General features: G+C 43.8%; 1 protein-coding gene across 1 annotated transcript; it reads right to left on the bottom strand.

The window, feature by feature from the left end:
• Positions 1–12,758: 12,758 nt before the first annotated feature.
• On the bottom strand, positions 12,759–57,127 carry LOC132389310 (uncharacterized). The gene is made up of 5 exons (XM_059961828.1): positions 57,058–57,127; positions 56,204–56,257; positions 55,351–55,747; positions 55,064–55,097; positions 12,759–12,914 (listed from the first exon to the last, which is right to left on the bottom strand). Exons 1-5 carry the CDS (start codon positions 57,125–57,127, stop codon positions 12,759–12,761), a joined length of 711 nt encoding a protein of 236 aa, XP_059817811.1.
• Between the last annotated feature and the right edge of the window lie 14,962 nt (positions 57,128–72,089).

Genomic DNA, 72,089 nt, shown 5'->3' with positions numbered 1-72,089 from the left:
CTATCAAATCGTCCAGTTACACCAGCACCTCCAATAGATTCATATCCACCACAGTTCTCCCCATCAGCCTCTGGAAGGTGGCTGGGGCCCCCGATATGCCTCGGGGCATTCGTTCGAACTGAAAGAACCCCAGCGGGCAGATAAAGGCTGTCTTCTCTTTATCGCCCTCACTCATCGGGATCTGGTAATATCCACTTCTTAATTCCAGCACACGGAACCATTTCGCTCCACTCAGGCAGGCCAACTCGTCCTCGACCATCGGGACAGTATATTGATCAGGGACAGTTCGCCGATTCAAAGTCCTGTAGTCAACACACATGCGCACCCTCACATTCTTCTTCGGTGACACCATTATTGGCGACGCATAAGGACTTCGAGACTCAGCTATGATTCCGGCTTCCTTCAATTTGCACCAGTGCTGCCGCACATCTTCAACATCTACCGCGGCCAGCCGCCGGGATCTCTCTCTCAGAACGGGGTGTCCTCCGTCACCCGGATGGTGTGGTGAGTGCTTTTAGAGCAGCCCACGTCAAATTAGCCTCGAGAAAAAAAAACAGCTTCCATCTTCAGCCTCTTCTCCACTAGCCTGCGTTTCCACTCCGGCGACACAGGGGAATCCCCGAAGTTAAAGGCATCAGCGGTCAGCTCCCTTCGATACTGCAACTCCTCCCCGTTAGGGGTCCTCACTGGTGCGCTGGACATTACCATCACCGGGAACAGATGTGTCAGCGGCATTCCCCTCCTAAAGGTGATTTCAATCGCCGTGGTTTTCCTGACACTTACGGCTATACGCCTCGCATGTACCACCCCTGGTCTCTGCACTTCGGGCCTCACCAGCGCCCCCGCAGAAAATCGTGTATCCCTTCAAGAACGTCCGGGGGATTACGTATTAGCGTCTACCAATAGGGCTTCGCCTGTAGGCACTCCGAGGAATCTGGGGGTCCCCATCTCGAGTGCTACCTCCCCTGGTCGGATCACCGTGGGCATCGCCTGCGTACACCACACCGTCACTCGTTTACACTCCGGGTCCAGCCCTTGGGGGGGGGGGGGCAACCTCTTCTTCCAATACCGCTCGAAACACTGGATGCACCGAGAGGGTCTCCAGAAAGTGTCCCCACCCCTTTCTTCTTACAAGCTCCCAGGAGCCGTCGCACAAAGGGGAAGTTAGTCCCCACCAGGAGGGCAGCACCACAGGTTTCCACCGGGTCAGGATACACCAACACCAACGTCTCAATAGCTTCGGACACTCCCACATCGCCCTCCGAGAACTCCAATCTCACCGATAGGTACCCATCGTACGGGTAGTCACCCTCGCTCACACCCCAAATCTGCAGGGCGTCAAATGGAGTTACGGGCAAATGCTTTAAATATTTGTTGCAGAACGGCCGGTACAATAAGTTCAACTGCGATCCCGTATCAAGAACGGCTTTCAGGCAAACTCCCTCTGTCCGTAGACACACACTGGCACGGGGTCCTACCAGCCCATCCAGAATAGAGGCGTGGGCACCCGGTGGTCCCCTGGCTGATCTCTGGGAACGTGTTCCTCCAGAGGCTCCAGTCTGTTCCCTCACTGAGCCTCTCCTAAGTTTGCCGACACCTCTCCTTTCCTAGTCGCAGGGGTCTTGCCCTCCGCGGGATTGTCTCTCACAATCCCTCATAAAGTGTCCCTCTTCTCCACAGCGATAGCACACCCTTGGCCGCCCACAGTCCCGCCTGAAATGCCCCTCTTTCCCACAGTTAAAGCACACGCTGCCTGCCGCCCTTCCACTCCCAGGACGGCTCCCGCTCCCAAACCCACTGCACTTGTCGTCCCCGGGCGTAGGTAGCTCCCCTATCCTTCACCGAGGGGTCCCAACTCCCCTGGGGGTTGTCACCTGCCACCACTTCCTGTATCGCTGAGGGTCGCTCCCGTAGACCTGCGCCCCTTGTCCGCCCCAATGCTGTCTGTCTCTTCCTCCCGCACCTCTCTAATCATTTGCCCGAACGACGGAGGGGGGCCTTTCCTATAAGCCTGCCGGATAGTCCACGCCACCTTGTCCTCCTCCAGAGAGCCACTGAATATCTGACTCATCCTCACGCTAGCCACGTCAGGCACCTTCACTTACCCCCGGCGCCGTAACCCCGTAACCATCCCTTCCATCGGAAATCTGTACTCGGAGAGCTATTCCCCTCTCCGTTGTTCCAGGCGTGGAAACTCTGCTAAAAGCAGCCAGGATTCCCCTGACAACCCAAACGCTCCCTCCAAAACTTCTATACATTCCTCCACTGAAGCCCCAGGCTTCTCAGCATTCAACTCCCGGACTGTTTTGGCTGCCGAACCCCTCAAACTTTCCACCAATCGCTGCCTCTTCTCCTCCTCCGAGCCTGGCCACTCCTCTAACATCAAAGTGGTATGCTCGATCCAGGTCTCATAGTCCACCTCCCCGTCCGGAGTAGGCTTGGTTCCGGAGAACACCCCAAGCTTCAGCCGTGGCCTCCCGGCCACTCCCACCAGGGTGTTAAGTGCGGCTGCTAGCTCCGAGGCTTCCCCCATACCTGGGGGACGGGGCCGAGTCACGCCTCCTTCCTCCAATCTCCCTTTACTAGTGCCGGGCACCTCTCTGTGGTCCACCTCTAGCTCTAACTCCTCCTCCGATGTCTCCTCATCCTGCCCCTCGGAGAGAGTGTGGAGCCCCCACGGACCCGCTTACCCCGGAATACTGACCGTCGCCAGCAGTTTCAACGTCATGACGTCAGCACTCGTACGAACCAACACCCAGCTAGACTCCACCTCTTAACCACACCGTCTAGCTACCAATTCTACCTGCCCAACACCTTTTACCAAACTTAAGCCCCGCACTAACGCGTCCACCGAAACGCGAAAATCCACCCCGCTCACTACACAGGCATACTGCACCAGTACATCTTCCAACTCGCACCAGCTAACAATCTTATCTCTGTCCATCTCCGCACTGCTACCTGCGAAATTCCACAGCACCTGACAATCCAATCCCGGTACGAGCACCACAGAAATGTAACTCTTAACCAATAGGCTGGTATATGTCTCGGGGAAAAGGCGATCCAGCCACTCTCCAACCCCACCTCCCGTACACGCAGGTGCTGTGAGAATCAAGTTTATGCCTCGCGCACGCACACAGTATCAAATTTAAACCAGATACCGTTATGAAATACACTTTAAAGAGTTTACTAAAACTAAAAGAGTACTAGGCAATACAATATATATGAAAGAAAAGAAAAAGCGAAAGGCGCCAACTTATCCAAGTTCAGTCAGTTTAGTGCACATCGTTGGAGCTCAAACATCAAACCAGTCGACCCCTCGTCGCTTGCCTCCGACCTCCACGTCTTCGCACCCGGGACCCCCCCGGTGGTCGACCAGGCTGTGCAGCGTACGTCCAATTTCCTCGGCGTCTTCCTCCCGACTCTCCCGAAACCCCGCGACCCCCCCCAAGTTCCCAGCCTCACAAGACAAAATAACATTCACCATTCGTTAACAAATGAATACAATCCCCATATCAGCAAGTCCAAAGCTAAACAACTGCGAGAAAAAAAACACTTATTAGACGTAAAAGCATTCCTACACTTAACAAACCAAAGAAGCCATTTTGAGTCACATACACAAGACATTGTACATGTATAAAATATTAACGTTTGCGAACTAAATTCTCGGAATTTATATCGACCGCATTGTATGTATTTCATGAACGAATTATCCACTTTTTTTTCTCTATTAGCTTCACCTTCCATCTTCTCGTTTGATATGCATTGAACAATCAATTATGAGGTTACATAAAACTAGTATTACAGCAACATGTGTTACTCTTCTCATCCACGGATATATTTGAGCACTTGCTCCCCAATTCTCAAACTGCTTCAAGAAGCCTGGGTAGCTGAGCACTTAATTTGCCTTACCAGAATATGTATTAGTTAGTTTACTGTGTTCCGCCCAGTGATGGATTAGTTCCCTCGTCGCCTCCAGAACACGTGTCCAGTCTGCAGTCAAGTGAGGGATTGTTGGCAACTCAGTAACAACATATTCCCAGACACATTCTTCTGTATCAGTGCATTTTTTAAAAAATATTTTTTACAAACGTCCCTGTCCTCAGGATGAGGGAACTGATAATCACCGCAGTGAGAGGACCTGTCCTATTCTTCCTGAAACACTTGTTCCATTTTGAACGCACCCAAGTCAGGGTCATCATGTACACCCGGTACCGATGGTGATAGCATTCCTGCTTCTCCACCACAAAGTAAAGCTGGTTGATATGTTACAAGCAACGTTTTGTACTTTGTCCACTGATCAACTTGTTTTGCCTATAATTTCCTAGAGCCCTGCAAAATCTTTGATTTAAAAATAAATAAAGTTGGTCTATTCCAATCATCATGCTTTGTCCTGAACAATTTAGAATCCAGCCTGACCTGTGTCTCAACGTAGGCTTTACTCCATTGCTTCATCTTCCCGTTTTGGTGGGCTGCCGCACAATTGCCCTGTTTCACAGGCTCTCCCACTGTGGTACCCAATTTCTGACACAATCCCATCGATTTCGTGTCTGACAAATTTAGTCCTAACAACTCCTAAAATCTTTCATGTCCCTTTCAGCCATAAGTTTATAAGGGGAGTAACCTGTTGAATATGCTAATACTTTCCGTATTATCATCAAGGCAAAAGGCAGAGCTATTCTTATGGGAGTGTTAAAGTGAATTAAATTCCACTATGTAGGCGAAATGTTGTATCGCCCAGAGAACCGCTAACAAATGGTTTTTATATACAGTATTCCCATTGTTCAGCCGGTGGGAACATGTGTGATGCATGCACAACTGTTCTTATCTTCCCATGAGTCTCCTGTAACAGCATTGCTGAGAGAGTGGTGTCAGTTGTATCAGTGGTATCGCCACCTCCAATGAGAATGGCTCATTCCATTAACGGAGCTGCCTTACTCCTTACTAAAAAAAAATCAGTGTGATCGCTACAGTAGCCTACCAGGACCAGAAAGGACCATATCCCTTTCTATTCACGGGAAAGTCATTTCATAACCGATTCGACTTTTCGATTTTCAGTTTTTCGCTTTCCAAATGTCAAGGTCGTTCCCAAATAACTAACTACTCGTTCCATTACCTGGTATTTTTAGTGTTTACATTTTGTCCCAATGAAAGTACTGATTGCAGAAGTTCTGTCAATAAATCATATTGTTTCTGCTTGGTTTCGGTCTCCATTAGTAGATAACCTATATTTTGTACCAAACACTCGAGTTTTGAAAACCGTTTTAAATCTTCCCCAAAGAGCTGGTGAAATAGAGACGGGGAATTATGGAAACCGTGCTGTAGGACAATCCATGTATGCTGCTACCACTGAAAGCCAAATGCAAACTGTAGGATAGACCAAAGTCTATTATTTATGTGTCAGGGTGTCAGCTATTGCGCTCTTTCATTCTGTTTGTCCTCTGTATCTGGGCTAGTTGCAACATTTGGGGCTGTTAAAAGAGTTGTTTTATTCCATTGTGAACCTCCAGCTACCAGCTGGTTTATTTACTGGCCATATGGGTGAGTTATTAGTGGAAACTACCGTCCTCAGTACTCCTTGATATAGCAAACTCTGTATTACCTTAACTACATCTTCCTGTGCTTTTTTGGGGGACACCCATATTGCTTCTGTTGTCTTGGGGTCTAGAACTTGGATGCAAAAACTGTCAGCCGTCTTTCAGCGATCATGCTTGCGCCTTGGAAATGCTTTTGAGTTCTATGCAATAATTTGCGGCACCTTCTGAACTTTGATCACCTCCTCCCGTTTTATCCACATTTAACCCTTTGAGCATTTTCTGCCCTCATATACTCCTACTGCGATCCATGTATTATGTATCTATTCATGTCATTTGTATCTTCCACATCATACAATTAACTGGATCAAAACAAAGCATATAGCCTTGACCATATAATCACATCCCACTATATGTTCCCGCTCCCAGATGCACTTCACCAACACTACTGAATACTTCAACGTCATGTCGCTTTTTCTAACTTTCAATGGTACACTCATATGTCCCTCTTGTGAATGTCCTGTGAATCCTCGTCAGATAATTTTACATTGCATCTTGCACTTTGTGTTTTTTTTATCATTAATGATTCTGCTATGACTTATTCATACACTTTGTATCCTTCCATCTAATTGTATGGGCGTATGCTGTGTCAGTATTGTAAGTGTATTGAATCCCACTATGGAGGCGAGAACCGGTAACAAATGGTTTTCATAAACATTATCCCACTGGTCAACTGCTGAAAGCATGAGTGATGCATACAATACTGTTGTTAACTTCCCATGCGTTCCCTGTAACAACACTGCTGAGAGGGTGGTATCTCTTCTCGCCACTTCCAATGGGAATGACACATTACATTAAAGAAACTGCCTTACTGCAAGATCCATCTGTGTGATCCTTGCAGCAGCCTGCCAGCCCCGGAAGGTGGAAAACTCATAATGTTCCCGCTTGGTTTCAGTCTTCAGGAGTAGATAATCCACCTATTGTACCAAACACTCGAGTTTTGATAAACGTTTTAAAGTCTTCCCCTGAGGGCTGGTGAAATATAGACGGGGAATCCTGGAACCGCCGTTGTTGACTGTTGTCACGTGGTGACATCATGATCTTTATATGTTGAATATTAACTCGCGTAAGATACACAACTGACAGCGCCCTTTGTTTTAGTCTCGAAAGGACTTCTTAAATCGTGGATGATGTAAATCATAGAATATTTTTTGCTGTTCAAAACTAAAAAGTATGTCATAGATGGAAATATGAACGCACTGAAACTGTTAAATATTTCACAAAGTCTGGACATTTGTGAGTGCAGTTGAAATAGAAACACAGAGAATGCGTGCGTGAATGAACCGAAGGTAGTCGTGTGATTGTTAGGATTGCATTGAAAAGATGTTTGAATAAATCCTTTATTTCACAATAGGATCTCACTGTTTGCCAATGTCTACTTTAATTAGTTGAAACAAATTTGCAGGAACATGTGAATGTCAGAAACAGCTTCCTTCTCCGAAATTGTATGACGTCTTAGTGTATGGGGACCGCAATCACCTACATCTGGATTCCCTTTGCGCTTCAGAATATTTGATAAGTATTTTCACTCTCGGAATTTCACACTGGCCATGTGAAATCAAGATTAAAGTGCTCAATATGTATATTGAATATGAATATATGAATATATTGAATATATATTGAATATATGAATATGTATCTATTCCGGGTACGATAAATCCGCTGTTTAACGGAAAATTGACATTCAGACAAATTCATGTACGCTTGAATTGGGAATTTGAATTTCGCATTCTGGGAGGCTTGATCATTTGGGAAGCACCACAGGATGCTGCAGAAGACTTTGAAACGCTGGTTCTGAGTTGCAGGGTTCTATTGAAAAATATTGTTTTGATGTAATCGTAGCATCGTCCTTGTAAGACGTCCAAGGGATTTCTGTTCAGAGAGCATGCCAGTTTCAGAACACCGTAAAAACAGAGTGTACGAAAGATTATGCATTCCTTGCGGAACATCTCCATCCGCTGCCTCATCGACTTTTCCACGTTCTGATTCCATGCAGTCATATTTCACTAGTGTTATGGACTCAGCAACAATAAATATATGAGTGAGGCAGGGGGTTTTATAACAAATGAAACGTTTATTAAACACTGAAATACAAACCACCCAAAAGTAAACAATCCACTAACGTAACCGGAAATCAGCTGCTGTGCGGCAGATTAAACGCTTTTTAAAGCAATGTTGCAAAAACAGTTCCTCAAAGTAGTACTGCTAAGGTTCAAAATGATTCTAGTCCATTAAATGAGAGACTTTTTTATGACGATTTAAATTCTCTTTCACGTCGTGTTGTTGCGGTTCCCAGTCGAACTACTTTTCCCACGAAGAATTTACGAAGATGGAAAATGAAATGGCTTAACGGCATTGACCTTTCCTTGACAAAACTGTTCCCAACCCTTTCTGCTATTTTTCGCAGGGAATAACACGGGGACAGCCAACGAATTCCTCCCGAATGAGGGTCAAACAAGGAGGAACCTGCTTCACCGTCGAAATCGATTTTCCTCGATCTTTTAGCTTCCGAAATCCGATCTTCACACTCCTCTGATTTTTAACTAGCAGTATTATAAAGCAAATGCTGGAAATGACCTTTTAAACTTTAGGCATTAAATCAAACTACATTTTCCAGCTAAACTGCGTCATAATATTGAACCACGCAGTGGCAGGAGGTCAAAATGGCAAATCCAGCCACGAACTGCCCCTCTCACAGGAAGGGGTCCTCCTTTTATAGGCTGTAAAAAAAAACCTGTCACATGACCTCTAATGACGGGAAAATTACGTCACTCCACCATCACAAGACCAATACCTCAAGTCCAGTATAGCTTCAACACCGGTCACGGGACATGGGTACACCACTGGCACGTGCCACGGGTACGTAACTGTAGATACCAGGCTATCTGACGTTCTGAATGCGTGCACCATACGGAACCCAGTCAAACCCCTTCACTTTTAATGTACTTCGACTGTTCTGACTTCATCTGCCTATGTTTTCACTTTTTCATCGAAATTATTCTGACTCATAATGGACGACCTGACCGCACAAAACCATGCTGACTATCCCCAACCAGGATACGTTTGTCCGGATGCGCATGAATTCTGTCTCTAAGAAACCTTTAGTATAACTTGCCCACCACTGACCAGAGACTCACTGGCCTGTGACTTTCAGGACTACACTAAATTTCTTGAAAAAGGAATAAAATTTGCCATTCTCTGTGGCAATTGATGACGCAAATGTCATGCCCTGACGCATAGCAATATCTTCGCTCGCTTTCTCCAACTATCTGGATTACAAACCTTGTAGTATATCGGAAAAATTTATTTCCATGTTTTCCCGGTTTCCTGCCCGTATTCTAAGCATCTACCTGTAGCGGCACAAATGTCATTTTTCCTTATATCCACATTCAGCAAAGCTGCTCTCTCTGGTGAATATCGAAGCAAAGTATCAGTAAGGACCTTCACTGCCTCCTTGTATTCCAGAAACATGCTTCCTCTTTCATAGCTGATCTTTCCCACCCTCTCTCTCGTCATCCTCCTGTTTTACACGTACCTTAATGCGGCTCTCCGAGGCCTTCTCATGTCTCATTCTTGCACGTAAAAGTCCAATGTTATATTCCTCCTTGCTGCATTGTTTCTTTCCATAGCCCTGACTGATCCATTCTTCCCAAACCTTAAGTATACTTATTTCTTCTTCTCGAAGAAGTTTTCCTTATCTCTTATCAACCAGGGTTACTTTAGGGGCCATCCGTTCCCCGCCTCAATGAAACAAGCCTATGCTAAACCCCAATACAGTGTTCTATTAACAATCTAAATATTTCTGTTGTGCATTTGAAGGAACGAATCACGTCCCAAATTCGGCTACCAAGTTCCTGCCGAACAGCATAAATTAAATACATTCCATACTTTCTGTTCCTACCCCACTTAAAGTATTAGTAAATGTCGAATAGCTGTGTCCTATCGTTCTGAAATGCTGACCCGCGGAGTGATCGGTTACTGATCTTTCTCACTTTCCAGTATCAGATCTAGGATGGACTGTTCGCTAGTCCGCCTGCCTGCTTATCGTGAGAGGACTCCTTCCCGGACGTAACTGATAAATTCTATTAAAACTAAACCTTTGTAAACAGAGGAAGTGTCCATGAATATTAGTGAAGTTTTATTAGTGCAGCACGTGACAACAGTCTTGTTAAAATGGCACCGGCACAAAATCCATCTCCTGATCTGTCACTGTCTCTGTGTTTTCTTTTCGTGGTGATGGGAGCGCCGGTCAGAATACTCTCAAACGTGTGTATGTTCCTTTCCTACTTCTGAATTCGACTCACCGTCTATTAATACAATCTCATTACAGTGTCCTCCTTCCTCAGCTGTGATTCTATCACACTCTCCCTGTGTTTAAAAGGCTTTTGCTTTACTCTCTTTCACCCGGCAATGAACATTTTGAAACAATTGAGCCCCGAGATGTCCGGAGGTAATTTCTCACCTTGAGACTGATTTGACGTTATTTCCTCCAGATAAATGTGGATTAAAAATCTTTAGGTTATGTCTCCGTCTAAATGTACAATGTGCATTCCTGGAAATTTATATAATAAATGAACAGTCAATTTAGCATTATTATAATCAATCGAAAAGGCAAAGTTGCATAGAAAACCACCCGAATCAGCGTGAGTTAATCAGTCTGATGGTATGGTGGCTGCAGCCGTCACAGAGCCTGTTGGTCCTGCCTTTTATGCTGCGATACCTTTTCCCAATGACTGTCAAGTCTCTGCGATAGTTTTGAATTCATTTATTTCAGGATGGCTTTGCACATGAATGTTTGAGTTTATGACATATTTGTCAAATCTACTCATTTTGAATCTGTTTTATTCGAAGCTGGGCTGAATTGCAATTGGACTGGGCATTATCTACACAGATGACCATTTAATGTAAACACATACTTCGTTCCATTCTTCAATTCTTCCCTAAATTTCCTCCGTGTCAGTGTATAGATAGAAGTATTAGTGCACATGCTCAGAATTTAAAATATGTATCCAAATTGTTGCAATATATATAGCGGGGAACTCAAATATTTGTCCTCATAAAAATAATTACACCTTTTGCCATTTCACAGAATGAGCTACATACGGCATTCAAAATAAGATGAAATTAGCTGATATTGCAAATAATAAAATCACTGGCTTTCAGCGGGTTTCCACCTCAGTATCCTTTTGACAAGCACTGCTGTTCCGAAGTCCTCTGCGGGCTCTATTTGCCGCAATGATATGTCTTACTGTTAACCCATTTAACACTAGAATTAAGCCGATTGGTAGCAATGGTTTTAAAATGCTGTCCAGCATTTCAAATCCTTTCCACAAGGGTAAAGTACCGTATTCATGTGTGAAGGCGCAACGCCACGGTATGTTGTCAATAATGACGTAAGAATAAATGGCAAATTAAACTGGGATACTTCTTCCGCAGCTCACTATAACCACGGTCACCATAACCACCGCCGCTGTTCTCTCAGTACAGTATCGTTCCCCAAGCTTTCGACAACATATTCCGATGAAACGGACGAAGGTAAAACTGACCGTAAACCAAACAGAACAGTCCATCGTTATACCCCTACAAATATCTGTCAGAGCACATACAGGAGTGATGAGCAGGGATCTTGAATACATGTAGATACTGTTGGTGTGTTGCACTAAAGCAACAAAGATAATCACCATCAGATCCGCTGTTGCCATTCCAACCAGGTAACGGGTGATGCATTTGGAGAGTCCACATTTTTCCCGAGATAGGATCACAATTTCCGTTAAATTAACTGCAAGAAATTAGAAACAAAACAGGATAATCGTTAGTTGCAACGAGCTGAATGCCCGCCATTCTTCCAGTACTAAGTAGGGTATGATTTTTCGAAGTGAAAAGCAGAAAGTCAATGTGTTCCGGCTCCATTGCTAGACTCCTGCTGGAGGACCGCAATGGCCTGACGACTTTGCGACAGTTTAGAGCGAGGCATCTGATTTCCACGATTCACCTACCGGTGACTAGTCGATCACTCCAGAAAACATCACCATGAGCAACGGCATCCATTATTAGATGTGAATCAGCTGAAGGGATTATTTGAAGTGAAATTTAGGAGGTTTAACGCATAAGTTATAATCTAATTACTTATGGAAGAACAGACCTGCCTGTCGATATTCGACTGGCCGGTCATTCTAAAAAGCTGCCGATCTGGTAAAGCGATCACTGTCGCTTCAGAAAGCCAAGCGAGGTCCAACGATGAAACTATCGTCAACAACATAATTGACCAAAAAAAAAATCACATCTGGAAAATATGGAAAATGAGTTAAAAAAAAAAAACATCAGAAGCTGAATGTTCATTTCTGCAGCAGAACAAAAGCAAGACGAGGACGCTATACTTTGAATGACCAGCTCCAGTATCTTACCAGGGACACCGATCGCTACAAGTGTAGGATAGAAAACGCCCACGATGCAGTAAATCGCTGGATGTCCCATATTCCGGCAGAAGCCGCGTTGCGGTGGACAAAAAGTTCCAAAGGTTCGTATGGACCGGTGATCGGGTTCACAGAGTGAAATGCAATTCAGAGTAATTCCAGTGAGGCCATTAGTGCGGTTGTCACAGCAGTGACATTAGGGACATCCCGCGACACAAACACTTATATTAAAATGCTTTTCACACTCTGCAATCGTTCCATGAATTCGTATCCCCAAGGGATGTTACAAGTTACTAACTTGTAAACAAAAAAATAATATGAACATTGCCAAATTAATTTCTGGTTTCAGCTGCTGAAATTGGACATTTTCTGATCGGTGTCGTTTCTAACATAGAAAATAATCCTGAGCAATGAACATGGACAATTACCTTCCAACAGATTTATTTTGTCACATCGCCGGAGCACATTCGCTTAAAGGGTGATATAGGATCATTTTTTTTTACTTGTTCTTACCATTTCCAGTCATTTGAATGATGAACGTCACAGTAAATATCTGATGACATGTTTCAAAATAAAATACACTGTACGTAAGTTCTTCTAAGCATAGAAACGAGATTGAGAGCAATATTCCAGGGATGTCGTTGCGGGCGGTGAAGTGAGCCGGGAGTAGAGTGGAGGCCTAGCGGCTTTGGCTCAACGGGCTTCGGCGGAACCGGGTGAGGCGAGGAAGACCGGAGCTGCAGAGCTCTCACAGCTAGTTGCTTGCATGGAGCAGGTGATGTGTTACTGCAGCGAGATGTGGGAACCGGTAGAACTCATTGAGGAACACGGCGACTACATTTGCAGCAAGTGTTTGTTGCTCGAGAAACTCCAGCTTCATATTGATGAGCTGCAGTCCGAGCTTCAGACTCTGCGACACATCAGGGAGGGGGAGAGTTACCTGGACTCTGTGTACCAGGAGATAGCCACACCTAATAGATTAGCTATTGTAGATTGCAGACAATCCCAGGATGGTGTCGCTATGAGTGAGGCAAGTAGGGGAATCCAGGAGGAAGGGCTGGAGGAGATGCAGGCCTTGCTCTTGTCCAACAGATTCGACGCTTTCACTCCCTGTGAGGCCAGGAGCGGGGACTGTGGGGAGGATGAGCAACCTGCCCATAGCACCGTGGAGTGGGGGGGCATTCCAGAGGGGGGAGTCAATAGAAATGTTGTAGTAATAGGGGACAGTATCATCAGGGGGATAGATAGGGTTCTCTGCAACCGAGAGCGCGAGTCCCGGAGGCTATGTTGCCTGCCTGGTGCCAGGGTTAAGGACATCTCTTCTGGGCTGGAGAGAAACTTGCAGTGGGAGGGGCAGGATCCAGTTGTCTTAGTACACGTCGGTCCTAATGACATAGATAGGACAAGGAAGAAGGTTCTGTTACAGGAATATGAGCAGCTAGGGGTCAAATAAAAAAAAACAGAACCTCAAGGGTACTAATCTCTGGATTATTACCTGAGTCACGAGGAAATTTGTCTAAGTTAAATAAAATTAGGGAGTTAAACGCGTGGCTCAGTGGCTGGTGTGGGAGAAGTGAGATTTGCTTCCTGGGACACTGGCACCAGTACTGGGACAGGAGAGAACTGTTCCGGAGGGATGGTCTTCAGCTGAACCTGGCTGCGGTTAGTATCCTGGCGAATCATATCTAGGGCTGCAGAGAGGTCTTTAAACTAACTAGTTCGGGGGTGGGGGAGGATTCTGGAGAGCAAATAATTAAAAAGACAATGGAGAAGGTAATGGATGTAGGTAAAAGTGGAGGAATAAAAAGACAGAGTGTGTCAGGAGGGGAAAAAATGTACGGAGATAAGCGTAAAGCTGTACAAAAGGAAATGGTAGGAAATAAGTGTCAAACATATTTGGAAGTCCTTTATTTGAATGCACGTAGTATTAGGAATAAAACTGATGAATTGACGGTACAAATAATTACGTATTTTTTATGATATGGTGACAATTACGCAAACATGGTTGCAGGGTGACCAGGACTGGGGATTAAACAAACAAGAGTATTCGACAATTAGGAGAGACAGACAAGAAGGAAAAGGAGGTGTGTGGCTATGTTAATAAAACAAGAAATCACTGCAATAAATCGAAATGATATTGACTCAAATGATCAGGATAACGAAACAATTTGGGAAGAAATAAGAAATAGTAAAGTGACAAAAGCGGTGTTGGGAGTATCTATAGGCCTCCAAACAGCTGTAACTCAGTTGGTCGGAGCATAAATCAGGAAATAGTTGGGGCTTATAATAAGGGAACAGCTATAATTATGGGGGATTTTAACTTTCATATTGACTGGACTAATCAAGTTGGACTCGGCAGTCTTGAAGGAGAGTTTATTGAGTGTATTCGGGATGGGTTCCTTGAACAATACGTTACTGAGCCGTCAAAGGGGCAAGCAGTCTTAGATCTGGTCCTGCGTAATGAGACAGGACTAATAAAAAATGTCCTAGTAAAGGATCCCCTTGGAATGAGTGACCATAACATGGTCGAATTCCATATTCAATTAGAGGATGAGAGGGTTGGATCTGAAACAAGCGTACTGAGCTTACATGAAGGAGACTATGATGGTATGAGAGCGGAATTGCTTAAGATGGATTGGGAAAACAGATTAAAGGGTAGATCAGTACATGATCAGCGGTTTATATTTAAGGAGAAATTTTACAACTATCAAGAAAACTATATTCCACTGGAAAAAAAGGGGGTAAAAGAAGATATAGTTACCCGTGGCTAAGTAAAGAAATAAAGCAAAGTATTCGACTAAAAAGAAATTTATATAAGGTAGCTAAATCTACTGGGAAGATTGAAGATCGAGAAGCTTTTAAAGATCAGCAGCAAAAAACAAAAAGATTGATTAAGAAGGGGAAGATAGATAATGGAAGTAAATTGGCGAAAAACGTAAAAGCAGATGGTAAGAGATTTTATAGTTGCATAAAAAGAAAAAGGGTGGCTAAAGTAAATGTTGGTCCCCTGGAAGATGAGATCGGGAAATTAATGTTAGGGGACATGGAGATGGCGGAAACGCTGAACAAATATTTCGTAACAATTTTTACAGTAGAGGACACTCAAAATATCCCAACACTGGATAAACAGGGGGCTCTAGGAGGAGAGAAGCTAACTACGATTCAAATCACCAAGGAAATGGTACCTGATAAGTTAACGGTACTGAAGTTGGATAAATCCCGTGGATCGGATGGGTTGCATCCTAGGGTCTTAAGGGAAGTGGCGGTCGGTATTGTGGATGCATTAGTGATAAATTTGCAAAACTTTCTAGACTCGGCAATGGTCCCGCCAGGTTGGAAAAATGCTAATGTAACTCCTTTATTTAAAAAGGGCAATAGACAGTAGGCTGGGAATTATAGGCCAGTTAGCCTAACATCTGTGGTTGGCAAAATGTTGGAGACGATAGTTAAGGAAACAGTAACAGGGCATTTGGATAAACGTAGCTTAATAGGACAAAGTCAGCATGGCTTTACAAAAGGGAAGTCATGTTTGACAAATTTGTTGGAGTTCTTTGAGGACATAACATATAGGGTAGATAAAGGGGAACCAGTGGATGTGGTGTATTTGGACTTCCAAAAGGTGCGACACCAAAGATTATTACTGAAAGTAAAAAAAAAATCAGGGGATTGGGGATAATATCCTGGCATGGGTGGTGGATTAGCTTTCTAACAGAAAACAGAGTTGGGATATTATTCTCAGACTGGCAGTTGGCGACTAGTGGTGTTCCGCAGGGGTCGGTGTTGGGACCCCAACTCTTTACAATCTATATTAATGATTTGGAGAAAGGGACTAAGTGCAACGTATCGAAGTTTGCTGATGACACAATGATGGAAGGGAGTGTAATGAGTGCGGAGGACATTGAAACCCTGCAGGTGGACATAGATAGGCTGAGTGATTGGGCAGACATTTGGCAGATGAAATATAATACTGACAAGTGTAAGGTCTTGCACTTTGGCAGGAAAAATAATAGAGCAAATTATTATCTAAATGGAGAGAAACTGGAAAGTGCTTCTGTGCAAAGGGATCTGGGGGTCCTGGTGCAGGAAACACAACAAGTTAGTATGCAAGTACAGCAGGTTGTCAAGGAGGCCAATGGAATGCTGGCTTTTATTGCTAGGGAGATGGAGTGTAAGAACAGGGAGGTCTTACTGCAGTTGTACCGGGAATTGGTGAGACCACACCTGGAGTACTGCGTGCAGTTCTGGTGTACCCAATGATGGATGAAACTAGGACTAGAGGGGCATAATCTTAAAATAAGGGAATGCCATTCCAGAACTGAGATGAGGTGAAATTTCTTCACTCAGAGGGTAGTGGGGCTGTGGAATTTACTGCCCCCGAGAGCTACTACACTCAATAAATTCAAAAGGGAGATAGACATTTTCCTGGAAAAAAAAATAGCATTAGGGGATACGGTGAGCGAGCAGGTAAGTGGACAAGAGGCTAGGTTTAGATCAGCTATAAGATCTCCTGGACAAGTTTTCAATAGCCTGAATGGGTCGGAGAGGAATTTTCCAGATTTTTTCTCCTCAAATAGCAAATCGTTTTTTGCTTTTTTTTTTCCCGGTTGATCGCATGGGTTTGAGCGGGATGAATACTAAAATAAAATGAGCGGCATGGTGCCCTGTTGGTTGGCACTGTTGTCTTGTGGGATTCGGTGAAAACTAGAGTTAAGATTGGATCAGCCATGATCTTGTTGAATGCCAGAGCAGGCTTGAGGGGTCGATTGGCCTACTCCTGCTCGTATCTCTTATGTTCTTATATATGACATACCATAATAAAAAGTAACGCGCCACAGGCTTTATCTACGGCTTGTGAACGGATTGTTGAACGTTCTCTTCTGGAGTAGCAGCGATGGGTGGTTGATTCTTTGAATGTAACAAGTGCAGTGCAGGGATTGGCGTTCAACCCGTTGTTATTTATAATGTATTTTAGATGTATCTTAGATGTCGATTTAGGAAACAGAATCATTGAGAAAAAAAAAAATCGGAGGAATCCGAGTTTGGGAGCGCTGTTACAGCCAGGAAATCTATTCAAGTTTGCAGCTTGATGTTGACTGGATGGAATATGTGTTGGAAAAGGGCAGATGGAATTTAATAGAGACAAGTATGAGTTCGTCTGCTTTGTGAGTCTGGATACAACAGGTTAAGAAGCACCTTGAACAGGTAGAATTTAAGGTGTAAAAGGAAAGCAGCGTCACGAGCAGATCAGTTTGTATTGATATCTAATCACTTTGACCATTGCAATCAGTTCACTGAATGCAGGAGTTGGGACGTTATGTTGAAGCTGTCCAACACGTTGGTGTGGATGTAGATAGAAAACTTTGAGCTGCTCCGTCCACCTACATGCAGTTTTACAATGTCAAAAAGCTTCAAAGTGTGCAGCGATAATTTGAAAGCAGGAGTTCGAGAACTGAGGACAAGAGTTAGAAGGAACTCTTGAACTGGAATTTATACCTTGACGAACCAGGAATGAATGGATATCTTACAGAGGTATACACATTTGTGAGCATTACGAAAAGAGTGATTGCTCACAGATTTCCCCCATCCTCTCTGTGAATCTATAACTATTTCATTGATGTGCGGTTAAAGTTGAAATATAGAAAAGGGATGTGTGCTAAAGCTGACTTGCTAAGAGGGTCGTTGAGTGTGGAAGGATCTGCCAGCGTCAGTGGTAGATGCGGATTTAACTGTATCATTAGAGGGACGGTTGTCTAGGTAAGTCGATTAGAGAGGGACGGAGGTTGCAGATAACTGGGTCTTGGGGAAGGATCAGAGAGGGATGATCCAGATGGATGGAAGAGCTAATTCTCTGTAGTAATAATCTGTGACTCCATCACTATCTCTGTCTCATTTCCCATTCAGTGGCTTCAGATTTTCCCCTTCGTCACAATTATAAGTATGTGCAGAACTGTGGATGTGTTCAAATTCACATTTTAATCACAATTCCTTCTGTTCCTGCAGTGCATCACCCTGTGCCTATTGAGGAACTCGTACCAATGAGCGGCTCTTGGCTTATTGGAAATCAATGTCTGACTATTCTGTATCCTTTGGGGAACTGGCATCGCCGTGCGGCCTCTGATCACTCTGAGATGACTCACCTCTCAGTAACCGTTGTGGTGCTTGTATCGATTAGCGGTCGCCAGCCACCCTGCATCGATTGTGGCCCTCGTACTGATGCGTCGCCCTTCGGCTCATTTGAGAATATCTCAGCGCTGATACACTCTTCCGCTCTTACACTTTGAATAACATTTGTGACGCTGACTGTACCAGTCTCGCCGTTTGACTCATCTGTTCTTGTGAATTATTTTCATCCCTAACTCGTCAACATCTGCTCCTTTTGTTGCGACCGTTGCTCACTCAATTCCAACTCCGCTATTCCATTGCCAACGGCCCCATTAATCAATTCATCGGATATATTGATTAACACATCCACGCTATCACAGGTTTTGTTTACTTCTCCGATATATGCGTTGTTACCAGGGCATCATTTATTATCTGTCTCCAACTGTTCTTCAGATGGAACCGAATAACTTCTCTTACAGACGATTGGAGACTTTCGTGTAGCGAATGCAAAGAGTTAGACCAAATAGCGATGACGTACGGAGATAAATTTTTCGGCAAAGTATGCTCTGACTCGCACGGATCTCTGAGGTGTCGAGGTTTCCCTGCAACTGTGGTCATTGCTCCAGACGCTGGAGATGCTGCCTGGACAATCACTGTACGCTGTACCCAATGCCAAATGAAATATGATAAAGAGGGGTTGCCTGTTCTGGATGACAATATTCATGGCGCGACTTGCTGAAGACCCATTTCCCCGTTCTGGGGGCGATAGTCCACCATTACACTTGTTGCGTGTCTGTGTGGACACTTTTTTTAAGGAGGCGAGTGACAGTTCATGTCGCCACCATGAATCTGTGCCTCCTGTTGATATGCAGTCTGAAACTCAATTTACCAACTAGCCTGGGAATCACTGTATTCCATGCTTACAGACCAGCCGCATATACATTCGGATAGGAATACCGAGAATTGTTTACATGTCCATTAGCTAACGCAAAGGCCGTGGATTGTAGAGAACTGCAAAAGATGCGGCTCCACAATGCCATACCCCAGCTAGACTGGGTCTCACCAATGTGTGGGCTTCCATCCCCGCAGAACACGACATATATACGTCTGACCTGAAAGGACAGACTTCCGTGAATTGTGGCTGGTGAGAGAGTAGGTGTCGATGCTGGTGTTGCACTTGTAATGATTGCAGGGATAAGTGTCAAGATGGAGTTCAGTAGGAAGGGTTGTTGGACAATCGATTGATGTATAATGCGTTACCTGCAGATAGAGAGAAGGCGGTGGAGCTGGGATAACGGATGTGAATCGTCGTAAGATCCTGTTGGAAACAAAGGGAGTTTCGGAGCACGAGATGCTCGTGGTGTGCTAGGTGACGATATGAAGAACCCTTTCGCAGTTATGACCGGTGGGGGGGGGGGGGGGGTGGTACGAGGGCAAATTCGTTAAATGTTGAGACCTGTATATAAATAAATTCTCAATGAGTTCTGAGTGCTAATATAGTTCAGTCAAGCAGCCTAGTTCAGGCAAATCTTGGGGTGACATCCAAAGCACTGGAACCTGCAAAATAATGGTGATTACTATCTGAGGCAAATAAGAATATGAAAAGACCGGTCCTTCAGTGGGATTCCGTGTTGTAAGGACGTAGTTCAGGACGAACCCAAGAGTAGGACACTGGCACGGTGACAGGGTTGTGAGGCGTTAGCGCAGCCGCGAACGTGGAACGGGTATTCGGAAGAATCGTTACACGGAGACAGGTTTTACGTAGGTTATCCAGGGAATGGTACGGAGCATTGAACTGACAGTCCTAAGGAATCAGGAAACAAGGTTTACACACAATAGAATAGATCAACGAACTGGAGAAGCACGACGGCGACGCCAAGGTTCTGTGCCTCAGTTCGCTGATGGAAAGCTGGTGTTTTGTAATTAATGAAAACTGGGAACAATTGGAAATCAGTCGAGGGCATCAAGACCTAATCAAGGAGATAATAGCAAGGTGGGGCGCCGGAGGGTACCATGACATTTAGAGGAATTTGGGCGGGACGGTAAATTTATCTGTGAGAAAATATTGTTCACACAACTCTGCAAATATTCCACGTGGGTGCCTGTATTTAATGCGATTACTTCATTGCCGCATAAATGTGCCGATCTCTTACTGGTCTAACAAATATCGTAAACATTTTCTATGCTAAATATCATCAACTTCAACCTACCTGCATTAGATACCAATGGCTCAGGGAAACGTGGTTTTCCCCCTCTAGGACCAAATACAATTCCTTGCACCTGCCAAATAATTTCACTTTCAATGTTCTTTATCAATGTTTTTTATCATTGGGAGCTGCCGAATTTTCAGTAAGAACAGACACTTACCTGAAACTAAGTGTTCATCTTATAAAAATGACTAATAATTGTACTTTAAAAAATAAACAGCTGAATTCTCGTGCCAAAAAAATTATCTCCAAGACCTTCATTTAAAATGTTTTAAACAATGATAAAATAACAAAAGTTTGTAATATTTTAATGGACAATATCCGTCGCGAATTGATCCAATGAATAATACAAAATCTACCGTCTTTTTCAGTGTATTGTAACTGATGCGTCAGAGGACGCGGTCACACTAATTGAATCCGCTGCATTGGACTCTGTATATAGAAACCTGTCAAATCAATCAATGTCGTCCGGTGGAAGACACTGACAATCAATGGCAATTTCGTACGGAATCTATGATAGGCAGGGATTTACTACATAGGAAATATCTCCTACACTGAATTTGTAGCCGTCGGTGCCGGTGGTATGAGAATAGAGCGGGATGCATGTTGCATGTTTCCCTTTCTTGCTATCCTCTGCATCTCAGACCAGTCTCCTTGAATCCGTCACAAGTGTTTCTGATGATACTTTCCAATACTTTTCCGAGTTCCAAACATTAGTTTTTTGTTTTCATTGTGTCATGGATTTTAATATTGTTCAGTTGTTTTGTCGAGTGCATCAATTAGGTCATCGTAGTCTGTCCTCGCTCACTGATTTCCCCTTCTTCCTCATATAAGAAGATAGGTAAGTTCTAGCCCCGACGTAGTTTTATAGTTCATCAACGCGTTACAGTACCCAGGGAACAAAGTAAAAAGACAGTACGGTTCGGCATTCTCTCGAAATACAGATTCATATTTTGAATGGAACTCCTTCGACTCCTAACAAAGAGCTTCTGCTGATTGCGGCAAAATGGAAAGTACAACCTATCCGACAATGAACGACTTGATGCTGAAAGAATTTGCTTAACAATAGCTGTGAACTTACAAGTAGGCAGAGAGGTCCTGTAATTAAAAATAGAATAACAAACATACCAGAAAGGACATTACACAGAGCTAACATCGATATTCTTCCGGCATTTTACCGTCCACCATTTCACGATCATTGCAAGTGCACATTTGTTTACTAGTTATGACTCTGCAAACATTCCAAGGAAACCGTCACCACGACTATTACGGACAGATATGTAGGTAGATGATAGATAGATCGATAGATTGATTGGTTGATATATAGATCGATCTAAATGTATAAACACCTCTTCATATGTTGTATCCTGACAAATCTGTCATGCCGAGTTCAAGTCTGTCTGTTTTTCACTTCCCTCGCGTCATCAGTGTGGATATGGCATTTCAATGAAAACAACATTTTAAGTCTAGAGACAGAAGCAAGTAACCGCTTACTGAGGGAGAAGGTGTTGGTGCTGGTGTTGCTCGTGGTGTGCTAGGTGACGATATGAAGAACCCTTACCCAGTTATGACCCAGGAGGGTGAGTGTGGTACGAGGGCAAATTGTTTAAAAGGTGAGACATGTATATAAATAAATTCTCAATGAGTTCGGAGTGCTAACATAACAACGTTAAATTTATCTGTGACAAAATATTGTTCACACAACTCTGCAAATATTCCAGGTGGTGTGCCTGTATTTAATTACTTTATTGTCGCATAAATGTGATGATCTCTTACTTGTCCAACAAATATCGTTAACATTTTTATGCTAAATATCATTAACTACAACCTGCATTAAATATCAATGGCTCAGGGAAACGTCGGTTTCCCCCTCTAGGAACAGATGTAATTCCTTGCACCTGCCAAATAAATTCCCTTTCAATGTTGTTTATCAATGTTCTTTATCATTGGGAACAGCCGAATTTTCAGTAAGAGCTGACACTTACCTAAAAATAGGAGTTCATCTTCTAAAAATGTCTGATTATTGTACAGCAGAATTTTAGTGCCAAAAAAAGAATCTCCAAGACCTTCATTTAAAATGTTTTAAACAATGATAAAATAAAAAAAGTTTGCAATATTTTAATGGACAATATCCGTCGCGATTTGGTCTAATGAATAACACAAAAAAACTCCCGTCTTTTTCAGTGTATTGTAACTGATGCGTCAGAGGACGCGGTCACACTAATTGAATCCGCTGCCTTGGACTCTGTGTATAGAAACCTGTCAAATCAATCAATGTCGTCCGTTGGAAGACACTGACAATCAATGGCAATTTCGTACGGAATCTATGATAGGCAGGGATTTACTACATAGGAAATATCTCCTACACTGTATTTGTAGCCGTCGGTGCCGGTGGTATGAGAATAGAGCGGGATGCAAATTGCATGTTTCCCTTTCTTTCTATCCGCTGCATCTCAGACCAGTCGCCTTGAACCCGTCACAAATGTTTCTGATGATACTTTCCAGTACTTTTCCGAGTTCAAAACATCAGTTTTTGTTCTCATTGTATCATGGATTTTAATATTGTTCATTTGTTTTGTCCAGTGCATCAACTGGGTCAACGTAGTCTGTCCTCGCTCACTGATTTCCACATCTTCCTCAGATAAGAAGATAGGTACGTTCTCGCCCCGACGTAGTTTTATCGTTCATCAACGCGTTACAGTACCCAGGGAACAGAGTGAAAAGAGAGTACGGTTCGGCATGCTCACGAAATACAGATTCATATTTTGAATGGAACTCCTTCGACTCCTAACAAAAAGCTTCTGCTGATAGCGGCAAAATGGAAAGTGCAACCTATCAGAAAATGGACGACTTGATGCTGAAAGGAATTTGCTTAAAAATAGCGGTGAACCTACAAGTTAGCAGAGAGGTCCAGTAATTAAAAATGGAATAACAAACATAGCAGGAAGGACATTACCCAGAGCTAACATCGATATTCTGCCGGCATTTTACCGTCCAACGTTTCACGATCATTGCAAGTACTCATTTGTTTACTAGTTATGACTCTGCAAGCATTCCAAAGAAACCATCACCAGGACTATTTCAAAGAAAGAGGTTTGCAGTTTGACACCAATGTAAGCGCATAAATAAATAGATTGTCTGATATATAGATAGATGTTTAGACAGATAGACAGACAGACAGATAGATAGATAGATAGATAGATAGATAGATAGATAGATAGATGATAGATAGATCGATCGATTGATTGATTGATTGATTGATAGATAGATAGATAAATGGATCGATCTAAATGTCTAAACACCTCTTCATTTGCCTGAAAACATCCCCGTCACCCGTTTTCTCTATGTTGTATCTTGACAAATCTGTCATGCCAAATTCAAGTCTGTCTGTTTTTCACTTCCCTAGCGTCATCAGTGTGGATATGGCATTTCAATTAAAAAAACAACATTTTAAGTCTAGAGACTGCAGCAAGTAACTGCTTATTGATAATCATGCCGTGGACGTGGCAGAGCCCGTGGAAAATGTTGGAGTGATACTGGCACAACAGGCACCCAGGTCTGCCTTTGAAATCTAAGCACAAACTATGGAACAGTAGCAGGCCAAAAAACCTTCCGAAATCTTAACCTACTCCTAGATAAACCCAACACTTCCCTCGGTTTCCTTTCAATTCATTAATGCGCCTATGTTGCTGATAAACTAATATATCAGACTCGAACAGCACTCCGGGCAGCGAGTACCACCCCCACAGCATTATGCTGCCTTCTCCCCGTATTTTATGATTCCCCGACAAATCAAGAGCCATTCAGGTTCCGTTTTAAATACACAGTTGAATAATTTGTCGTCTGGTGCTTCCTGTACCAATGAATGCCACAGATTCACCACCGTCTAGTTCAGCAAGCTCCACTTAATCTCTGTTCTGAATGGACGGCCCTATATTGGGACTCTCTTATAAGAGGGCAACAGAATTGAACTGAATGCTGCAAGTATGGTCCGAGCAGTATTAATAGTTCTCGTCACTGTTGAACGCCGTCTTCCGAATAATGAAGGGCAACATATCATAGGCCTTCGGAACAACACCATCAACAGGCGCTGTACGTCTGAGTTATGCTGGTGTTCAGCAAAATGGTATGTTCCCTCCACTGCTAATAATCCTGCCAATAACTCCATAGTTTTCCTTTAATTCGCAGAGAACAGAGTGTATCTTTACAGTTGTCTCGAGTGCACTTCCACTTCCACTTCTCAGCTCAGTTCCACTTCTTACTAATGTCCCGTTTTAAATTAAAGCAACCATGTACACGAGCTAAACTTGATCAAACTTACTGTCACATATAAACGTACAAACCAAATCTTCCACTTTCTCATACACTGTTTACTAACTAAAAGGACTGAAAGAGCGGGATACCCATAGCATATCTCCGCGCAACACCATGCAAAATATTTTTCAATCTGACACCATTCCCTTCCCTCTGTTGACAAATCTGTTCTGAATCTGCACAGTGATCTTCTCAAGTATTGCTAATCTCATTTGTGATGTGCAATAAGTTTTTTTTTTCTACACAACTGGTTAGAAATAACGAAGCAGACACTTACATCGCAATACATTCGAAATAAAGGTTATTTCAATTTGTTAAATGTCTTTCTGGAAAGAGACAGGATATATTCAAGATTATTTTTAAAGCATCCTTTACGGCACGAAACGGCAGACAAGTTCAGCTGTGCAGTATAAAGTTCTACACACCATTGAGCAGTCAGTGATTCAGTCACAGAAGTTCTGCATTCACAATATGCACCATTACCTGTAACCAAAGAATACAAATGGCACTTGTCTATGCAAATTCTGTTTTTGTTTTCTCTGATCTGCACAAGTGTAGAGAGCGGAGGCATTAAAATTATGTCTGTCTGAGGAATACTGTCAGTGGCTGAACGGGCTGCGCTGTGGCATCATCACTTTGATCAGCTGAGGCTGCAGAAGCAACAACATTATCAGTAGGGTTAACGACAGACAGTAGGACTAGGAATGACGCCATCAGCGTGGCCAGCTGGGAAATTATCATTACAGCTCAGTGATGGTTCATGAGATGCAGTGATAACATCAGCGTGGTCAGTGGCATGTTTGTAAAGCGCGGACCTTTCCGCTTATTGAACGGATGGGTCTCTAATGAACTATAAACCAGGCCTGTAATGGTTCTGATGTTTCAGCATTACAGTCAATGTGTCTGATTCATAACTGCTATCGTCCAATCCAAATACCTGTATTGTCTCCCGAGTGACTCAGACAGATGTCCGTGAGTGTGCTTAGTGGATGGCTGTGCTAATTCATCCCGCTGTGTTTCATATTACTGCCCATTTGACAAGACCTTTATGTTCCGTTCCTTACAATGTTTTATCTATGTCTAGAAATATTTAGAAATTATTTCAAAATCTTTTTGGAAAAATAAACTCTTTTTTATTGTACTCAAATATATAACTGTGTGTATTCCGTAATACTTCAAGTGCCGAACTATAATGGGTTAACTGCATCTAATCTTGACAGGAATTAATCTGATTAGTGATGTGCAATAATTCACCCTTGTTGTTGCTACACAGCCCAATTGAAACAGCAAATGTACACGCACGTTTACTCGCAGCATTCAGCATACGTCTTCCATAGTTAAATATGTTAAACATATGTTTACGTTAACACAGCATATTTGTACAACTATATTTACTATTTTATTCCGGCGGTGAGACATCCAAGAATATCATATCTGTTGTGTAAAGGTGTGTCATGAAGGCTCGGCAATTTTATATTTCCCTTTGGTTTCCATTACGTGAACCTATTGAACCCAAGCTGCACCTATTTTCGTCATTGAGATTCATTATCTGCGAACCGACTGTACAGCGTCCAGCTTTATTTTCGTGCGGACTGACTAAATAAAAGACTGTAATAGGACCTGCAAATTAACTGTACCGAATTTCATTTAGATATACGCAAATGAAAATGTGCCGGTGCTTCGATATATATAATGTGCCCAATGTGGTGACAAAAATACTGGAGTGAATATTTCTCCTTAACTGTCGGGTCACTCCGGATTTCAGTATGAAAATTAGAACAAATGCTGTGGTTTAATACCTTTAAGTTCCACTGCTATTTCGATCACTCTATGTTACATGGGCCGCATATCTCTCCGCTCTGAGCAAGGCGTCCATTTTTCCTCACCCAATTTTGTTTCGGAAAGGTGGAGGAGAACAAGCACTGTCGTGGTTACTTGAAATGACCAGGAGACGCAGACAACTCTTCGAGAAGTTTAACCTTTATGTGCAAACAAAGGCTGAGGCAATCAATGAACTTGTCACCAAAAGCCCGCCGAGCTCCGGTGTACAGCATTCTTTATAGTAATTTCTTATCTCAGTTACATTTAGGATTTATCAGCATACCCAATCAATTTTTAGTTGCATATCATCTATACATCAACTAATCAATCGCTCTTGCCTAGCTGTCGGTGCGCAACCAGTATTTCTCTCCAGTTCGCATTGGGGCTCCATTCCTGGCCAAGGTTATTTTTTCAGACAACCTCCGTCACATTACATTTCCTGCTCGTACCATCCTGTCAGCCACCGTTAGCTCATACTAAACAAAGGCTGAGTATAATACATGGAGTACATTTCAGCTAAGTAGTGCTACTAGCTAAATTGCCACAGTATGCAGCTAACATAGTACAGATATCTAGTAAAACAATACATAGCAAAATGTGTCTAGTAAAACAATACATAGCAAAATGTGTCTAGTAAAATAATACATAGTAATATTCAGTACATAGGAGTGATTACATAGTGTAGTAAATAGCTAGTACATAGTGGTTATATTTCATGTATTTATAGTGATTATGTCAGGTATATATCTCAACAGCACTCGGATAGTTTCCCTTCTTTTTGATTTTTTAACAAAACTTCCTTTTTTCTCCAGATGAGGGAACTGACAATCACCTCATTGATAAAATCTGTCCCAGTCTTCTTGGAACAGTTGTTCCATTCTCAAGTCACCCAAGTCAGGGCCGACATGTACATCCGGTACCGATGGTGATATCCATTCTGTTTCTCCTCCACCAATTACAGATGGTTACTACAATACCACCCACATTTTACCTATGGACGTCCGTAGTTTAAACACTGATGGATTCGGTTAGCCTGTAATTTCAAACAGCCCTGCAAAAGCTTCGATTTAATAATGAAGGTTTGTGTATTCTAATTATCACTCTTTGCCCTGAACAATTCAGAATCCAGACTGACCTTTGAGTCAAAGTAGGTCTTTCTCTGTTGGTTCGTCTTCCCCTTTTGGGGGGTTGCCACAAAACTGGCCTCGTTCATGGACTGGATCATTGTTGCACCCACATTTCTCACACAATACCATTGATTTCGCGTTCTCACAAATTTCATCCAAACAGCTCCTCTTAACCTTTCATGTCCCTTCCATTGATGTATTTATAAGTGGAGTAACCTATAGAAAATGATATTGTGTTCTATATTATCATCAAGGCATCATGCTGTCCCATGTTGTTGCAACATTTCCTTTCCACACTTCCTCTTGATTGCGGTTTACGGAGTTTGGGAAATCTCCGTTTGATCCCTAAAAGTGCCATGACATCTTACATCATCTGGGCCGTGAAATGTGTGACTTAATCCATTTGAGTACTCCGGAGTAGTTCCCAGCAAGTGAATATCCTTTCCGATAAGATTTTTGCAGCAGCCTTTGTTGTGTCTATCATAGTTAAGAATGTTTGTGTGCCATAATCCGTTTCAATACTCCGAGCTAGACCCAGTAGGTGAATATTTATACACCCACGTCATAAAGCTATCTATTATTACCACGATATATCTGTATCCTCCTGGAGCGGGCGGTAAGAAAAATAATGTTATCTATTTGTAAAGTAGTTCAAGACCCTTTTACTGGTCTGGTGTGTTGAAGGCCTCTTTTCCTTACATTTCTGTGAGGATAAAATTGTGCACAAATCAATCAATTTTTCACAAAATATCAACACCATCCTTCTTCTAAGGCCACCAGCACACTTTCCTGATCTTTTCTAGGATGTGTTTGCATCCCTGGTGTCCCCATGCATTATGGTAACAGCGGGTCATCTGGTTTCGTCCTTCCTCTGGAACCAGAAGCTTTTATTTACGAAGGTTAACTCCACCTTAGACAGATAGTGTCCTTTGTTCTTTGTATATTATATATATATCTTCAGCTCCTTGGTTCAATCCTGTATCTTAATCTGTTGTTCCTTTGCTTCCCAATACCCCCAATCTGTGGCTGCCATTTCTGCAAAATAAAGTATCTTGTTCCAACAACTCGTCAACCTTTCAATTTCCCTTTATGATTTTTTTTTCAGTTTTCCTCCTTAAATATATTGTAATAGAGGTGCAGATGAGAGGATCTGCCGAGCAGTTGAAACAAGCCCTCTGGCTGCTCAGAGAAGTAAATGTTCTGTAAGGCTGTGCAAACTACATACGATCAGATTGTATGTCTGACTTCGGCGAAAAACTTTCTGGATCTAACCAGGTAAGCTGCAGCTGCCGATTCTGCTGTCTCTGCATTCATGGGTTTCGGTAGTTTTAAAGCAATAATACACATATCCTGGTCATATCATCCTCTACATATGTGCCTCACCCAGTTCTCCTCTCTCCATCCTGTACTGATGAGGAACCACATACAAAAATAATTGTGTCTTTGTGTCTTTGTTCTCAATCATTACTTTATCTGATCTTCAATCTTTTTTTGTTTTTGATACAAACAGACCCTTGAGATCATTTGCTTTCATAGCTTGAGACATATTTTCACTTACATGGTACAGTAGGTTATCTGCTAACATTAACGTTGTGTTTATACCCTTTACACTAATATTTATTGCTTGCAAATGCAATGCCCATCTGATGACTCTTCTTTGCTTACTCAATCATTTTGAATCGGTCCAGCTAACAGTAATTGTATGGGTTTCCGTTCTGTCAGTATTGAAATTCTCATTCTGGGAGGCTGCTTTATTTAGGAAGCACCACAGGATGCCCCAGAAGGCTTTAAACCGCTAGTTTTCAGTTGTAGGGTTCCATTGGAAAATATTGTTTTGATGTGATCTGAGCATCTGCCCTTTAATATGTACACGGGGATTCAGTTTAGATAACGTGCAGTTTCAGTCCGGATTCAGTATTTTGCTTTCATCATCACCCCTAATTCTAAATTATTGTAAATTATCCCAGTGCTGCAGGATGGTAAAATTAATATCTGCCTTTCAGAACACTGTAATAGCTTATCAGAGTCTAGTTATAGCTGTACAGTTACTAAAGATTAGACCTACCGTGCGGAATATCTCCATCCACTGCCTCATCGGCCTTCCCTTGCTCAGCCAGTTCTGAATCTATACAGCCAGTTTTCACTAGATCCCAGGCCATCTGACGTTCTGAATGCGTGCTCCATAGGGAACCCAGTCAATCACCTTAACAAATAATATACCTCAGCTCGACTGTTCTGACTTCATCTACCAATTTTTCACTTTATCATGGAAATTATTCCGACTCATAAAGGACGACCTGACCTCACAGAACCGTGCTGACTATCTCCAACCAGGATGCGTTTCTCCAGATACGCATAAATTCTGCCTCTAAGAAACATTTCCTATAGCTTGCCCACCACTGACCGAAGACTCAGTGGCCTGAAACTCTCAGGACTACATTATATTTCGTGAAAAAAAGAATAACATTTGCCATTCTCTGTGTCCGGTGATGACACAAGTGCCATGTCCTAAAGCGCAGCGATATCTACCCTCACTTTCTGTGGTTAGCTGAACTACATCCCTTGTAGCACCGGGGAAATAGTTACTGTCATGTTTTCCCTGTTTCCGTCTCGTAATTCTGAACGTTTGCGTGTTCCGGCACATCTGTCCTGTTTCACTGTATCCACATTCATCAATGGCGGGCTCACTGATGAATATTGAAGCAAAGATTGGGTCAGGACCTTCACTGCCTCCTTGCACTCCAGGCAGATGTTTCCTCTTTTATTGCTCTTCTCCCCCACTCTCCATCTGGTCGTCCTCCTGTTTTACACCTACGAGGCCTTCTCATGTCCTTCTAATTCCTCCTGTCTGCACTGTGTCTTTCCATAGACCTGCCGGATCCTTTCTTCCAAAACCTTAAGTATGTTCCTTATCTCTTACCAACCAGGGTTAATTTCGGGGCCATCCTATTTCCGCCTCAATGAAACAAGCCTGTACTGAAACCCAATCTGGTGTTCTATTAACAGTCTCCATATTTCTGTTGTGCATTTGAAGGAACAAATCCTATCCCAACGCCCTACCAAGTTCCTACCAAATAACATTAATGAAATACTTTCCCTACTGTGTGCTCCTATCCCACGATAAGGTATTAATAAAAGTCGAATAGCTGTGTCCTATCGTTCTGAAATGCTGACCCGCAGAGAGATGTTACCCGACCCGTTTCACTTTCCAGTAGCAGATCTACGATGGACAGTTTGCTAGCCCGCCTGCCCCTCATTGTGATGAGACTCCTTCTCGGGCGTAACCGAGAAATTCTGTTCCATGTGAACCTTTGCAAACAGACGAAGTGCCCATGAATATTGGTGGTTTAAATTGCCTGTGAAAACAACAGTATCAAAATGGCAGCTGTTCAAAATCTATCTCCTGAATTGTCAGCGCCTCTGCTTGTTGTTTTCGTTTTGGTGACGGGAGCTCTCTACAGAATAGTCCCAAACGAATGTCGGTTCCCTTTCTACTTCTGAGTTCCAATCACAGTCTATTAACATACAATTGCATCACAGTGTCCTTCCTTCCGCATCTGTGACAATATCACACTCTGCCTGTGTTTAAAAGGCTTTCCCTTTACTCTCTTTTACCCGACTGTGAACATTTTGAAACATCTGAACCCCAAGATGTCCGGAGGTTATTCATCCCCATGAGATTGAATTGCCTTTATTTCCTCCACATACATTAAAAATAATAATCTTTAGGTTATGCTTCCATCAAAATGTACAATGTGCAGTCCCAGAAAATTATAATTCTAATAAATCGAACAGTAAATATAACATACAAAAAAAAACTGAGATCAGCGTGACTTATCAGTCTGATGGCATGATGGCTGAAACGGTCAAGGAGCCTGTTGGTCCTGCATTTTATGTTGCAGTACCATTTCCCGGATGATTATCAAGTCTCTGCGGTAGTTTGGAATTCATTCATTTCATGATGACCAGAGACATGAATATTTGAATTTATGGAATATTTGCGAAATCTACTCATTTTCAAACTGTTTTATTCGAAACTCCGCTGATTTGAAATTGGAGTGGGCCTTATCTACAAAGATGACCATTTAATGTAAACACATACTTCACTCCATTCTTCAATTCTTGCCTGAATTTCCTCTGTGTCAGTGTATAGATGCAGGTATTGGTGCACATACTCAGAATTTGCAACATGATCCCAAATTGTTGCAGTATATATACCGGGGAACTCAAATATTTGTCCTCATAAAAAAAGTTTACCGTTTGCCATTTCATTGAATGAGCTACATAGGGTATCCAAAATAAGATGAAATTAGCTGAAATAGCAAACAATAAAATCATCGATTTTCTGCGGTTCTCCACCTCGGTATCCTTCTGATTATCACTGCTGTTCCGAAGCCCTCTGCGGACTCTATTTGCCGCAATGATATGTCTTACTGTTAACCCATTGAAAACTAGAATTAAGCCGATTGGTAGCAATGGCGTTAAAATGCTATCCAGTAATTCAACACCTTTCCACACGGATGAAGTCGCGTATTCATTTGATAATGCGCAACGCCACGGCATGTTGTCAAGAATGACGTAAGGTTCAATAGCAAAGTAAAACGGGGCACTTCTCCCGCAGCTCAGTATAACCACGGTCACCATAACCACTGTTGCTGTTCTCTCAGTGCAGTATCGTTCCCCGAGCTTTCGACAACATATTGCGATGAAACGATCGAAGGTAAAACTGACCGTAAACCAAACAGAACAGTCCCTCGTTACAACAATTAACACAAGTGTCACTGCGCATACAGGAGTGATGAGCAAGGATCGGGAATAAAGGAAGATATTGTTGGTCTGTTGCACTAAAGCGAAAACTATAACCACCATCACATCTGCTGTTGCCATTCCAACCAGGTAACGGGTGATGCATTTGGAGAGTCCGCATTTTCCCCGAGATAGGATCACAATTGCCGTTAAATTAACTGCAAGAAATTAAAACAAAAACAGCATTATTGTTATTTACAACTGCCCGAATGCCCAGTATTCTTCCCATAATATACAGGGTACTTTTTTTTTTGGAAGTGAAAAGCAGATATTCGAAGAGTGCCGTCTCCATTGCTGGACTCCTGCTGGAGAACCACAATTTGACTGGCGACTTTGCGGCAGTTTAGAGCGAGGCTCTGATTTCCACGAGTCACCTGCCGGTGAGCGGTCGATCGCTCCAGCAAACATCACCATGAGCAACGGCAGTTTCATTATTAAAAGTGAATCAGCTGAAGGGATTATTTGAAGTGAAATTCAGGAGGTTTATCGCAAAATTTACAATTTAGTGACTTATCGAAGAACAGACCTGTGTGTCGATATTCGACTGGCCGGTCATTCGAAAAACTTGCCGATCTGGAAAGCGATCACGGTCGCTGCAGAAAGCCGAGCATGTTCTAGCTATGAGACAATCGGCAACAACATATTTGACAAAAGAGAAGAAAAAAAAATGACATCTGATAAATATGGAAACTGAATTATGAAAATACATATATTTATATATCATCTGCCTGAATTCTCAATTCTGGAAACACAAATCAGGCGATGGTACCATCTGTGCTGTTCTCCAAACAGTGCAGTAGAACAAAAGCCAGACGACGGCGCGATACATAGAGTGACCAGCTCCAGTACCTTACCAGGGACACCGATCGCTACAACTGCAGGATAGAAAACGGCCGCTATGTAGAAAATAGCTGGATGTTCCATATTCCGTCTGAAGCCGCGTTCAAAAGGTTGTATGTTCCAGTGATCGGTTTTACAAGTTTATCTGCAATTCAGAGTAATTCCACTGAGTCAATTAGTGCGGTTATCACATGAGTCGCATTAGGGACAACCGGCTACACAAACACTTACATTAAATAGTTTTTTTCTTTTTTTTCACTATGTCATAGTGCAATGAATTGTTATCCCTAAGGGTGTTACACGTTATTAACTTATCAACAAAAAATAACTTGAGCGTTGCCAATTTAATTTCTAAGGCACTAGGCTTCAGCTGCTGAACAGGGACATTCTCTGATCAGTGTTGTTTCTAACAAAGACAATCATCCCCAACAATGAACATCGACATTTACTTTCCAAGAGATTTATTTTGACACATCGGCAGACCACATTCGCTTCTGACGTTGGCTCGGCAGATGAAATGAGGTACACGTTATTGAAGGGGAAGATAGGTTTATTTCTTCTAGCCTGTTCTGGTCATTTCCAGTCTCTTGAGTGACGGAAGTCACAATAATGGGTTTCACAATAAAAGACGCTGTACGTATGTTCTTCTAAGCATATAAAAATGGTCGAGAACAATATTCCAGGGATACTTCATAATAAAAAAAATACGCGCCCATACAACTTTATCTGCGCCTTGTGAACGGATTGATGAACGTTCTTTTCTGGATTAGCAGAGAGGGAATGGTTGATTCTTTGACTGTGACAAGTGTAGTGCAGGGATTGGTGTTAGGTCCGTTGCGATCTATTATGTATTTTAATGACTTAGATATCGATGTAGAAAAATTAATCAGAAATAAAACAAATTATGACAAATCCTAGTTTTTGGCCATTGTTACAGTCAGGGACTTTATCCAAAATTGTTGCTTGATGTTGACTGACTGGGAAATGGGTTAAAAATCGCATATTGAATTTAATATAGAACAGTATGAGTTCGTCTGCATTGTCTGGACAGATACAACAGGCGAAGAAACACATTGAATTGGTGTAACTTAGTGAGCCGAAGGAGACCTGGGAATACAGATCGATAATTCCAGGAAAGCAGCATCACGGAACAATCGGCTTACATTGGCTGTAATCCGATTGAACTTCACAGTCAGTTCACTGAGTACAGGAGCTGGGACGTTTTGCTGAAGCTGTACATCACGTTGGTGAGGCAGCAGATAGAAAACCGTGGGCTGGTCCGGCCCCCTACATACAGGTTTACAATATCAATAAACTTCAAAGTGTGTAGCGATGATTTGAAAGCGAGAGTTCTGGAACTGAGGACAAGAGTTAGAAGGAGCTGTTGAATTGAATTTATTCGCTGGACAGCAGAAAATGAATTGAGTTCTTACAGAAATATACACATTTGTGAGAGTTACGGAAAGGGTGATTGCTCACAGATTTTTCTCATCCTCTGACTGAATCTAAAACTACTTCATAAGAGTGGGGTGGAAGTTGAAATATGCAAGAGGGGTGTGTGCTTAAGCTGACTCGCTAAGAGGGTCAAGGAGTGTAGCAGGATCTGCCAGCGGAATTGGTAGATGCGGATTCAATTGTATCATTATAGGGTAGACTGTCTAGTTAAGAGCATGAGAGACGGACCGAGGGTGCAGATAAATGGCGAAGGATCACAGAGGGATGATCCAGATGAGCGAAGGAGCCTACATCTCTGTACTAATAATCTATGACTCCGTGACTATATCTGTCCCATTTTTCCATTCAGTGTCTTCTGATTTTTCACTTTGTCACAGAATGACGCTAGTCAAACTAAAAGGACAACAAAACAACATCTCTATCATTCAAACATCTACACCCACAACGGCAAGCTCAGAGGAAGAAATTGAAAATTTCTACTACTCCCTAGATAAATCACTAGAACAATACAAATCACAAGAAGTCATCATAGTCATGGGCAACTTCAATGCAAATGTTGGTGAGGGAAGGGATTGGGGGAAAGAAACGAAAGAGGAGAAACGCTTATATCATGGTGTAAAACAAACAATCAGGTAACCACCAACACTTGGTGTTGAAACCCAGGACATGGAGAAGCCCAGATGGGAACAACAAAAATCAAATCGATTACATAACAGTCATTAACAGATTCAAAAATTCGATTACACAATCTGAAAGCTAATACCAGTCATTTGTAAAATGAAAATAAATATGAGAAAACGAAAGAAACAAACTAGATCAGAGCCACTGGATTATCAACAACTACTAAACACCCCTTATCTGAAAATTTCTATCTGAAAATAGAATGCACAATCAATGTGAAAAACCGTTTTCAATTGCTGCATGATGAAGGAGGCAAATCTTCCTGGGACATACTAAGGGAATCCATGATGAAGCTGCAAAACAAACCATCCCAGGAAAAGAGCGGAAAAGTAATAGGAAATGGATAACTGAAGAAATAATACAATTGATGCAACAAAACAGACCATCAAACACAGAGATGGCTAAGAATACAAACAACCTAACAAGACAATAATAACAAAATGCAGAGAATCTAAAGACAGAGTCAGAAATAATTCAAGCTCTTAAATTTGGAACAAAGATCTTTCACAGTAAGGTTAAAGAACCAAAGGAGAAATTACCTTGCTCAGCAATTGGATGCATCAAGGCAAAAGACGGGAAATTAATTATGAGCAAAGAGGAAATCCTAAACAGATGGACAGAAAATATAAAGAACTTTTTGAAGACCAAAAAGGAGAAAAACTGAACATGAAGAATCTTGAAAAAAACAACAATCTAAAATCAGAAATTCGAACAGCTATAAACAAAACAAAACATTACAGAGCAACAATTCCATTCAACATCGCTCTTGAAGTGATACTGGCCTCAGCAGATTTTGGAATAAGGAAAATAACAGTAATGGCAAATGCAATCTATGATCATGGGGAGATACCAGATGATTTAGTTAAATCAGTTTTCATCAGACCTCCAAATAAACAGCGAGTAATAGAATGTGACTTACATCGTACAATAAGCCAGATGAGACACGGGGCAAAAATTATTCCCCGAGTAATCGTGATGAGAGCAAGATGCTGTACAAAACCAAAGATCTGTAAAGAACAATGTGGCTTTCTGGAAAACTCTGGAAGCAATAATGCAATTTTCATGCTACGAATGATCTGTAAACGGGCCATCCAAGTACAAAGAGACATCTACCTATGTTTCATCAACTATACAGAAGCTTTCGATAGTGTCAGACAGCAGGATCTCCTGGAAATGCTTCAAGATCTTGACATAGATGCAAAATATGTTCGTTTCTTAAGACAAGCATACGGGGACCAGACAATATGCTTCAGAATATAAGGAGAAGTGAGTGACTATGTGAATATCTTGAGAGAAGTGAGGCAAGGTTGTGACTTTTTACCCGACTTATTCTACTTGTGTAGTGAGAATATCTTGAGAAGAATCAAAGACATGAAAGGACTCACAATTGGAGGCTACAATATAAATAACATCAGAAATGCTGATAACATCGTACATAAAGCTGACTCAGAAACAAAACTTCAAGAACTATTCACTGTAGTGGCAGCAGAACATAATCGCAGAGGCCTCTCAATCAACATCAAGAAGACAGAAAGCATGGTCATCTCCAGAAAGACAAATATCCCAGAACGTGTGATCAAGATCGGAAATACAATCATCAAACAAGTCAACAAATTCAGGTATCTTGGCAGCTAAATAACAAGTGATGGCGGGAACGACGCAGATATCAAATACAGAATAGCAATGGCGAAAGAAGTTTTCCAGAAATTAAAGATATAATGGCAGAGAGATAAGCATGTACCGTAAAAATAAAATACTGCAGTGCTGTATTTATTCTGTCCTGACTTATGGAAGTGAATGCTGAACCATTTCCCCAGCAATGGAAAAGAGAATAGAAGCAGCTTAATTGTGGTTCTGCAGGAGAATGTTAAAATTATCATGGAATACACACACATCAAATGAAGAAGCTCTCAGAACAGCCCAAGTAGTTCGATCACACATACCACCAATAATAGGAAGACAATTGAGATTCCAAGGACACATCATGCGGAAAGATGAACTAGAAAAGGTCATACCCTCTGGAAAGTCCGAGGGGTACAAACCTAGAGGAAGAGCTCGGCTTAAGTACATCAAAAGCCTAGCCAGGTGGCAATACATTGTAGGTTGCCTCTGTGTCCTGTGTGCAGGAAGACTCCTTGCTCTATACTGTGTCCAAGAAGAATTCCGGCTCTGTGTCCTGTGTCCCAGATGTGTCTCGGCTCTGAGTCTTCTGCGCAAGAAGTGTCCCGGCTCTGTGTCCTGTGTCCAAGAGGAGACCCGGGTTCGTCTCCAAGAAGAGTCGAAGTCGAGTCAAGTCTAAGAGTGAGCTTAAATCCGAGTTCCTGGTCAAGTCAGGCCCGAAATCCTGGTTAAGACATGCCCGAGTTGCATTTCAAGCCAAGTACGAGTTCCGGGTCAAGTCAATTCCGATTTCTTAGTCGACAGCCAAGTCAAAACCAAGGTACCTAGTACCTCCCAAGACCTGAGTTCTCAGTCAAGCCCAAGTCTGAAGTCCTAGTCCGGGGTCGCCGGTTTGTTATTTTACGTTCACGTCCAGGTTGATATTTTGTCTTCGCTCCTTGGCTTCCTGAGTAAACATAGTCGTGTAAGACTACTTCAGTGTCTGCATCTTGCATTTGGGTCCGTTTCTAACAACCCCCCCCCCCGTTACAGACCCAGTTCCCTGCAAGAACACACCGAAGTTCCTAAGGCAGCACCTTCCAGATCCCCAAACACTAACATTTAGAAGTTTGAGAACAGTAGAAAACTGGCGACACCACCATTTGGAAATTCCCGTCCAAGTCACTCACCATTGTTACATAGAAACATATCGCCGTTCATTCATTGTCACTGGGTCAAAATCATGGAACTCTCTCCTTAACAACACAGTGCGGGTATCCCTACACCCCAGGGATTGCACCTGTTCAAGGAGGCAGCTCATCGCCACCTTCACGAGGGCAACTAGGGATGGGTAATAAATACCGATTTAGACGGTTAAGTTCACATACCGTAATCGAATCAACTAAAACTCGCCCTCAGAACAGTGTCAAGGGTGTTGGTGTGTCCATTTTCAACATGGAAAGGCAAATGAGTCCATGGAGCTTTATTCAGACTCTAAAACGAACTGTATGTTTACCAATATGAAGTAGGCAGTATATATGGAAATATATAAACAGTCGTCGTTTCAGCCACGACCCTTCAAGGGGGCTCGAAAGGGAGAGGGAAGATGACCGAATAAGAAGGTTGGCGGAGGGGAAGAAGGAAAAGCTGGAAGATGGTAGGTGACGGCAGGTGGGACGAAATAAGAGAAAATGCAAAGTTCTGGAGAGGAAGGAATCTGACAGGAAATGTGAGTAGATTTGTGAGAAAGGGAAAGAGGAGGTGCTCCAGCCTGAGCTCATGGGCAGACGATTGAGAGTTCAGAGTGGGGTGTTACCGAAGAGGAACAGGTGAATGGAAAACTACTTGAAGATAGAGATATCTATGCTCATGCCACAAGATTGGAGGTAACCTGGCGGAATATAAAAGGAGGCCGTTGATTGACAGGTCCGACGAGAACGGGAATAAATGTTGAAATGGCTTGTCCACAGGAAAATTACGCTTTTAGCAGTTGGGGCTGTGTGGCTGAACAAAGCGTCAATTTGGTTTGCATATGTTTCATATCTTCGTATGCCTGGTTGCGACATTACTTTAAAGCTCTGTACTACATTACAAGAACGTACAAACAATATGAATTTCTACAACCAGGACAATTTCCAGAGTTGAACAAGCATCCCAATGAAAGTAGAGCTTTGGCTTTGATGACAAAGTCTATGGGGCCTAGGAACAGAGAAGATCAACAATAACAAACATGAAACCGTGAGATGAGCCCGAGAGTGTTTCGCAACAACAGTCACTGACTTCTCCAATCGTCATTACTCTGTCATTAAGATTTTGCAATTTCGTGTCACACTATTTATCCCTCATTACAATTGGGATTTTACTTGAATGACATCTTGTTTATTTTTACCCCAGCTGATGGAAGACACGTCAACCTTATGTAGTACTGAATATTCAGCGTCCTGGAGGGAGTATAAATGAATGACCGTGGAGATTCATCAGCTCCGAATTTCTTCAGCGAGATCGCGGGCAGCTGGAAGACAAGCTGAATCTCATATAGCATGCTTGAAACATTTTACCGTGTGAGAAAGATATGGTACATGATCATTGCCGTTATCGGTGTACCTGGTAAGAACACAGGCGAACTAACAGACGCTGTTCTATGTCCGCGGTCTTTGGACTCATTCAGTTACCGACAGTGTTGTGATGTAGTTATATTAGTGAGAGCTGTGCAGACTTTGTGACAAAACTCTGTATTCGTTCAGAAGTTATCCCGTAGATTTTTCCGTTTTCTGGTCTCAAAATGAACCGGCAGTTGAAATACATGTAGAGTGGGAGATCTGGGAGGTCAATTCATTTGAGTGGGCACATGGCGGCCATTTCTGATTACGATAATTCAGCGCGCTCGGTACCTTGATGGTTTACCTGGTGTTATTCTGTGTCTATAACACGAAAATATTTAAGTTCAAATTTAAAGGTATTGTGCCGTGTTTTAAGAAATTACTGTAAGTTTGAAGGGAACCCGGGAGGCGAAAATTTGGCCTTCTTGATCGGATACGTTGACAGAGCGTGAAAGAGTCCCGGCAGGAATAATTGTTGAATTTTAAAGAAGCGAACAGCTCAGACCCTATGGGCGGATGACAAACGGGAGTCGAGGATTAAGCCAAGACATGCGAACTGGGGAAATAAATTTGCCTTTGAAGTGGGCCTTGGCGGAGGAGCGGTGCTTCACTGAATGAGAAGATTGCCAAAGCAGAGGTGATGGTGTCCCGGCAATAACCGTCACGGAGAAACGTGCAAGGGTATCCCGGCTTTACACATCGGCAGAAAACTTAATGGTTCATATTGATTTTTCTAAAGAGCCACCCGCAATCATTTGACAAGCCTTCTTTCCGAACGTGCCCCTCTACCAGTGGCGAGTACAGTACCCTTTCACTCAGCATGCAAAGTCCGTCTTTTGAAAATTCTGAGCTTATCTCTGTCCTGAGAAACAACGGAGCCTCAAGACAGTAATTCACTCGATTCTTTTGGTGTTCCCCCAGTGAATTTACTGACGATTGTGATCCTGTCCCGGGGAAATTGCGGCGTCTCCACCTGCACCACGCTCTATCTGATGGCCATGGCAACGGCTGATCTTCTTACCATCACCTTTGACGTCATAATGTGGCGGATCAGTTATTACTACTACCCCGGTAATTTCCTGGACGTCACCCCCGTATGTAGTGCGATTGCTGTCCTGGGGTTTGCAGCCACGGACTCTTCTGTCTGCTTCACTGTCACGTTTATGTTTGATCGGTTTGTCCCCATCTGTTGCCAGAAGAGGAAAGCAAAGTATTGCACGGGGAAAACTGCGGCTGCGGTTCTAACAACAACCGGCCTTTTGTTCTTTTTTTAAAAATATACCCGAATTCTTTATATTTCATCCTGCAAAAGAGACTAACAATATACCATAGGATTGTATTCGAAAGCCGGCCTACTATACGGATCCCGGGTGGATGGGGTATGATAGGTTTTCTGCTGTTTTGAGGCCTTTACTCCCGTTCGTCTTGATACTACTGTTCAATGCTCTGACAGTCAGAAACATCTTAGTGACTAGTCTCGTCCGGAAGGGTCTGAGGGGTCAGAAAAAGGAGGATAGCGGTAAGGACCCGGAGTTGTAGAGCAGGACGCGGTCTGTAATCCTACTTCTCACCATCTCCGGAAGCTTCATCATCCTGTGTTCGGTGTATGTTGCCGAATTCCTTTATTACATCATGGCCGGTCTGGATCAAAATAATTACAATGTTTCTGAAATCGCTCTTCAACATTCTGGATACATGTTGATGATATTAAGTTGCTGCGCGAACACGTTTATTTATAGGGTAACTCAGTCCAGGTTCAGAGAACAGTTCATCAGCGCAGCGAAATACCCGTTCATGTTAATTAATCGACTAATGAATAAACAAAATACCTAAGTTCTTCCTATTGGCCGTCGCTGTGCTTGACATCATGAATTTACAGATCTGACGGTCATCGAAGAGCATGGCAGCGAGGAGAATAAGCATGGTTTAGATCCCGAGAGAGACATAGCAGGGGAGCAGACCTCCACCTCCTAACAATCATTAAACTCATCCTACTTTTTGTTATTTTCGTTTCACCATACTACCGCTGCCAACAACGCGACATCCCTTTTCAGAATGATAGAGCGGGCCAAGATCTGAGGATGTTTAAGTCCAAATCGGCAAAAAGGCAACTGATTCCTTTCTTTAGTCTTTTGCTTATGAATGAAAAGTACATGATCGTGAACTTGCAATTGTCCTTTGCAAGGGAAAAATCTGTTCAGGCGAAAAGCTTAGCGGTACAGAACACGCATATTCTGACCATAACTGCGCAAAGTTTCAGTTGAAAATCCAGATGCCCACTCTGCTCCAAGGAATGAATGTCATCACACTTTCTAGTTTCAGAGCAAACTGAATGTTGAACCGTCCCTGCATTCACTCCAGTACAATCGTATGTCCGTTAATATTTTTTTTCCTCTGCTAAAAATGGTATGATTTGTGTTGTGGACTTAGAGAAGCACATTCATTTCTCAAAGAGGAGAACATCTGCAGATGCTGGAAATCCGAACAACGCACACGGAATGCTGCAGGAAGTCAGTCGGCCAGGCAACATCTCTGGAAAAGAGTACTGTCGACCTTTCAGGCCGAAACACTTCGGCAGAATGGGACAGAGAACAAAAAAAAATAAAAAAATGATGAGGCGTAGATTTAAGAGTGGGGGTAGGGGAATTGGAGAGGGAAACGTTAGGCAATACGGGAGGGCGAGGGGTGAAGAGCTGGGAAGTTGATTGGTTAAGGCACTAAGAGACTTTGGAAGAAAGAAAACGGAAAGGGGGACCAGAGGGAGGCGATGACCGGGCAAAATGTGAGAGAGGGAAAAGGGGTTTGAAAATGATGAGGGACAGGCGGGGGGACATTACTGTTTGTTTGAGAAATCGATGTTCATGCCTTCCTAAACGGAATATTAGGTGCTCTTCCACCCACCTAACTGTGGCTTTCTCCTGTCAGTGGAGGAGGCCATGGCTGGAAACATCGGAATGGGAATGGGAAGTGGAATTAAAGTGGGTGACCACAGGAAGATCCCGCTTGTTCTGGCAGACGGTGTGTAGGTGCTTTGCGAAGCTCTCTCCCAATCAACGTCGTGTCTCACTGATATACAGGAGGACACCCACGGAGCAGCGGACGAAGTAGATCACCCCTACAGACTCACTGGTGGTGTCCTCTCACCTGCAAGGACTGTTTACGGCCCTGAATTTCTCATTTGTCAATTACATGGAACGTTATTATTGCGCTGTGCTGGAGATTTGCGTGAATATTGCCGGGTTGGCCTAACTGTTTAATGCTACTATGTAGTGACTTTGGGATGAAACAAGCTGCAGATATTACTTTTTGGACAATGTGTATCCTGGTCATGCAGCATAGCTTTCAATTTCGTCTTTCAGGTCCGCATATTTCTGGTGTTTTGTCTATGTTGGTAATGGCTGCATCAATTTGGCAGTTCTTGCTTGTTCGTCCTGCAGTATTATATCCGGACGGGTATAATGTACTGTCCGATCTCTAATAATGGATCGGCCGTCATATAGTCACAGGACTCGGACTCTAAAGGTGGACCAGAGTTGTACTTATACTGAAGTGTAGCGTCTTCCATCAGTTTCCATTAAAATCAAGATATTTGTACTGCAAGTTTATCTGCCTTAGTCTGTATACTGCCCCATTCAAATATAACATCTTCATTTCAGTATGCACTCTTTTCGATATTGTCCGCCATTTATGTTGCATCTTTTTGACTGCAATTTTGCCCTATCGACTACCTTTCCTCACTACACGTTGCCTCTGTCTGCTCAAACAGCTCCCTCATCTCCAGCTCGTTACACAACTTTCCTCCGTTACTTTCTGTATTGAAATACATGCAGCTCGGGTCAGTAGTCGCACCATGCTCAACTTTTGATTCTTTGCTCTGTCTGCAGTCTTCCCAACATCTGGCATTCTGGTTCCCATCTCCCTGCAATTTAATACAGTGTATTGTGGCTAAGGGTACCTTGGACACGCCGCTCATCCGGGTCTTCCACAGGATACAGTTTTGTTCCGCCTCAGGGGCTGCGTCGAGCACTATGACAGAAAGAATTAAGTTAAATGCTATCACAATGAAATAATAATTAGCTGACACGTGCATCCTCACGAGCGCAACTGCCGTATCTGCTGTGCTGCCGAAGCCGTGGTCGTGACAGGGCCCCTGGCTAATTATTATTTCAGTGTGATCGCTGCCTGCTTGCTTTCGGCCTTGCCTGATAAATTGGAGAGTTTGAGAAAACTGTCTTCCGATATTCATTTTATCTCCGTAAACACAAGGAAATCTGCAGATGCTGGAAATACAATCAACAACACACAAAAATGCAGGAGGAACACAGAGTGCAGTTGCAGCTGATATGTTCTTTGAAGTCTCTGGGCTGACAAGGAATGACATTGATAGTTAACCAATTATTTAAGGACTTAACCTCCTTATTTGGTGCTCATGTCCACATTATGTGTCATATTCCCTGTTTCTAAATTGTTAGCAGATAAACACAGAAAACCTACAGCGCAATACAAGCCCTTTGGTCCACAAAGTTGAGTAGATCTTGTCCCAACCTTAGAAATTACTAGGGCTCCCCATTGCCCTCCATTACACTAAGCTCCATGTACGGTTGCAAAAGTCCCTTAAAATAACCAATCGTATACGCATCCACCACTGTTACCGGCATCACATTCCACACACTCACCACCTTGCGTAAAAAAGCTAACCCCTGACATGTCTTCTGTACCTACTCCCAAGCACCTTAAAACTGTGCCTTGTTGTGGCAGCCATTTCAGCACTGGGAAAAAGTCCTTGACTATCCATATGATCAATGCCTCTCATCATCTCATACACCTCTATCAAGTGACCTCTCATCCTTCTTCTCTCCAAGGAGAAAAGGCCGAGTTCACTCAATCTGTCCTTATGAGGCATGCTCCACAATCCAGACAATATCCTTGTAAATCTCCTTAGCACCCTTTCTATGGTTTTCACATCGATCCTGTAGTGAAGCAATCAGAAATAAGCACTGTACTCCAAGTGGGGATTGACCAGGCTCCCATATGACTGCCAGGGTTGTTGGAAAACACCACTGAGCTGTAAAGACTGAAAGCAGAATGGGAAACCATTAGTTGGATTTTCAGTATAGCAGAGTCAGAAGCCAGAGGTGGATCTGTACAGAGCAGAGTTTGGAGCTCTGGATGATGGTCGGGGTAAGAACGTATGATGATCAGAAGGGAATCAGCAGCAGGGCGTGTCAACGAATGACAGGGTAGCAACAATTGGAAGCTGATTAACAGAGAAATTAAGCTGGTTGTCTGATGACACAAACAATGCCTGTTGTGTTGGAAGTAGTTATATCTATTGAGGGATGTTCCTGTTTGTTTATCCTGTCATATTACATCTCAATAGTTATTATGGACAGTCCTATTAGTAATAATGTATGGTTATCATATAATTTGTACGGTCTAGACTCTAAAACTGGGTCAGGCTTGAATTTGTGGTGCCTTTGTGCAGTTAAGGTGAAAGATATTTGCCATTTAACTGTATCTGTGTACGTAATCAGATTGAGTTCAACCGGTACAGGATCCCAGAATGTGTTGTCTGCGTCTGGTATCTCTCGGCATACTCTGCATTTATCGCCTTGTTTGTATGTATTTTTTGACATTTGTGTTTTTGTTTTTATCTTTGATAACCACCTTGTCCTGTATTTCTGCAAGGAACTCCTGGGTTACATAGGTAGGCAGAGGGGGAGCTGTGGCTCTGTTGGTAACAAATCAAATCAAATCATCGGAAAGTTGACTTAGGATTGGAATGTGTTGAATCATTCTGGGAAGAACGAAGGAACAGAAAGGTTGAAAAAACTCTGATGCGAGTTATCTGGAGACTCCAAACAGTAGTAGGTATATCTTCCAAAAATCACTGCGGGAGATAGAAAATGCTAGCCAAAAATGGCAATGCAACAATAGTCATGGAAGATAGTCATTCAGACATATTGGGTAAATTTAGTTTGGCGCTGGAACTCAAGAGATTGTAATTCCAGAATGTCCATTAGATAACTTATCAGAGCATCTCCTGGTTGTGGCCAGCTAGAAATCAGCTATTCTGGATTTGCTGTCGTGCAATGGACCAGAACTAATTATACCACTTAAGGGAAAAACAACCCGGAGGAGAAAGTGATCTTAATATAATGGAAGTCGTCCTGAAATTTGAGAAGGAGAAACTGAAGTAAGATGCATTACTGCAACCGTGGAATAAGGACAATTACAGAGTCACGTGAGAGGCCATACTTGATAGGAAAGAACACTGGCAGGGATGACGACCAAGCATCAATGACTGTATTTTTTGGAAGCAATTCGGAAGACACAGGATATATGCATGCCAAAAAGGAAGATCTATTCTAAAGACAACATCATACAACCGAGCTGAAGAGAAGACCAAACCAACATAAAAGCCAAAGAGAGGGCATATAACAGAGCAAAAGTTGCTGAGAAGTCAGATGGTTGGGAAGTTTTTCTAAACAAACAAGAGGCAACTAAAAAGTAATTAAGAAAGAAAAGATGGAATCCGAATCTAGCTAATTACATTGATACGAAATGTTTCCTCAGATATGGAAAGTGTAACACAGAGGCAAGATTGGTTATTGGACCAGGGAAAGCAATGTCTGAAGGGATATGGGGGATAAGGAGATGGATAAGCATTGATAAGTATATGAACTGAATATGTATTTCACATCAGTCTTCATTGTGGGAGAGGGATGGTGGCTGTCCAGATGTCAGTGGTCAGAATTGTGTGAAGTTGCCGTAACTCGAGAGAAGGTTCCTGGGAAGCAAAGAGGTGTGAAGGAAAATAGATAACTTGGACAAGGTGATGTACATCCCAGCATCGAGGAAGAGGTGGCTGGAGAGATTGTGGAGGTATTAGAAATGATGTTTCAAAAATCAGTGGAGTCTGCTATTTTTTGCCTAAGACTGAAAATTTGGGAACGTCACTCTACTCTTCCAGAAGGAAGAGAGATGGAAGAACGGAAATTTTCTGACAGTTTGTCTGACTTCATTGGTTGGGTAAATATTGCAGTCAGCTGTTAAGAATATGTTTTAAGGGCACGTCAAGACACATGATAAAATCCGCAATTTCAAGCGTATTTAGCTCAGGGGAAAATCCTGCATGAAATGTGCGTTGCAAGGATAAAATAAATTGCTGATTGGCAGGACGCAGAGGATAGTAATAATGAGGACATTTTCTCTTTGGCTGCCGGTGACTAGTGATGTTCCACAGGACTTGGATGGCAGAATCGATAGCTTTATTGCAAAGTTTGCCGAATACATCAAGATAGCTGGAGGGCCAGGTAGTTTTGAGGAAGCAGAGAGGCTATAAAAGGACCGACGATCAGAGGAATGGGTGTAAATGGAGCAGGTGGAATACCGTGCAGGGAAGTGTGTAGTCATACACATTGGAAAAAAGGGACACCGGGGTACACTATTTTCAAGTAATCTCAACTTCGGAGCACTTGTGCAGCATTCCCAAAAAAAACAATTTTTAGGTTGTGTCGGCGGTGACGAAGACAAATGCGATTTTAGCATACATTTCAAGAGGACGAGAATAGAAAAACAGGAATTTAATTTTGAGGTTTTGTAAAGCATTGGTGATTCTTCACTTAGAATATTCTAAGCAGTTGTTGGCCCCTGAGAAAGGATGGACTGACACTGGAGTGAGTTTATGATAATGACTCCAGGATTTGATGTCTTGTCAAATGTAGAACATTAGATGGCTCTGAACTTGTGGCACTGGAATTCAGAAACTGAAGGGTGATATAATTGAAATGATCTATTGAAACAGAATAATGCCATTCGGCCAATCTAGCCTGTGCCAACCCGTCTATCTTCCGAGTTCCTGCAACTTCCACTGGGAACATATTCCTTCATACACCTCGCACTATGAACCAATCCAAATTTCTATGACATGTTGGAATGGAACCTGCCACTTGCTCTGGCCGCCCATTCCACAATCTCATCGCCTCTGAGTGAATGTCTCCCCTCATTTTTCTCAAAGAATAAGTAATAACCTTTCAAGAACCACTAGATTTGGGAATGGTTCTGGCGGACTACAGAGTTGCAAATATCACTCCATTCTTTAAGAAGAGAAGGAGGCAGAAGACAGGAAATCATAGGATAGTTAGAAGGACCTTTGTGGTTGGGAAGATCTTCAAAACCATGAATGATGGTCTTTCGATGTACCTGGATAAGCATGATAAAGTAGGCCAACGTCAGCATGGTTTCCCTCAAACCTTTGCCTGACAAACCTGCTGGAATTCTTTGATAAAATTATTGGCAGAGTACAGAAAAGAGAATCAGTGAAAGTTGTTTGTTTTAATTTTCAGTTTGTCTTTTACAAGATGCTCTACATGGGGCTGCTTAACAAGATCACAGGTCAGGGTATTACAGGAAAGATATTGGCATCAATCGAAGATTGGATTATTTGCGGGAGGCAAACATTGAGAGCAATGCAAACCTGTTATTTTTTCTGGCGGTAGCTAATGGCGTTCTGCTGGGTTTTGTTATATATCGATGATTCGATGAGAGAATTGATGGCCTGATTACCAACTTCGCAGTTGATATGAAGGTAGGTGCTGGGCAGGTAGCTTAGAGTAAAACGGGTTCTGCAGAAGTACTCAGACAGGTTTGGAGAAGAGGCAATAAGGTGGCACATGAAATACACTCTATGGACTGCAGTCTTATGTCAGGTACGCAAGTTCTGTCAGCATAACGCTGCACGAACATTTTTAACAAAACACTCCGATACAATACGGATTTCATTTGGTTGCAGACTAAAATGCTATTTCGATACTACAAGTCCATTTCCACAGTGGTGGAGAAGTGCCCAATCGCCCCTCATCAACTGTATACTCTCTTCCAACACCTACATCATTTCCCACTTCTGTAAACCCCTCCGACCCCGACAGCACTCGCCATCTCTGCAAAACCTTCTATCATCCAGCCTGATGCATTCAGGTGACAGCTGACACGATGAATACACTGTCCGTGCCTTATGGCATGGTTTATAAAACACCCTCACACTTCCTGTTTGCAAACATACCGATTTACATGGATACCTTGATTAAGCCCCTTCCCAAATTGCCTCCTGAAAAAAAAAAAAGATGTATTCCGCTTTCTCAGTCCCGTTGTCCCCGGCATATCTGTTCACAGGATGAGCTTGACCTTTCTGGGACATGAGAGGTGGTCTCTTCCTTCACAGAAATAGTTTCCCTTCCTCCACCGTTGATGCTGATCTCAGTCCAATCGGTTCTATTTCCTGAAAATCTGCCTTCACTTCATCTTACCGTCCCTTTAAGTTTGGCAGAGTCCATTTTGTCCTTACCTGCAAACCCACTAGACATCTGTGGTAGGCTCTTCAGGTTAGAGTAATGAGCAGTGCTGAGATAATTAGGCCAGCTACTTTGGCAATGGGATTTCCGGGCATGGCCAGGATAAATGAGTAGACTTGTCCAAGTATAGCCAGCCTGGATCAAGCCAGTTCCCTGTGCATTGTAGGGATCTTGTCAGTCTCCCAGCTTCGCGGACGGCCATATCTGCACATGCTGTGCGGAGCTGTAGCTCCTAGTGGACCGCGTTAGGGAACTGCGGTTGCAGCTCGATGACCTTGGTCTGGTAATGACCAGCGAGGAGGTGCTGGAAAGGAGTTATAGGGAGTGAAAGGAATTGGTCACACCGGGGCCACGGGAGACAGACTAGTAGGTACCAGTCACGAGAGGGAACGAGAACAGTCAGGGACTAGAGAGTATCCCTGGCAACAGTGTCCGTTCCTCTGGCGCCGAGATCGGCCCTGTGGCTCAGAAGGGTAGGGAAGGGAAGAGGAAGGCAGTAGAGGTGGTGGACTCTCTAGTTAGGGGGTCAGATGGGCGATTCTGTGGACGCAGGAATGGAACTCGAATGGTGTTTGCCTCCCAGGTGCCAGGGTCCGGGATGTTTCTGATCGCGTCCACCATATTCTGCAGTGGGAGGGAGGACAGCCAGACGTTGTGGTACGTAGTAGTACCGATTACATAAGTAGAAAAGGGAAGAGGTCTTGAAAACAGACTACAGGGAGTTGGGAAGGAAGTTGAGAAGCAGGACCGCAAATGTAGTAATCTCGGGATTTTCTGCCTGTGCCACGTGACAGTTAGTATAGGAATGAAAAGAGATGGAGTATAAAAGCGTGGCTGAGGGATTGAAGCAGGGGGCAGTGACTTAGATTTCTGGAGCACTAAGACCTCTTTTGGGGCAGGGATAATCGGTAAGAAAAGGATGGATTGCACTTGAATCCCAGGAGACCAATATCATATTTTGGAGACTTGCTAACGTTACTGGGGAGAGTTTAAACTGGACGTTGGGGTGTGGTAACTGGGGAAGAGGCGGTTGGATTACAAATAGAGGAAGCTTGGAGACAGTGTGTGAGGGAGGATAGGCAGGTGATAGAGAACGGACGCACTCAGACCGACGGTTTGAGATGTGTCAGTTTTAACGCAAGGAATACTGTGAACGAAGCGGTTGAGCTTAGAACATGGATCAGAACTTGGAGCTATAATGTAGTGGTCATTACAGAGACTTGGATGGATCAGGGATAGGAAAGTGCCGGGTTTTACATATTTTAGAGAGGTCAGGGAGGGGGGCAAAAAAGGTGGGGCGTGGCAATGTTGATCAGATAGTGTCAAGCCTGCAGAAAAGGTGGACGTCAAGGAGTGGCTGTTTACGGCAACTCTGTGGTGGACATGAGGAGCAGGAAAGGGTCAATAACTGCACTGGGTGTTTTGTACAGGCCGCCCAGTAGTAACAGGGATACCGAGGAGCAGATAGGGAAACAAATCGTGGCAAGGTATAAAAATAACAGTTGATATGGTGGGACATTTGGCATCTCCCAAGAGCAAGTGGTGTAGATGGGGTAGAGTTTGTTAGGTGTGGAGTTCTCCTTCGGTACGTTCCGATGAGACAGGGAAGTTATGGTAGGGTTTGGGCCAAGGAAAGTTTGTCCGTCAACCTCTGTTTTGAGACTGGCAAGGAAGATCTACCGCAGAAGACTTCTTTGCAATATGTGCCCGAGATGAGAAGGGAGCTGAAAAACGCTTATGAATTAGCTGAGGTCAAAGAAATAGGAGGAGGTATGATCAAAAAGTTAAGTTCTGCTAACGCATGCCTGAAGACTGAGTACTCATAAAAGTCTGGGGCTACCTGGAAGCATACGTTTGCTGATCGCTGGGAGTTACCCCCTATGTAATGGAGACTCAGGTGTCAAACGCACCAGAGTTATGGGCGATACCAGAGGATGAGAATGGACCTGTCACGATTCTGCAATGAAAAACACCTTCGACCACTTCGGCAAGAGTTGCGAGTTAACCCAGAGCCTGATTGGACACTACAACTAGTAAGAGGACTCTGCCGCAACGTGGAGAGACTGAAGGACTCAGAGGAACGAGGAAAAGGGGCTGTGGTATATGCTGCCCTTCGCCAACTCCGCAAACCGTGAGGAAGACATTCTTATCCTTTCCCACGCTGAGGCAGGTGACCTTAGCGGGGTGTGGAAGGAGAGGAGTTTGTGGAATTAGCAGGGCTCTGTCAGGCTTGCAGCTGGAGCAGGAAGGGTGTGTAGTCTCCACAGTAACTGGGGTTGAAGCTGAGCAGAGGGATCGGGTTTGCAGGAAGACAGGATTGATAGACCGGGGGAAGCCTCGTCATGTACACCAGAGGTGACCCAGTGGGTCTCTGAAACTGAAGGAGTAGTTGATGGGACAAGGAGGTCTCAAAGAATCAGGAGTCCCCCGAGGTAGGCTTGCCTATGTAGCACCAGGGGAACAGAGTGCTACGAATATCCCACTGGGGAGATATGTCACTACCCTTTACAAGTGGATTAGAGTTGCTGGCATCACGAAATTCTACTGAAAACGGTGTTATTAATCTGAGATGACAGATTACCTCCAAGTCATCAGGAAATGACTATTTTGGTATGGGAAGAGTGTCATGCCCCGGTTCTTACATTTACTGTTATGGTGTATGTGTTTCTTTTTAGGGGTTCTGTTAAAACAGCTTGTTTTCAGCTTGTTTGGCTTGTGGTGGAACACAAGAGATGAGGAGACTTGGGCGCCATCCAATTCGGATGGTAGAATTCAGGGGTTGTTTCTCTGGAGAGGGACACTAAGGTTCGGTTTGGGCTTTACTTTGGCGGGCAATGGGGAGAGAAGACTCTGTGGAGAACCGCTCGAAGCACAGAATCTGATGGGAGAGCCGTTTGTTCGAGATGGGTTGCGAGTAACGTTCGGAAAGCGGTGTGTTATTTCATGATGACAGAGCGCCCAGTGCGTGGGGGACAGAGAAGTTCCAGATGAGTTTCAACTTCTGCACATTTGACTGTTTAATTTGGATTGGGTTTTTTTATTTTTATTATTCTTTACCAGCCTTTCAGTTAAGTCAAGATTCATAAGTATATCTCCTTTAATCATGTGCAGCGGACAGTCTGTTATTTGTAACAGGATAGCAGATTACACAGCATCCACACAAACAAGGGTTTGAGGGGGGCTCGAGGTCTCAAACTCACGAGTTCGGTGGGAATTAAGTGTGCTTTCCTTAGACTTACGCAGCCAAGGAAACCGGGGTGTTTCGCCCGTATATCAGTGCATGTGGCCAGACACATAAAGATCAGAATTTAAATGGAATAGGGAATTAAAGTGGCAGGAACTAAATCGTCGACGATATGCAGGAGCGGTTTCTCATTCGCCTGTCGTTAGTCCAAAACACAGGCGACGTGTCTTTAAACGTTCCATGAAGCACACAGAATTAACAGATGTACCACTCCATTACTGTTTCCCTGCATGGAGTGAAAAAAACTGTATGAACAGAGAACATAGATATTTACAGCACATTACAGGCAATTCGGCCCACAGCAGAGAGACCTACTCTAGAGACTGCCAAGAATTTCGCTGGCGCTTCGCCCGCTATTTTGCTCAGCGCCGTGTAACTGGATCACAGTGGACGTGCCTCATCCAGGAGCAGGACATAATGGTGGGGAGGGTCGAATAGCTCAGAAAATCAGGTAAAAATGTTCCCTTCAAAATGCTGAAAGATGTGGAGTGACAGGGAAAATAAACAGAGTTATGAAGGTTGGTAGAATCTTGTTGACTAATAGAAATTGAAGAGAATGAAGAGCAGGTCAATCTCACTGTGCTGAATTCGGAAGAGGTGTGGGGAGAAGATGGAGAGGAAATAATTGAGATGAAGAAAGCAATTTCTCTTCATTGGCAGAGGGACGGAACTTCAGAGAAACCCCCGTTGAGAAGCTTCCAACATTGGAAAAGTACAGCGGAGACATGGAAACTGAGAGAATGGAATAAAGCTTCAAACGAGGAGTATGATGGTGGAGCATGGATGCAGGAGGGCGGAGCTGAGGAGAACCATGGAGTGAATACAAGAAACAGAAATGGATTGAATCAAACTTCCACACTGAAGACAGGATAGAAAAGAAAGGACACAGAGAGATTTTTCCACAGGTGAGGGGTTAGGACACGGGATAATTTGGAACTGTGACGGGGATAATACCCTTCAGCAAATGTAGTGCACTTTTGCAACATTTCACCCGAGATTCCGCGGAGGCTCAGTCTTTGAAATACTTCATAATATTCCTTTTTAATATAAATCGATGAGATTAGATGCGGAAAAAGGAAAATCTTATTCGTGGGGAAATATTAGCAATGATAATGTCTCATTAAGGAATAGCTTCTGCATGTATTTCATATGTCCATCCGGATTTAGGCGAATTTTCGCAGTGTGATCCCTATCTCCCAGTTATTACCCAGGAGGCTATGCTCTATTTGCCCCACTTAGTTCTTCTGGAACGCTTTCAGTTACGTGTTCTTTATCATTTGGGGAATTTTGGTACATGAGTTTTTTTCGGGAGGCGTATCTCGCCCAGTTTTACACTGAGACAATGCTCAAATGTCGAAGGAACAGATAGGCTACGGATGGATGTTACTGCGGAATTTTCACCTCAGGTAGCCGAAGGATGGACGTCCGCGATGGAGGGAATGCCATGCGGGAATGACTGAGATCATGGGACTGATTTGGATGGGACTTTGGAGTGATTTCCATACAAGTGCATGAAATTATACACCCAGCGTTCTGGATTCAGCTGTCGTTAGACATGTAAAGATCTGTCTTCAATTTATTCCCCTAACTCCGTTTACACTTTGTGGCTCTTAAATGTATTTGTTTCCCTTCAGCGATTCCACATCGCTCCCCTTATCGTTTCCTTTCTTAAATATTGAGATTAGTTCTCTTTCTATCGGTGTGGGACTGCCATGGGGGAAAATTCCGGTTAACAAACTTGATCTATAGACAGCCCGGAAAGTAGTTCATCTCAGCTAATACAGAATCAGTGTGGTCTTGTGACGGGGACGGCATGTCTCACAAATGTGACTGTGATTTTAAAGGAATAATCTCGACGATTTTACAAAGCAGGAAGGTAGAGGGAGTTTGGATGGACTTCAGTAAGGTTTCTAAGAAGACTCCGATGACAGGGTCGCCGAGATGAATTGGCAAACTAGTCGCACTATCAGCTCGGTAAATGGATGCAAATGGTCGTGTTTGTGTGTCTCTCTCTTCCCGGACGCCGGCAATAAGCGGCAAGTGTAGATTTACTGCTGGGTCCTTCATTGTTCGCAAAACCGTATGTGAATCAAAAAGTGACTTAATGACCTTCGTGAAAAAAAAGTTCTGGGAGGACATATAGACCTTGGTAAGGACGATTTAAGTTGTAACCTAGCAATGCCAGTTCATACCTCTCTGAATGCAGTGGGACAAGTGAACAGTACATGTGTTTTTATTCATACTTGCATTGTACGCCGAAACGTTGAGTGGAAGAATTCCGACTCGGTCTTACAGCTGCACGGAGCAATGGTCAGAGCAGGGTGACAGCAACGGGTGCAATTCTGATTCCCACGGCATGGGATGGATTTTGTAAAAAACTGAACAATGGTAGATCAAAATTCACGTTTGTTTCTGGACTGTGGGGAAGGGGATAAATTATAAGGAGAAGTTTGATTGTTTCAAATAGAAAATGAAGTGAATGGTCCTTGTAGAAGTTTATTTGTCAATTATGAAGAGGTGTATATTGTACAGATAGCCAACAACTTTGTCTTTTCCTACGTCGGCAGTGGCTAAACCTACAGGCACATGCATACACAGACCTGAAGACATTCTTTTTTCGCCCCGTGAGCGTGGTTATATCTACAGCAGACGTGCTGGATGTAGATGATAATAAAATATTGGAAAAATGTTTGTATAGACTTTGGTTAACAAATGTAGAGAGGGATACGGGCTGTATTATAGCTCTGGGGATTGGCATAGTTCGCCATAGTCGAGCTGGGGCAGAACCTATGCAATATTGATCCCCCGCTGCAATCTACAAGAAGGTGGCTCTGTCACAGCGCTGACCGCAGCGAATCTCCACTGCCAGTATAAAAGTCATTGCGATTGCTTCAGCTTTACCCAAGTTACCCTGCGGCCAGATGACCCCTGAGTGTCAACGCAGCTGTGAAACGGAAAGAGTGAATGAAATCAACTGTGTAATCAGACACCGGGAATGTTGATGACGTCACGGCCGTCAAGGACGCTCCTGCACAGAAATGTAGTTGAGTGTTATTTTGTTCCAATTCAATAGCCAGACCCATTATACTTAAACACATAAAACTCAGATGTTCATCGGGACCCAATGACGGGGGTCTGATGCGGAGAATTAGCGGTTAATGAACTATCGAACTTTAGGAATATGTGCTTTGCTTCACCTGTGCCTTTTAATCAATATTGAAAACAAAGTCCAAGGAGATGTTAACACCCGCCGCATTTCTTCTCTAAACTTAGCCTGGGTCGCTGTATAAATGCAGGTGTTCGTGCAGGAACTCAGGTACATCAGCATGTAGCCGGCTTCATTGGCGACGTAGGCAGAGTCGGTGTAATCTCCGTCGTAATGCGCGGTTCCTGTCAGTTGGGTGGTCAGAAAACTCACAGTGACCGGTAGCCACAACAGAATGAAACTGCCGGACACACTAAAGAGTAAAATGATGGATTTCCGGCGGCTTTCCATCTCCGGATCCTTCTGTGTTTGACTGCTGTGACCGCGCAGTCCGCGGCGCACTTTACTGGCTAATAAAATGCGCCTTACTGTCACACAGTTAAACAGGGCTATCAGAACAAAAGGTAATATAACAGTTAAAATACTCTGCAGAAAGGAGAATGTGACCCCCACAGGAGACGTCATGAACCACGAGCTCGGCTTGCAGCCCCAATGAATACCGTTAACTACTCTGACGGGTTTAAACTCAAATAGAAACGGGACGTTCTGTAAATGCAACAGGAGCGCCACGGTTATAATGCCGGAAACAGCTGTCCTCACTGTGCAATATTTCGCTTTAAGCTTCTGACAACAGATCGCTACAAACCGATCGACTGTGAACAGGACAGTGAACCAGACCGAAGTTTGCAGGCTGGTTGAATTGAAGTACATACCAACCTTACAGGCGGATGTGTAGGACAGGAAGGACGTTGGAAACTGGTACATGACGGTATGATACCCGATTACACAGAACATCATCACCAGGAGATCTGCCATTGCCATGGCAAACATGTAGTGGGATATACCTTTAGAAAGCCCGCATTTCCCTCGGAAGAGGACCACCATTGTCAATAGGTTCGCTAGGGAAAGGGATACAAACTGTGAGTTACTAACAGGGCGAGGAGAAGTGTTACACTCGAATAGTTTCAGAAATCAATAAATAAGCTCTTATGCTTGGATATACCTGCCATTTTTCATCACATTTATTACCATCTTATAGGTGTGATAGGGGGAAATTAATTCAAATCTCCAGCTGGAAATTCAACTCTACTGATAGCTATACTTACTATAATTCCCACCTGGTACGGATAAGACATATTATCAAAGGGTTGATCTGAAATTCACAAAGGTAGGGGTGGGGACAGAAGGAGAGGGAGAGAGCGAGTGAGCAAGAAAGAGAGAGAAAGAGGACAGAGAAAGAGACAGAGACAGAAAGAGACAGGGCGAAAGAGACAGAGAAAGAGAGAGACAGAGAGAGTGTTCGAGAGAAAGAGAGTGAATTCAGCTACGGCAGCAGTTGTTACAATCCGCAACGTTCCCACAATTCGTACTGTTCTACTGCTCCTTCACCAAAAGTTAGATCAGATAAATACATTTCAATCCGCGGTATCAAATTTACGCGGACATTGATCAACATCGGGGAGGATTGGTCTCTCTGAATTTGAGCACCATCGTCGACTTTGAACTTTGGAGGCGGCGGGGGGAGTGGGAGCATTGAACCTGATCCTGCATCAGCGTAGAGAGCGGCGACGAACCGTTCAGTAGCAATAGTCTGCCGTGTCTCCGCGCTGGGCTGGTTTCGGCGATAAGGAATACCCAGTGAAATGACTGTTAACAGAAGAGCATCATAACATTTCAGACAGAGGATGTGTACACTTACCCGGAACACCGAAAGCTGCCACAATAGGGTAAAATACAATCGCCACATGCCGGATTGTCAGTAGAGCCATTTTTCGGATATTGAACAAAATGTGCCGCACTTCTTGCACTAAGAGCCACTCCGCTGCGTTCTGATCTCGCTGCCCTTTTATGCATTAATCTATACCCCGGTTAAAAAAAAACAACAACAACAGCAACAATGGTTACACGTAACTCGAGTTAGTTACAGTCAGTTAACAAACAATGCGCCGTTTCCACTTCTGTGTTCACACGGCGCCACAGGGAATACTTAAAGTGCAAGAGCTGTGAGAAAATTTTGTAGCCCTATAAAATCCTGCTGAATCCATACTTTCTGTGTTCTGTTCCGTTCCGGTTGTCACATTATAGGAAGCATGTCGAATCGTTAGAGATGCAGCAGAGGAGATTTGCTGTGATGACACCAGGATTATGAAGAGAGGTTGAAAACGCTAGGGTTTGCTTTAGGAGGACAGAAAACGACCTGTGACGTTGGGGAAGGTGTAAAAAATGATAACAGTCAGAGGTCGAATGTACAAAAAGAGATATTGTATAATTGCCAGGCAGAAATGCCGAAGGCATGGAGGCATAACTTTATGGAATTGGGCAGAAATCATTGTGGTGATGGCAGAGGCATTTATTTCACACACTGAGTTGTGTGTACGTGTAACAGTCTGTAATCAATGGCGTAGCGTCATATATATCAGTGACATTCCACAGACTCTCAGATAGGCATGTGAATGAATGGGAAAGATGAGGCTATGTAGTCGGAAAGGGTCAGGTTGATCTTAAAATAGACTAAAACGTGGGCACAACCGTCAGCCTACGATACCATATTGCTGTATGTATTATGCCTTCATGTGTTAGTGAAACGTTCAGGACGTGTCTTGTGACCAGGTACATCCTTATTGATGTCATCAATGCAAAGGGTTCTGAATCTTGAACGTCCTCAATGATGGGTGCCATCTTCCTCAGACATTGCTTTTTGTATATGGCGGGGAGCCTGGTGTTTACTCACTTTACAACACATTGTGGCTTTTTCCGATCTTCTGCATTAGCGCCTCCACACTTGACGGGATGTAACAGCCCGCATGCTGTCCGTGATACATCTCTTCAAATTTTCCGGAGTCTTTTGCACATCACAAATCTTCTCAAACTTTGATATTACTAATCATTACAATTTTGTTTCAAAATTCCATCAGTTCTTCATCTGCAACTCATCATGTACAGACTTGTGGACCCACGGAAAAATGGGATCTGCTCAGCCTTTCTACGCTGACCCATCGATGAAGACGTACCTATTTTCAGTTCAAAATTCAAATTACATTCATTATCAAGGTATACTTGTTCAACATTTAGATTCGTCCCATTACAAATAACCACAAAGCAAAGAAAGGCAATAGAAGCTGTTAAGAAAACTGTCAAACAATCGATGCGTAGATGAAATACAATAAGACCAATGCTGCAAACGATAAACTTAACAAAATAACATTCCGAACTGAAGCTCAGGAAGTGAGTCCCTCGGCGGATAGGAAGCCTGACATTCGAGAACATCTCCCTGCCGCTGTTCAACGCAGCGCCGAGTAAACGTCGCGGAGCACTGCGTCGAGGAGCCCGTCCATCATCCAATCCGGTCCATCGATGAAAACGTCCAAACATCGCGTAGTACCTCGGTTTCGGACCCGGGCCCTGCCGCTTCGATGCTCTCTCGAGCCTGATTTCACCTCCTCGACTCTGCTCGTTCGGAACTTTCCAATTCGGCCCGTCTTTAAAATCGATCAAATCCCGGGTCTATTCTCGGTCTCGGACACTGAGCCGCATTCTGCCTCGCCCACGCTCGCCCCTGTTCTGCCACATCGAATTGCTTCTGTCCGCGCCAGGAATGGCTATTCTACGGTGGCTCGTTCTCGGTTCTCCGACACGGACCCCGACGATTTCCTTCGGACTTCAAGGCATCAGCATCTAGCGCCTTCGAGCTTTCAGTTCACAACGCAAAATGCCACTTCTTACAGGCTTGTTTAAAAGCTCCACACCGAATGAAAAGTTAAAGGCTTTTGTTTGCAGCGATTGTTTATCAGAATTTTAAAAATGATAACGTATTTAGTTGTTTTCTTTGTTTTGTTTGCCGCCGATAAGTGGTCACTGGTCTTCACTATCACCACATTACACCGGAAGCCTTTTCGCCTCTCCCAACTTCTACTTCCTGAAGTCCACAATCAATTCATTGGTTTCATAATGTTGAGTGCAAAGCTGTTGTTGTGGCTCCACTCTACATGCCGATCTACCCCACTTCTGCTCCGCTCCTCGTCACCATCCAGAAGACACTAGATACTAGAATACAACAGCACAGTACAGGCCCTTCAGCCCTTGATGTTGTCCCGATCCATATATTGCTTTATAAATTACTAAACCGACACTAAACCTCACTGAAACATAACCCTCTATTTTTCTTGCATCCATGTGCCTGTTCATGATACTCACTATCCACCCTATCTATGCCTCTCATAATCTTGTAAACCTCTATCAAGTGTCGTTTCATCCTTTTACGCTCCAAAGAGAAAATCCCCAGCTCTGCAAACTTGCCTCATGAGAATTGTTTTTCAATTCAGGCAACATCATAGTAAATATCCTCTGCACCCTCTCCATGGCTTCCACATCCTTCCTATAATGAGATAACCAGAAGCGAACACAGAGATTTGGAGACTTTCGAAATGACCTCTCACCTTTTGGACTCATTCTCCCTGTTAATGAAGCCTATCATCCAATACTACCCTACCTGCCTTCACAGCGAACTTGAGGGAGGTATGGATTCGAACGCTAAGGTCCCTTTGTTCATCCCGACTCTTAAGTAACTGACTATTAACCCTGTACTCAGCCTTCTGGTTTGTCCTTCCAAAATGCATCAACTCCCACTTAACCGGGATTTGCACCATCTCCCGCTTTTCTGCCCACCTCTGCATCATATCTACATCCTTTTGTAATCCTCGATCAACTACAGCTCCATCCACAACGCTTCCAAACTTCGTGTCATCCACAATCCTACTTACCCATACTTTCTCCTCTTCATTCGGGTCATTTATAAACATCACAAAGATAAAGAGCAGAGGTCCCAGGACAGATCCTTGCAGCACTCCACTAGTCACCGACCTCCAGGTAGAATACTTTCCTTCCACTACTACTCTCTGCTTTCTTCCTGGAAGCCAATCTTTTATCCCAACAGCCAAAGATCCACTGATCCCATGCCTCATGACCTCTTCGGTGAGTCTCTCGTGGGGGATCTTGTAAAATGCCTTGCTAAAATCCATGTACACCACATCTACCGCTTTACGCTCTTCACTGTATTTTGTGATCTCTTCAAAAAACTCAATTAGGCTCGTGAGGTACGAATATTCCTTCACAAAAACATGTTCACTATCGTTGAGTAGACTGTACTTCCCCAAATGATCATAGATCGTTTCTTTGACAATCCAATAGATAGCAGACCAACGACGTAAGACTCACCGGTCTATAGTTCCCTGGATTCTCCCTGTTACTTTTTTTTTAAATGGAGCTATAGTTGCTATTCTTCAATCCTCCCGCTCCTACCCTGCAGCCAAAGATGATTCCAAGATCATAGATACTGCTTCAGCGATCTCTTCTCTCACTTCCCATAGCAATCTGGGGTATTTAACGTCCGGCCGTGGGGACCTATCAATCTTGAAGTTTTTAAGGAGATCCAACACATTTTCGTCCTTAATCTCCATAGTATACAGCACAAAGGCCTGTTCTATTAGGAGTCACCCTGATCAAAGTTCTTTTCGCTTGTGGTTACTGAAGCAAAGTATTCATTAAAGACCTCCCCAACCTCCTACGCCTCTAGGCACATGCCGCCTTCTTGATCCTTTAAAGGCTCCAGCTTCGTACTTCCTGCTTTCCGTTCTACACATACTCATAGTTAGCCTTGGGGTTCTCCGTAATCCTACATGCCAAGGCCATCTCATGCCCTCTTCGAAATCTCCTAAAGTCATTTCTCCAGCTCTTTCCTGGCTACCCTATGTTTCGCCTGTGCCCCTCCTGCTTCCTGCTTCTTACGTCTAACATATGCTTCCTTCTTCAGCTTGACGAGTTGTCTCCTGTGCTCATTAGCCACATTTCCCTTTTCTTACCTTTGTTTCCTTGTCTCAGTGGGACAAACCTATCCTGAACCCAACACAAGTGGTCCCTAAACCTCCTCCACTTTACTTATGTATTTTCACCCTTGAACATCTGTTTCTGATTTACTATCGCTAGTTCCTGCCTCGTCACTTCATAGTTAGCCCTTCTCCGGTTAAGCATTTTCCCTTTTTGTCTCTTTTTATCCTTTTCCATAGCAATGCTGAAGCTAAGGGAGTTATGTCATCAAAATGAAATGCTCCCCGACCAAGAAGCCTGCCACCTGACCAGATTCATTACATAGAACTGATCCTGTATGGCCTCTCTTCTCGTCGGCCGGTCTGCAATACTGTGTCAGGAATTCTTCTTAAGCACACCTGACAAATTCAGCCCCATCTAGCCCCCTTGCAGTCAGGAGGTGCCAGTCAATATGCGGGAAGTTGAAATCACCCATAACTACCACCCTGTATTGCCTGCACCATTCGAAAATCTGCCTGGTTGTCTGTTCTTCGGTTCCCGAAGGCTACATGGTGGCGAATGGACTATTCCAGCAGAGTGATTGATCCTTTCCTATTTCTGACTTCCACCACACCGACTCAGTAGACACTCTCTCTGCAGCAGCGTCCTCCATTTCTATGGACGTGATGCTATCCTGACCAGTGCTGCCCCTCTCCCCCTTTTCTACCTCCCGTCATATTATTTTGAAGCACCTAAACCCTGGTACCTGCATCAGCCAATCCTGCCCTTCCACCAGCCAAGTTTTAGTAACGGCCACATCATCGTAGTCCCAAGTACTGATCCATGCTGTAAGTTCATTCACTGTTTTCCTAATACTACTAACATTGAAAGAAACACATTTACAACCCGCTAACTGGCGACATGTTTTCCCCGCCTGTCCTTCCTCACCAACTCAGAACACAGAGCATCATGCCCTTGTCCTTCTACCCTAATATCTGCACTTAGATTCTGATTTCCACGCCTCACAAAACTAGTTTAAACCTTCTGCAACAGAAACCCCAATGTTCCAGAAATCTGAACCCCGGCCCCTTGCACCAACTCTTCAGCCACGCATTCATCCGCCATAACTTCCTGTTCCTACCCTCTCTGTCTCGTGGTCCAAGCAGCATTCCCGAGATTACTACCCTTGCGGTCCTGCATTTTAACTTCATTCCTAACTCCCTATATTCCTTCGTCAGGACGTCGCTGTCAATGTCATTGGTCCGCACGCCGACCACGACAGCTGGCTGCTCACCCCTCTGTCCCCAGAATACCGAGAGCTTCGCGAATTTGATGACGAAGTGGAAAATTGGGTTCGTAACTTTACTGATGACACAAAGGTTGGGTTGTCGTGGATAGCGTGGAGGGCTGCTAGATGTTACATCAGGGCATTGATAAGATGCAATACAGGGCTTTGATGTGGCTGATGGAGTTCAACCCAGATAAGTGTGAACTGATTAATTTTGGTAGATCGAATATGATGGCAGAATATAGCACTAATTGAAAGATTCTCTGCAGAATGTTTGCACCTCATACGGATTCTGTGGTCCGAGTACAGAGGACACTCAAAGCTGCCTCGGAGGATGACGCTGTGGTTAAGAATGTATACAGTGCATTGGCCTTAATCAAGCGTGGGATTGAGTTCAAGAGCCGAGAGGTAATGTTTCAACTATATGGGACATTTGTCAGACCCCACCTGGATTACTCTACTCAGTTCTGTTCGCATTAATACAGGAGGTTTGTGGAGCCCGTAGAAAGGGTGCAGAGGAGGTATATAAGGATGTTGTCTGGATTGGGGAGCATGCCTTATGAGAATAGGTTGAATGAAATAGGCTTTTCTCCTTGGAGCGGCAGAGGATGAGAGGCATTGATCGTGTAGATAGTCCGAGGCTTTTTTCCTAGGGTGAAATGACTAGCACGGGAGGGCATCGTTTTAAACTGCATCGAAGTAGGTACAGATAAGATGTCAGGGGTAAGTTGTTTTTTTTTTAAAGTAGAGAATGGTGAATGCCTGGAATGGGCTGCCGGATGCAGTGGTGGAGGCGGAAACGACAGGGTCTTTTAGGAGACCCCTGGATGAATACATCGAGCTTCGAAAAAGTAGAGGCATATGGGTAAACCTAAGTAGTTCTGAGCTAGGGACATGCTCCTCACAGCTTTGTGGGCATAGGGGGGTATATTGTGCTGTCGGATTTCTATGTTTTCTATTGTTCCAGGTAACTGACTAACCGGGATTTTACAGAGCTGCAGCATTTCCTCTTTCCCTTTAAACATCGGTGCACACACAGAGGAACAACACCCCCTCCCCATTTCTTTGAGAATTTATAAATGTAATTTACGTATATCTGAAGTATGATCCGCTCCTTGGAGTCTGGTGCCTTCTACGTAACAGAGCGAATATTTTCGCCGCCTTCCTGGTGGCGAGACGAATCTCGATCTTCATTGCATGTGATGTACCTTGATGACGCAATCCCTGTGTGTGGAGTCCACGACATCAGGCGATAAGACATGTTTGCAGAACTAAGCTGTTCGGCCTTTCGATTCAGCTCCTCCATTCCATCGTGCTTAAACTCAATGTCATTCCCCTCTTACTCTATCAAGTCCCAACTAATCAAGAACCTATCAACACTCCATTGTAGCATCGGTTCTCGTTCCATCCATCCATTGTATCTGGCTATTGAGATCCCATCTGGTGCTGTGTACAGCAATGAACCATCAGACCAGTGTCCATTCCCCCTTCGCTGTGCCACCGGATATCAGACCGGCACGCGCTCTCTACGTCTAATCAACACATATCCTTCGACAAAATGGCCACAGCCGCGACTCATAAATGCCCTACACGGCTGCATTGGGGCACTCCTGTACTTACCCTCACTTTCAATAAAGCATGGCGTAGCTCGATGCTTCAGTCCTATCAGTCCTGAGGAAGGATTAGGGTCGGAGGAGTTGACTATTTCTGCCTTTACATCGATGCTGTCTGACCGGCTGAGATCCTCCAGCATGTTATGTGTGTTACTCTCAATTTCCAGTATCTGTGGAGTCTCCTGTGTGACCTGATGCCTTGTTTCGTGTACACGGACACGCGGGTCTCCTTCCACCTTTCTTTATCGTGACCCATTTATCTTCCAGCATGCGTTTGTCTAGGGCGAGATAAACTCTGGCCGTGACAAGATGAGAAATTTCGTTTCTGTGGACGATGCGTGATGTGTTGTCGGGTTACAAATCCGAACCGCAATATATCAGGCAGTACACCATCTGCTATTTAGCTCTGTAAGTCTTAATCTGTAGTTAGTAAAGAAAAGAAAAAGAAAAAAATGGTCCTTTTTAATCAAACAGTCTGATGTGCACATTATATCTCACGACGGCCCATCCATTCATTCCCCACCGATCTCCCCCGAGCGTTGTCGGCTCATGGACTCTCACTCCAAGTCCACTCCGTCCTGCGGACTTCCGGCTCTCTTCATTCGCATCATCTCCCTTCATCTCTTGCTGACAAAAAGACCGAGAATACCTTCTCTCAGACACACTGGAAAAAAAAAACAACAACAACACGCCGCTCATTGGATGAAACACATTCCAAAGCCCCTGTTATCTCAGGTCTTAAGCTAACCTCTGGTGTTACAGTGAAACCATGACGGCATGGGTTTCCTGCGGATACTCCGATTTCCACCCACAGTCGAAAGTCGTACCGGTTCGGGTTAATGAGTTGTTGGCATGTTCTTTTGATTACAGACACTTGCCGGCTGCTTTAATTTGACATGACGCAAATTTAATTTAATTTAATTTGTCTTGACGAAAACGGCGAATTTCACTTGATGATTATATGTACATGTAACAATATAAATCTAATCTTTAAATACTATACTTCAGCTTCAAAGTTATCGCCATAACCTGCGAAACACTCTGCTGGGTACTTAAATCCGCAAAACCCAACTTGTCTCTTCCTTGCATCCAGCAAAAAGCCCTCATTTCCCTCTTCCCCGCTTCGGCTCATTCATCTGACAATGCCGCGGGTGGGTTCGTATTCATTCCCACAATCCATGCTGTACTCCGTTCACGATATTTTTCCAAAATCCTTTTGAGTGAAGAAGTTCCCCCTTAACTATTTAATATTTCACCCTTTATCTATGACATGTGGCTTCAACCTCAATGGAAAAGGCTTGCTTGCACTAACACGGTTTATACCCCTCATAATTTCGTATCGCTGGTTTGCTCTAATTCGCTAGGTTTCTCAGTTTCTTTGCAAAACTACGAGGTAACGTTTGGCGCACTCTGTTCTACAAGAACGTCTTCAAACGCGAAAATATTTGGGAAATGTTCATTTACTCAAATCCAGTTATCCATGGTCACTTTCTGTATCTCACTTCAAATTCCTATTGATAGAGCTGAATTTCAGTTATACAATAACACAAGATTGTAGGAGCAGGTATTAGCCACTCAGCTTAACGTCACTCCTTACCCATTCTATTTCTACGTCAAACCAAATCTTTCACCGTCCGCTCTAAAGCTGTGATATGTAGTCGTCGTCAGTCCTAACCTGAGAGGGGAAAGCTTACAGTCAGTGACCTACATATACAGCCCTCATAACTTTCTATACATCTAAATATCTTCCCTCATTCTTCTGCGCTCCAATGTCTGAAATTCTAACATGCATCAATCAAGGGGCTCGTAAGGGTTTTGAACTCATGACCTTCCGCATGCTCGCAAATTCAGTCCCAAAGCGAGAATCATGCCACTAGACCAAGGAGCCCGTTCTATATTTATGACATAAAACTGCTTCCTTTCGCTTTCTCAATCTCCTTTGTCAACATATCTGGTGGTAATTTTACGTCGAAAGTAGATCAAGGAGCAAAGTTCAGTACAAGGCGCTGCAGGCTTTTCGGCCCACGAAGCTCTGTTCAGCAATGTAGCTCTACTCTGCTGACATTATAACTATTCCCACCTACAGAGACCATAATCCGCTATTTTCACGACAGCCATCTGTCTATCCAAGTATCTTTTTTAACATCCCTATTGTGACAACGACGAACAGCACCACGGCAGTGCGTTCCCAGAACCCAACACACTGTGTACAAAAAATCCTACAACTGACCTAACCTTTCCTACACTCATCTTCAACTTACGCCTTCTCCTATTGGTCGTTGTCACCCAGTGGAAAAGATGCTGTTGTCCAAACTGTCTGTGTCTCTTGTAATCTTATACGCTTACATCACGCTCGTAGCTTCGAAAGGAAAAGTTCCAGCTTCTTCACTGTTCCCCCACAAGACGTGTTCTAATCGCGGCAACGTTCTGCTGAACCTGCGGTGCACCTTCTCTAAAGGAGTTTTTCGCCCCAGAGAGCAGCTCCGATCACCCATTCTATTTAGCAGCACCACCGCTCCCCCAAGCCCCTTCTATCTATCACCCCAGTCCCTGCAGCACAATGTAAACTATTTAAACTACATTTCTATCAAGGTGTTATTTAAACTACATTTCAATTAAGGTGTTAGCATTGTAAATGCGCGCTAGTTTCCGTGTTATTTACGCACATTCTGTTCTATATCCGTCCCGTAACCACAAGTCTTCCATCTCTGCTGCAGTCAGTCGCCGCGACCTTTCTCTGAATTGGGTGTCCTCGGTCACCCGGAGAGTGTGGGGAATGCACTTGGAACAACCCACATCAAACTCGTAATAGAAAAGACATCGTCTGGCTTCAAACTATTCTTCCAACCTCCTGGCAGCGGAGAGTCAGCAAAGTAGAATAACCCGGCAGTCAACTTTCCGTTTTTCGGACAGGGTTTATGCAAGGCTTGTATCACAGGAACATTAGACATTACGGTCACTGGAAAGAGGTGTACCATTGGCATCCCCCACCTGAGGCTGACATGCCTCTCAGAAGTCTTCCTGACAATCACAGCCGTCCTGTCCAACTGTTCAACCGAAGGCGTCTGCAATATCCCAACTGAACAGCATGACTTCTCTTCGTGGTCTTCCGGAGCATCCACCAACAGGACTTCGGCATCAGGTATTCCTGGAAATCAGGGGTTCCCGTCACTATATCTGATTCCCCAGGCCGATCCGGATGGAGTGTACCACACAATACCGCGTTTATGCTCATGATCTTGCCCAGCCAGGCATTCCTCAAAAGCAGCTGGGAACACAGAGTGGTGAAGGTTTTTCCTGAACGCGCTCTCCAACTTTCTCCTGAAACATGTCCTGAAAACCAGTCATAATGTCCGTGCTGGAGCGTTATTTGACATTATGAATCATACCATTCCTTCCGCTCTTTCCGCCCCCTCCCCCAAAGAAAAACGAGAACAACCTGCCTTTGAAATCCGTATCCCCGGCTATGGGAGACTCGGCTTTCGATTCTGCATGTTCGCGCACAGTCCCTTCCTCATGGGAATCATGGACAGTTCGCAGCACAGTTCTCCATAATCATGTATCGTAGAACTTTATCGGGCAATAGTTTAACATAGGCTTAAACACACAAACCACTGGATCAATGCTCAGGGAGATCATAAATTATCGAACTACATAGATCCCAGTCGAGCCCCAACAATTAAACACCCTGGTTTCCTTGACTTCCTAAGTCTAGGGAAGACCGTCTTCCGGTCCGGACCAACTAGGGAGTTTGAGACAGCCGTAACACACCAAACCTCGGTTTGCGTGGATGCTGTCTAATGCGATACCTTGTTACAAATTAGTGGAACGAAATAACAGGCAGTACACTGCATCCGATTAAAGGAATTATATTTACGTACCTTAAATTAAGGCTTAGTAAAGAAAACGAAAAAGGAAAGGACCCATTTGGATTAAATGGTCAAATATCTACAAGTTGAAGCTCATCTCGTACTTCTCCGACACTTACTGACTGGTCCTTGGTTGCGTGAAAGTTCATACCACCTTCCGGAAGTCGCTCTCAATCCATCTCGAACAAAGCATGTCGTACTCTACAACCGGGTTTCCCCAGCGTCTTCTCTCTTCATCTCCCAACGAACAGACACCGCAAGATCGACCACAGTGTCCCTGAACAAAAATCGCCCCCCAGTTTGCATCGTAATTGGATGGCCCACGTTACTCATCATTCCTTATTTTCAGCAATAACACAAACAGGCTGGAAGCAGAACAGTCTGTCCTTACAGACTGATAAATTGCTTCCATACAGCTTAGCAATATGTATGTGAACCAGGACATTACATTGTTGCTTCACCATCAAGAGTCACGGAATCGGCTTTATTGAGAAACACACCCAGAATGCCAGATTGACTCAGCATCTGCGGAAAAATGTATAGTCGACGTATCGGGCCGAGAACTTTCATTAAGACTGGACAAAATATTATGAGGATACAGATCTGGAAGTTTGCGGAAGGGGTTGAACGGCCACAAGGGATGCTTGAAAGCGGAATGGGGCAGGGGTGAAGTAAACAGCTAAGAGGTTGATGGGTGAAGGTAATGCACTGTGGAGAAGGGGAATATAATAGGAGAGGTCTGAAGACCATAGAAGCAAGAACAGGGGAGGGGTCCAGAGAGAGTTGAGGGGCAGGTGTGGAGATAGGGTTAGAGAGGGAAATAGGAACGGGGAATGGTGAAATCGGGGGTTATCAGCGGAGATTCGAGAAATCGATGTTTATGGTAGCAGGTTGGAGGCGACCCAGGCGGGATATAAGGTGATAGTCTACCAATATGACTGTGGCTTCATCCGAAAATAGAGGAGACAGATATGTCGGAATGGGATATTAAGTGGGAGGTCCCGCTTTTTCTGATGGATTTTCGTGAGTGCTCGGTGAATCAGTTTCCAAATCAACGTCGGGTCTCACCGATCTATAGGAGGCCACACCGGAGCAGCAGGTACAATGGGTGACCCCAACAGACTCAAGGTTCAGATAGTGCCTCGCCTGGAAGGGCAGTTCAGGGAGTATGTGTAGGGTCAGGTGTAGCACTTGCTCAGCTTGCAAGGATAAGAGAGAGGAGGGCGATCAGTAGACAACGGTGGTTATAATGTCTCAAGATATAGAGACAGGGATCGTGAAATGGAAGGGTGGTGTCGGAAATGGGCCAAGTAAGTGTGAGGGCACGGTAGATGTTGGGAGGCGAAGCTGAGGATGTCGACGAGCTCCGCATGCGTGCAGGAAATAGCACCGATGCAGTCGTCAATGTAGCGGAGGTAAGGTTTGGGAGTAACACCAGTGTCGGCTTGGAACATAGACTCTTCCACGTAGCCGGCGATCCATGCGAGTGTCCATGGCTACAAGGGTGTTCCAAGGGCGGGGGAGTGAATACTTTTGATAGGCACTGTACTTGTTACCAGATCAGCGAGAATTCCCAGTTAAATACATTTGATCGAAAATAATCTGAGGTGGGTCTGGATAACCAGTGCCAGTACTGCAGGTGATATCTGCGATATATATTTAGTAGTATGGTTCAGCTGCCAGTGTTTAAATTCAGATATTGCCCTTATGTCAGCGATATAAGGAGCAACCTTACTTTGAACAGTAAAATAATGATACTCTGTAAGCAGCTATAATCTCAAGGAGTCCAGCGATGGGACATGGTGCACAATGATTTGATCAGGATATTTATTTTAAAATACACATGCAATGTGTCCGCTGAGAGAAAGGAGGAAAGGACAGTTGTGTAACGCTGCTGAGCCCATCGATCTGTACTGAAGGAAGATGCAATGTTATTATTAGTTTCCCGGTGTCGAATATTGCCTCCAGCCACTGTACACAAGTTGCACATATCTGACATTTCTGACTTGTTATCCACCAAACCGAAGAAAACAACACGTTCATGTTAACTTCGAACTGATATCGCGTAGAAATAAACTTGGCATTCACGAGAGAAAAACGTTACCATTAACGGGCACAAAGATGTGCCGGGAAAACACTCGGTCACATTGGATCCCTCCAAGAGTACATTGTGAAGATCAAAAATATCACAGCGAGCTTTTCACTCAGCCGTCAAGGTCATTCCCGATATTATTACGAATACAATAGCAAAAGTTACTGTTAAATGCCTCTATATTCCTTTGTAAGTGTGTTAACTAGTTGTGGACCTTGTTCCTAAATGTCTCTCCTCCAGGCTCCTAAAGACTTTCAGTACAACTCTGTCCGCGGCACCGATTATATTTTGGTCTGACAGGGATTACAAATGACGTCATTGCAAACAATGGGTTTTGTCGATTGACAATGTAGATGGAAATCGACATTTTATTTATTGCAAGGGAATGAACACTGGAAATGAAGTGTGTTACCAATGTGGTCTCTGTTGTGCTTCAATAACCAGTGTCCTTACGGAAATAATGTCTGGAGTATGGCGACCATAATAGGGGAAAATTGTGGACAACGACGAGTAAACAATGGAGTTGCGCAGACAAGGATCATCGGAAAGTGGAGATGGTGGGGCAAAAGTCGTGGCTGGAAGTGGAGTCACTATGGAGATGCTGGAAATTACGCAAAAATATTTTGCATGCGGAGGCTCGTGGCGTGTTACGTGAAGACAAGGAGGCCCGATCTATTTTATTATTGTGGGTGAGATGGAGTGATGTTACCTGCGGGAAGTGCAACAGATGTCTGTGATGGCAGCGTCGATCGTTGTGGATGGGAACCTCCATTTACTGTATGATGTCTTGAGAGGAAATTCTCATCCAAGAAAATCATAGAACGGAATAACACTCAGCCGCTTGTCCATGTGGCAGGAGGTATCGTCACAATAAATGTGGGAGTCAGTCGTCTGGTTTGTTAAAGATGACTTTGATTATCTATCTCTGGCATTGGGGACAGACAGATCGAGAGACAAGAGCGGTGTCATAATGGGACAGACCTGATCTGAGGGCGTTGTGAGAAGTTGTAGGCAACGAGCTCAGCCTGGGTGCAGAGACCAGCACTAATAGAGTCGTCACTGGATTGCAGTATCATTTCAGTCGTCACTGTAGGGGATGAACGAGCTCAGCCTGGGTGCAGGGACCAGCACTAATAGAGTCGTCACTGGATTGCAGTATCATTTCAGTCGTCACTGCAGGGGATGAACGAGCTCAGACTGGGTGCAGGGACCAGCACTAATAGAGTCTTCACTGGATTGCAGTATCATTTCAGTCGTCACTGCAGGGGATGAACGAGCTCAGACTGGGTGCAGGGACCAGCTCTAATAGAGTCTTCACTGGATTGCAGTATCATTTCAGTCGTCACTGTAGGGGATGAACGAGTTATTCCGGGAACACAGATGCCCTCGCAGGAGTATGATATTGGCACTTGGATCAATTTACCGGAAAGCCAGAAGTACTGCACGGTGGATCTGTGGCGGAAAATGTACTAAGATCTGTAAGGCTGAAATGGGAGGATCGGTTGACAAAAGAGGAAAGTGCTTTGTGGCTCTATAAGGGACCCTTCTATGTTATTGACCGTTGGAATGAGTGAGCAAAAGAAGGATAGCGCCTGTCCCAGAGGAACAGAAAGTCACCACAATGTATGGAACATCAGTTAGGTTCGGGGCGGAGTGGGGGGGGGGATGTGGGAGGGTGCAGACGTTGCTAAGTCACGACTTCCTCATTAAAATGAGAGCGAGCGGAGATTTTACCACATTCTTTAGCTGCTCCCTGAACTTGTTCTGTGTAATAGCGTAAAGGGCCGTGTTTGTACAACAGCTCAGAAGCTGCAGAATGATGCCCAGCTCTCGCAGCGATTCGGGCGGAATCACAGAAATAGTAAGTTCAGTCAGCCGTTCCCACGCAGAGAACACAGTGAAAGGTGCCCACAGCAGGATGAAATTGCCGGAGACGATCAGCAATAAAACGAGGGATTTCCTGCGTTTCTCCATTTCCGGGTCTCTGGCATCCTGTCCGTATCCAGGAACCCTGAGTCTCCTGCGAGCTCTGCTGGTGACTAAGACGTGCCTGACGGTGAAGCCATT

Source organism: Hypanus sabinus, unplaced genomic scaffold (genome assembly GCF_030144855.1).
Source record: "Hypanus sabinus isolate sHypSab1 unplaced genomic scaffold, sHypSab1.hap1 scaffold_53, whole genome shotgun sequence".
In the NCBI taxonomy this organism is placed as follows: domain Eukaryota; kingdom Metazoa; phylum Chordata; class Chondrichthyes; order Myliobatiformes; family Dasyatidae; genus Hypanus; species Hypanus sabinus.
Note: the sequence above shows the minus strand (reverse complement) of the source record. Positions and strands in the feature narration are given on the sequence as shown.

Coding starts and splice junctions, on each gene's coding strand:
- LOC132389310 (XM_059961828.1), bottom strand. CDS start 57,127: ATGGCTCTACTGACAATCCGGCATGTGGCGATTGTATTTTACCCTATT. Junction 55,098..55,350: donor ATATTGATTAAAAGGCACAG/GTGAAGCAAAGC, acceptor TCCGTTTCACAG/CTGCGTTGACACTCAGGGGT. Junction 12,915..55,063: donor AGGGGTCATCTGGCCGCAGG/GTAACTTGGGTA, acceptor GATGTGTCGCAG/AGTCTGAAGCTCGGACTGCA.